Source organism: Triticum aestivum, chromosome 2A (genome assembly GCF_018294505.1).
Source record: "Triticum aestivum cultivar Chinese Spring chromosome 2A, IWGSC CS RefSeq v2.1, whole genome shotgun sequence".
Classification (NCBI taxonomy): domain Eukaryota; kingdom Viridiplantae; phylum Streptophyta; class Magnoliopsida; order Poales; family Poaceae; genus Triticum; species Triticum aestivum.
This window is the reverse complement of record NC_057797.1, coordinates 733,538,035-733,609,945: the sequence shown is the minus strand read 5'-3', so window position 1 is coordinate 733,609,945 and position 71,911 is coordinate 733,538,035. Positions and strand designations below refer to the sequence as shown.

The 71,911-nt window shown below is 44.7% G+C and overlaps 4 protein-coding genes across 4 annotated transcripts; all 4 read right to left on the bottom strand.

The window, feature by feature from the left end:
* Nucleotides 1-28,202: 28,202 nt before the first annotated feature.
* Nucleotides 28,203-29,261, bottom strand: LOC123186297 (RING-H2 finger protein ATL43-like). Its single transcript, XM_044598079.1, has one exon. The coding sequence runs from the start codon at nucleotides 29,142-29,144 to the stop codon at nucleotides 28,551-28,553; it is 594 nt and encodes a 197-aa protein (XP_044454014.1). The 5' UTR covers nucleotides 29,145-29,261; the 3' UTR covers nucleotides 28,203-28,550.
* A 2,643-nt stretch (nucleotides 29,262-31,904) lies between these two features.
* On the bottom strand, nucleotides 31,905-33,758 carry LOC123190688 (ribosomal RNA processing protein 1 homolog). Its single transcript, XM_044603385.1, has one exon. It carries the CDS (start codon nucleotides 33,716-33,718, stop codon nucleotides 32,051-32,053), a length of 1,668 nt encoding a protein of 555 aa, XP_044459320.1. The 5' UTR covers nucleotides 33,719-33,758; the 3' UTR covers nucleotides 31,905-32,050.
* Nucleotides 33,759-38,401: 4,643 nt separating this feature from the next.
* LOC123190687 (uncharacterized) lies at nucleotides 38,402-42,831 on the bottom strand. Its single transcript, XM_044603384.1, has 5 exons — nucleotides 41,880-42,831; nucleotides 41,393-41,619; nucleotides 39,966-41,310; nucleotides 39,513-39,745; nucleotides 38,402-39,440 (listed from the first exon to the last, which is right to left on the bottom strand). The coding sequence occupies exons 1-5, from the start codon at nucleotides 42,592-42,594 to the stop codon at nucleotides 38,739-38,741; spliced, it is 3,222 nt and encodes a 1,073-aa protein (XP_044459319.1). The 5' UTR covers nucleotides 42,595-42,831; the 3' UTR covers nucleotides 38,402-38,738.
* A 3,449-nt stretch (nucleotides 42,832-46,280) lies between these two features.
* Nucleotides 46,281-51,241, bottom strand: LOC123190686 (uncharacterized). Its single transcript, XM_044603383.1, has 5 exons — nucleotides 49,961-51,241; nucleotides 49,558-49,784; nucleotides 47,897-49,475; nucleotides 47,457-47,689; nucleotides 46,281-47,374 (listed from the first exon to the last, which is right to left on the bottom strand). Exons 1-5 carry the CDS (start codon nucleotides 50,967-50,969, stop codon nucleotides 46,670-46,672), a joined length of 3,753 nt encoding a protein of 1,250 aa, XP_044459318.1. The 5' UTR covers nucleotides 50,970-51,241; the 3' UTR covers nucleotides 46,281-46,669.
* Nucleotides 51,242-71,911: the final 20,670 nt, after the last annotated feature.

Genomic DNA, 71,911 nt, shown 5'->3' with positions numbered 1-71,911 from the left:
CTACTCAAAATAGAGCTTCACTCACTAATCACCTCCACAAATTCTACAACAAGGCAGATATTCCATGGGTCTCCCTAATTTGGGACACCTACTATAATGGTTTAGTTCCACATGCAATGGTTCAATGTGGATCCTTTTGGTGGAGAGACATCATGAAAATTAATGATGTTTATAGAGTGAATTCAACTGTCATAATTAATTCAGGTGACACTGCGCTCTTCTGGCCTGATTCATGGATCCTCCATGCTTGCTCCAACCCAGTTAAAGAGAGATTTCCACGCCTTGTCTCCTTTACTTTGGATGATAAAATCTCAGTTAGAGATTTCATTCAGGACTTGGACCTTGAAGCTCAATTCCAACTCCCACTGTCCCCTGAGGCAATGGACGAACTTCAAATCTTGCAACTTGACATCCAAGGATTGGAGAGGGACCCTAATGCACCTGACTCCTGGTCCTGGACCCCTGGGAAAGGAGTTTTTTTCTGCCAAGAGCTACTATGTACTCATGCACTCCTCCTTGCCTGATGATGATCCTGGCAAATGGATCTGGAGAAGTAAATGTACCATGAAAATCAAGGTTTTTGCCTGGCTCATGTTAATGACAGATTAAACACTAGATATATGCTCCTCAGAAGGCACTGGAGATCTGAGGATGATGATAATCTCTTCCCTATGTGTGTTGCACAGCTGCATGAAGATAGAGATCATCTCTTCTTTAAGTGCAATTTCTGTACTAGAGTGTGGAATTACTTACAAATATATTGGCAAGCTGGTTTGTCTAACAGGGAATGCATACTATTAGCTAAAAGGGGGTTCCATTATCCTTTCTTTTTTGAGGTAGTGTTCCTGGCTGCATGGTGCATTTGGACAACAAGAAATGATAGAATCTTTAGGCACATTAGGCCCACCTTTAGAGCATGGAAGGCGAAGTTCATTCATGAGATCACTCTACACTCCCACAGAATGAAGGTTGCTATGAAGCCCTTACTGCTGCAATGGATCAATGCACTACCTTGACCCTTTGATGTGTCCACCTGGGATTCTTTTATCTTTGTGGTGGTGGTAATTCATTGCTGGATGTAATCCTCCTGGTTGTATATAGATGCATGTTGTATGTAAATAGGTAAGTTTTTAGTTAGACTTAGCCTAGCCTTCTTTCTCTTTTGTACATATTTACTTCGAGTTTGTACTGGACCTTTTGGTGGGGGTTTTGAATAAAGGGCTGTGGGGCTTTTGCCCCACAGTATTCAGTCAAAAAAATCTTATGGAAAAGAAAGATGCTAAACCTAGACTTATTCGATGGGTTCTCTTGCTACAAGAATTTGATTTGCATATTACTAATAGAAAAGGAGCTGAGAACCCCGTAGCTGATAACTTGTCTAGGCTTGAAAATGTGCTTGATGACCCACTACCCATTGATGATAGTTTTCCTGATGAGCAGTTAGCTACAATAAATGTTACCCATAACACTCCTTGGTATGCTAACTATGCTAATTACATTGTTGCTAAATATTTACCACCTAGATTTACATACCAACAAAAGAAAAAATTCTTATATGATTTAAGACATTACTTTTGGGATGACCCACATCTTTATAAAGAAGGAGTAGATGGTATTGTTAGACGTTGTGTACCTGAGCATGAACAGAGACAAATCCTATGGAAATGTCACTCCGAAGTTTATGGAGGGCATCATACTGGAGACAGAACTGCTCACAAGGTATTGCAATCTGGATTTCATTGGCCTACTCTCTTCAAGGATGCCCGTAAGTTCATCTTATCTTGTGATGAATGCCAAATAATAGGTAATATCAGTAAGCATCAAGAAATGCCTATGAATTATTCACTCGCTGTTGAGCCATTTGATGTTTGGGGATTTGATTACATGGGACCTTTTCATTCCTCTATCGGGTATACACATATTTTGGTTGTTGTTGATTATGTTACTAAGTGGTTAGAAGCTATTCCAACTAGTAGTGCTGATCACAACACCTCTACTAAAATGCTTACGGAAGTTATTTTCACAAGGTTTCGAGTCCATAGATATTTAATGACTGATGGTGGTTCACACTTTATTCATGGGGTTTTTCGTAAAATGTGTGCCAAGTATGATGTCAACCATAGAATTGCATCACCTTATCATCCTCAGTCTAGTGGCCAAGTTGAACTTAGCAATAGAGAAATAAAATTAATCTTGCAAAAGACTGTCAATAGGTCCCGGAAGAATTGGTCTAAGAAATTAGATGATGCACTTTGGTCTTATAGAACAACATATAAAAATCCTATGGGTATGTCTCCTTATAAAATGGTTTATGGAAAAGCATGTCATTTGCCTATTGAGTTAGAACAAAAGCATATTGGGCAATCAAAGAACTAAACTATGATTTTAAACTTACCGGTGAAAAGAGGTTATTTGATACTAGTTCATTAGATGAATGGAGAACCCAAGCTTATGAAAATGCCAAGTTATTTAAAGAAAAATTTAAAAGATGGCATGATAAAAGAATCCAAAAGCCTGAGTTTAAAGTTGGGGAATATGTTCTTTTGAACAACTCTCATTTTAGATTCTTTGCAGGAAAACTCTTCTCCAAATGGGAAGGACCCTATGTTGTCGAGGAGGTTTATCGGTCTGGAGCTATCAAAATAAATAATGTCGAAGGTACTAACCCGAAGGTTGTTAATGGGCAGCAAATAAAACATTATATTTTAGGTACGCCAATTAATGTTGTAAGTAATATTATCCAAACTATGACATCGGAAGAACACATAAAAGAGTCCTTTCGGAACACTCCAAAATCGTTAAAATAAGGAGGTACATGATACGGTAAGTAAACGGACTCCGAAAAATCCGCAAAAATATTTTCTGTCAGTTTTGGAATATAAAAAAAATAGGAAAATAAGAAACTTCCAGGAAGTGCACCCTGGTGGGCACAAGACACCAGGGTGCGCCTGGCTTGCCAGGCGCGCCCAGGTGGGTTGTGCCCACCTTGGGTACCTTCCAGACTCCATTTTTCTTCAGTTTGCTTGTTTCCCAAGATAATAAATCTTTATATACCCCCCAAACCTATTGACCACCGTATCGCGGAGAAATCTTCTATTTTCTTTTATTGCTATTTTCTGTCAGATCCCATCTACCATGGCCTCTTCAAGCTCCTCCAAGGACAAGTTCTTCAAGAACGTCATCAACCCATATTTGCAGGAGGTGGTGCAGCACCCTCAGGTCATCCAGATGCATGAGGGGGTGCTTCACCTCCATGATGTTCCAGGTCCAAAGGGGACGGGAACCGTGGAGGCCAGGCTTGAAGCTATGGAGCAGGAGGTCTTCCGATGCAAGGGGATGGTGGAGTGTGGACTCAATGCCAATCACCTCATGATCACAGACCTTTCCCGTGATCTCAAGGTGGATGGCAAGCCCATGAAGGACATCATTTTCACCCTAAATGAGCAAATCAACTTCCTCCAAAGCCAGATATGTGATCTCCAAAACCAAGTCTTTGAATATGAGGTGAGGTTTAAAGGTATGAGTTTGGCTGCCAGTTGCAGGACCCGTGAGACTCACTCCTCCTCTTATGATGGTGGACCTCTGCCATGAAAACCCGAGGACAAGATCTCTACTCCACCACCACCTTCTTCTTCGTCACCAAAGGAAAATTAAGTATCGAGTATGGGCACTCCCCTTGACTTCCGCTAAGCTTGGGGGAGGTGCGCCGGTATCGTACCACCCCACTATCTTTTGCCTTTACTTATTTCAGTTCGATCCATAGTTATGTTTTGCTTTAGATGAATAAAACTTTAGTTCAATCCTTTCTTTTCAAGAGTTTGCTTAGTGATCTATCCTTGTAATCGTGTGCGAGATATATAAAAAGTTTAGTCGAATTTTTGCTTTCTTTACTTTCATGTTGCAATAAAAAGAAAGGAAATAAATAAAAAGAAAGGAAATAAATGAAGAAGATCATATGCTAATCATATGGTAGGTGATGACACCACATAAGGAAAAGTATAAGTAGGAAATTTTATTAGAGATTAGCAAACATAGCATTAGTCAATGATGCAACTCATGAAAGAATTAATAAGGGAAGAGAAGATTCACATATAAATACACTATCCTAGAAATATTTTGTGATTGTGAGCCCTCATCAAAATTTTATATGCCAAAATTGTTGACGTTGGACGAGGAAGACGACTTAATGATTTATGTTTGTTCATATTCACATAAAAGTCATATTGTCATAGATCCTTTAACATGTGGGGCTTGCCCCCTATCTTTACTAGCCAAGAATTCCTCACTAAGTAGAGATACTACTTGTGCATCCAAAAACCCTTAAACCCAAATCTTATTTTCAAGAGTCCACCATACCTACCTAGGGATTGAGCAAGATCCCTCAAGTAAGTTGTCATCGGTGCATTAAGGCAATAAAAATTGCTTCTAAAAGTGTGAGATCATTTAGTGTAAGAGAAAATTGAGCATTGTACAAACTTGTGACGGTGAAGAATAAAAGCGACATACTGCATAATAAAGGTTGCCATCACAACGGGCAATACAATGTGACGTTCTTTTGCACTAAGGGGTTGAGCATACAAACAAATAAGCACATGGGAACCTCTGCTTCCCTCTGTGAAGGGCCTATCTTTTACTTTTATGCATTTAATTTTATTCAAAGAGTCAAAGTTTTCTCTCTATTCCTTTTTATTTTTCTCCTTGGGCAAGCATCATGTGGAGAGGAAAGATCTAGGCACTTATGTCCAGTTGAATGTGGGTAGCATGAGTTATTATTGTTGACGTCACCCTTGAGGTGAATACGTTGGGAGGCGAAACTATAAGCCCCTATCTTTCTATGTGTCCGGTTGAAATGTTTTGCTCATGTGTATGCGGTGAGTGTTAGAAATCATAGAAGACTATATGATGGTTGAGTATGTGGACTTGCCTAAATACTCCGATACGTGACCCTTCCTGAAAAGATGATGAATTGTAGTTGCAAAGTGTAACATCCCAAATTTTCAATTTGGAATGTTATACATTAGATCATCAATGCATATCATATTTTATTTTGCTTTGGTTTGATCCTAGAAATTTCGACGCAACTCAAGGACCCACGGAGAGAGTTGGGGAATTCATTATTTTCATATTTGAGTTTTCTCAAATTTTGAGAATAGGATCATTTGATTTTTATTATTTTATCATCAATTATTTATATTACAAAAATATGAGAGAGGGAATAAATGACTTTCCCAAAATAAAGAAATATTGAGGACTTAATGATAAAATCAAATAAGATTTTATTTCGGAGTTTCTCATTATTTTATTTGAATTTAGGAAAAATGCGCGTTTTTCTTAGGCCCCAAATAAATGTTCACCTTGTGCGGCTTGATTTTAGAAGCCCGGAAATTTTATTTCGGGATTTTTGGAGTCCGTTTAGTATTTCTTTTTATTTTTCTTCCACGCGTAATTATTTAAAAAAATCGCACCGACCTACGGGCCGTGTCCGACCGGGACTCCGGCCCGCATAGGCTTTATAAGCCGGGGGGAAGCCCAGCCGACCAGCCAGCCCAGCCCCACCGACCCCCGCCGCCGAACCCTAGCGCCGTCGCCGCCGCCGCCGACCCCGCCGCCGCACGCCGACGCCGCCTGCCACCGCCGGAGCCGCGCCGCCGCCTCGCCGACCCGCCGCCCGAGGTTCGCCTCGTAACCCGCGTCGCCGGTTTTTAGAAAAAAACTATCGGTTTTCGTCGGTTTTTTTTAGTTTTCGTTTTTTTTTGTTTCGGTTTTTTTAAATAGATCGGTTTTACGGTTTATTTATTTAGCGAGCGTTCGTCCGTTAGTTCGTTCTAGCGAACATTCGTTGTTTTTCTTTTTCTCGGATTAAATCCACGATTTTTCTGATCGCGATTTCTGATCCGATTTTCGTTTTAGTATAACTTTTCGCTCGTTTATCGGAATCAGGCGATTCAAGCGCCTGGAGTTTTGTCGCGAAACCCTCTATCCGTTTAACCAACTTAAACATGTTTTTGCTACTGTAAAATTTGACTTAGCTCCTGATTAGTAGAACGAAGTTGTTTTCTTTCGTCGTTTGACTTTCGTTGCTTCGTTCGATTTGATTCTTTTTGCAAACCGGAGTTCTTAAGTTGAACTTTCTGGTTAGTTTCTCTTATTTGAATTTTACCTGTGCATTAGATGAGTTCTTATTGTATGCTTGTTTGTTTGTCTGCGATAGAATACCCGGAGTGCGCCGCCTGTTACTTCGAATCGCTAGGTTTCGCGGATCATCAGCAAGGCGAGTAACACTTTGATCTTACCTTTTTCCTACTACCCAGTTTTATTGCATTAGATCAATCCTCAAACATTGCATGATTAGGATCTAATTAAATTGTGGGATGGGAAGTAGTTGAGGTAGTACCTATTACCTGTTTATTATCAAACCTTGGGAGTTACTTCTACGTTTGCCTATTATGCCATGCTATGCTAGTAGACGTGGATTGGGTGAGTGATATCCATGACAGATGTGAGTTTGTTAATTAATGGTTTATCTAAGGTGGCAACTTAAACACACATCTGGGTGGATTGAGGTACCTGGGTATTCCAGGATTGCATGTTTTTCTTTATGGACCGCCACCCAGGCTCAAAGGGATCATGAGATTATTCATACTAGAAACTTCCGTGTGCAGCCACAAGCCATTATGGGCTCTGGCATAGTTGATTATGTCGTGCGAACTCTTACAGGGTAGACTAGCAGATGTAGGGGAAAGTAGGTGTAACGGTCTATCCATCGTAAGGTGCTAGCGCTTCTGAAAGACTATGTCTCGGTCATCCGTCTTCTCAAACACCATGTAGTGCGAGAAACCAAACGGAGGCGATCGAGTCTTGTGGGGAAAAGTGCGCAAACCTCTGCAGAGTGTATTAAACTAATCATGGTTAGCCGTGTCCCCGGTTATGGACATCTTGAGTATCTAGTACTTGGATTATCATGTGAATCTCAACATGTTACTCTAAATTAATTTTGTTGGGTTTTGTTAATGATGATGTTTAATTGGGATTGAGGATGCTGTCAACCATTCTCAATGTTTAACAACTACCATGGTAGTTAAATAAACTTTATTCCTTTGTAGTAGGGAAAAATTGGCTTTACGCAAAACTGTAACCATAGAGCTTTCCACCAGCCAAATATGCATATAGTATTAGCTGTTTCATTCCATTACTCTCTATGTGTTACATTGCCAGCATATTCCATGTGCTGACCCGTTTCGGGCTGCAACGTTAATGTTGCAGACTTTTCAGACGACGATTAAGGAGTTTTTAGGTCGTGGTTCTATACTCAGTGATGTCGTTGGAGTTGATGGACTCACTTATCTTCCAAGCCTTCCGATGTTATCGTTATTAGATGGCCTTAAGCCATATTTATTGTAATAAGTTCTCTATTGAGACACTTTATGTAATAAGTGTGTGATTGCTACTCTGTTATAAATCCTCCGAGTACTGTGTGGTGTCAGCATTACTGATCCAGGGATGACACCGGAGCACAGAGATCAGACTGTTTGAGGTCTGGTCGCTACAGAGATGGTATCAGAGCACACGCTGACTGTAGGACACGACCACTAAGCTAAAGACCTAGATCACTATTCACTCTCTTCTCTTCTGACCTCTCATCTTTTCTACTCTTTAGGATGGCGGATGCAAGGAACAAGTTCACGCAACCGGATGAAGATACACCCTTTGGACGTCACTTGAAGGAAGTCACTAGATACCTGAACATAGGAGTACCAAGCTTCACCGGAACCTACAACGCCACTTTACCTGAAGAAGAGCGCTGGATGATTCAAGTTCAAGTTCCAGGAAGGACGTTCATGCCAGTCACTGAGCCCATAGAGTTTTCTTTTGATGCACCAACTTGGAGTCTAGGAAAGAGCATGGCAGCTCACATCACCATGGGACGCATTGGAGAAGCCTACCGCAATGATCTCAAGGATACTATCTACCAGATTTGTGGGCGCCGAGATGAGCACTGGGAGATGATCAGCACCAGAAAGGATAGATCAGTTGCAGCTTTTATCCAGGAGTTAAACCAGCACATTCAACGACAGGAGAACCAGACGTGCGCCGACATGATAGACCTGAAGAAGGCTAAGACAAGAATCAAGGAACTGGAGGAAGAACTCAAAGCTACACGCGAAGATTATGAAGAAGAAATTGAAGTACTAGTGGATAAGAATGTCGACCTAACAATGAAGCTAGCAATATTTATGGGAGGCCCTACCCCAGAAGAAGAAGACAAAGAACCCAAGGAGATTCGCCCGGAAGACTACATCATCATCGACGACACCGACTCGGACCCAGATGATAGCGATGATGACTATGTTGATGAAGCCGGAGCAGATATCATGGAGTCTGCAACCAAAGAATACTTCTAGTAGACCACTTCATCAGTAGTAGTAGTCCACCATGTAAATATAGTAGTCCGGGCACTTTTGCGATAGTTAGATCGATTGTATGCCCTTGTTTGATTGAATGAAGTGAATTGTTTGCTTTTGCCCCATGTGCATATGGGTAGTGTTTTCTCTTTAGACCCCCTCTATTCTTACATCTCATCTTTTCTAAACCCTCAGATGCCTCCGAGACGTGACCCCGGATTTACCTTTCCATCGGAGCTCACCCAGTTGATCCAGCAGCAGAACACATTGATGCAGTTGCTAGTCCAGAAACAGAATCAGGGGAGCAACAACAACAACCCACCACCACCACCACCTGTTGACCACTTAGCTCGTTTACTTAGGTTGAATCCGCCGGTGTTTTCCAGTAGCACCGAGCCGATAGTAGCAGATGATTGGCTCCGCAAGACAGCTAGAGAGTTGACCACAGCAGGATGCACAGATGCGGAGAAGGTGAAGTTTGCCGCACATCAGCTTGAAGGACCCGCAGCATCATGGTGGGAGAATTTCACAGCCACTTTCCCTGTCGACACTGTCACATGGGACCAGTTTCAGCAGGCCTTTCGTACTGCCCATGTTTCAGCAGGAGCTATGGCCATGAAGAAGCGTGAGTTTCGCAACTTGCGCCAAGGAGGACGGACAGTTGGCCAGTATGTGGAGGACTTTAGTAAATTAGCACGTTATGCCCCAGATGACGTTGCTACGGATGCAGCTAAGCAGGAGAAGTTTCTGGAAGGACTGAATGATGAGTTGAGTATGCAGTTGATGGTAGCAACCTTCAACAACTACCAGGAGTTGGTAGACCATGCTCTTATGATTGAAGGCAAGCAGCAGCAAATTGAGAACCGCAAGAGGAAGTATGGGCAAGGGAAGTACAATTCAGGAGCTCAGCAGAAGCCACGTTTTACCCCTAGATCGGGAGGACATTTTCAGCATACGCATGGAGGTGGTAGCACGCACAATCACAATGGCACCAAGAATGGTAATGGGAATGGAGGAAGCAACGGTCAGAACCGTACCAACCCATCAACCCCAGCCAAGAAGGACCTGAGCCAAGTCACTTGCTTTAAGTGTCAGAAGACCGGACATTATGCCAATGAATGTCCTGAAGGCCAGAATGGCAATGGAAGTTCTGGGAAGAAGCCGAACCCTTTCAACAGGGGACAGGTGAACCACGTTAACGTGGAGGAGGTTGAAGAGCAGCCGGATGCCGTAATCGGTAAGTTTTTGGTTAAGTCATTTACTGCACTCATTCTTTTTGATATTGGTGCATCGCATTCATACATATCAAGGGGATTTGTGGATAAGTATAACCTGCCCACTAAGGTTCTTAGAACACCTATGCTAGTAAGCTCACCAGGAGCGGAGTATATGGCCAGTCAAGGATGTTTTCAAGTGCCATTGAGTATAGGTAGGCATGTGTTTCCCTCGGATTTAATCATTTTGGAATCACAAGGATTGGATGTAATTCTGGGTATGGATTGGCTGTCGATGTATGGAGGAAACATCGATTGCGCCAGTAAGACAATTTTGCTTACCACCCCAGAAGGGAGAAGGATCAAGTATGTATCCCGACATGTGCCAAAAGGGACTCAAGTAAATTGTTTAACAGGAGTTGTGCAGGAGGAAGTACCAGTGGTAAGGGATTTCCCTGAAGTATTTCCAGAAGAGTTGCCAGGCATGCCACCGGATAGAGATATTGAGTTTTTGATTGAGCTATTGCCAGGCACAGGGCCAATATCAAAGAGACCATACAGGATGCCTGCAAAGGATTTGGTGGAAATTAAGAAGCAGATTAAGGAGTTACTGGATAAGGGATATATTCGCCCAAGTTCTTCGCCTTGGGGATCGCCAGTACTTCTAGTGGAGAAGAAGGATGGATCGTTAAGGATGGTTGTTGATTATCGAGGATTGAATGAAGTAACGATCAAGAACAAGTACCCACTACCAATGATCAATGATCTGTTTGATCGATTGCAAGGAGCTAAGGTATTTTCCAAGATCGATCTGCGATCAGGATACCACCAGTTGAAGATTCGAGAACAGGATATTCCTAAGACAGCTTTTACCACCAGGTATGGGCTGTACGAGTATACCGTTATGTCATTTGGTCTGACTAACGCACCTGCATATTTTATGAACATGATGAACAAAGTGTTTATGGAGTTCTTGGATAAGTTCGTCGTGGTGTTCATTGATGATATCCTGGTTTACTCGAAGAATGAAGAGGAGCATAAGGAACATTTGCGATTGGTACTTGAGAAGCTCAGAGAACATCAGTTGTATGCCAAGTTCAGCAAATGTGAGTTTTGGTTGAAGGAAGTAGGATTCCTCGGACACGTTATATCCGGAGAAGGAATAGCAGTTGATCCCACTAAAGTTGATACCGTGACCAAGTGGGAAGCACCAACCACGGTTGGAGAGATACGGAGTTTTCTTGGACTCGCAGGATACTACCGGAGATTCATTGAGAATTTCTCCAAGATTGCAAAGCCTATGACGGAGTTATTAAAGAAGGATGCCAAGTTCAAATGGACTGAGGAATGTGAGGCTAGTTTCCAGGAGTTGAAGAAACGTTGGTTACTTCACCAGTGTTGATTTTGCCAGATCAGACCAAGGACTACGAGGTGTATTGCGATGCTTCACGTCGAGGACTTGGAGCAGTGCTTATGCAGGAAGGGAGAGTTGTTTCATATGCCTCAAGACAACTGAAACCTCATGAGTTGAATTATGCTACGCATGATTTGGAATTAGCAGCCGTAGTGCATGCATTGAAAACATGGAGACATTTCCTCATTGGAAACCATTGTGAGGTGTACACGGATCATAAGAGTTTGAAATACATTTTCACACAGAAGGAGTTAAACCTCAGACAAAGGAGATGGTTGGAGCTCATCAAGGATTATGATGTGAGATTGCATTACCATCCCGGAAAGGCTAATGTAGTAGTTGACGCATTAAGCCATAAGAGTCATGTCAATACACTAACGACGGGAGAAATACCAAGGGAGTTAGCCAAAAATCTTCGTGAACTATGTTTGGAAATAGTTCCGAGAGGCTATGTAGCAGCATTGGAGATTCGGTCAACTTTGATGGATAGAATCAGAGAAGCTCAGAAGACTGACAACGAGATTGCCTCTATAAAGGAGAAAATAAGCGAAGGAAAGGCTAAAGGATTTCGTGAGGATGAGCACGACACCCTATGGTTTGAAGACTGTGTTTATGTGCCCAATGACCCGGAGATTAGGAAGCTAATTCTGCAAGAGGCACACGATTCACCATATTCGATTCACCCAGGAAATACCAAGATGTATTTGGATTTGAAGGATATTTTCTGGTGGACCGGAATGAAGAAAGATATTGCGGAGTATGTAGCAGTTTGTGATGTGTGTCAGAGAGTAAAGGCAGAGCATCAGAAGCCAGCAGGATTGTTACAACCATTGCCGATACCCGAATGGAAGTGGGATAAGTTAGGCATGGATTTTATCACGGGATTACCCAGGACTCGTTCAGGCTATGACTCGATTTGGGTTGTAGTCGATCGGTTGACGAAAGTAGCTCATTTCATCCCGGTAAAGACCACTTACAACAGTGCTAAGTTGGTAAAGATATACATGACCAGGATCGTATGTCTGCATGGAGTTCCGAGGAGTATCGTATCAGATAGAGGAACCCAGTTTACCTCAAAGTTCTGGAAGCAGTTGCATGAAACTTTGGGTACCAGGCTAGAATTCAGTACAACTTTTCATCCACAGACAGATGGACAGACCGAGAGAGTCAATCAGATTTTGGAGGATATGCTGAGAGCTTGTGCGCTAGATTATGGATCTAGTTGGGACGACAATTTGCCATATGCAGAGTTCTCTTACAACAACAGTTACCAAACCAGTTTAAAGATGGCCCCTTTCGAAGCTTTGTACGGAAGGAGGTGCAGGACACCGTTGTCATGGGACGAAGTTGGAGACCGCCAGTTGTTTGGGCCTGATTTGATTAAAGAGTCTGAACAGAAGGTGAAATTGATTCGCGATAGGCTCAAGGTAGCTCAGTCCAGACAGAAGAGTTATGCAGATTCTAAACGCAAGGAGACTGTTTACGAAGTTGGAGATAGAGCTTATCTTCGAGTATCCCCACTTCGGGGAACAAAGCGTTTTGGTGTTAAGGAAAGTTAGCGCCACGATTTGTAGGACCATATCGAGTTTTGGAGCGTATGGGAGAAGTGGCCTACAAGTTGGAATTGCCTGAAGGATTGTCAGGAGTTCATGATGTGTTCCACGTTTCTCAGTTGAAGAAGTGCCACGCGGAGATGGCTGACATACCCTTGAGAGACACAGTACCATTGGAAACAATTCAGTTGGATAACGATTCGACCTATGAGGAGAAACCAATTAAGATTCTCGAGTTTGCTAGCCGAGTCACTCGCAGCAAGGTTATCAAGTTTTGCAAAGTTCAGTGGAGCCACCACACGGAGGATGAAGCCACCTGGGAACGAGAGGAAGATTTGCTCAATGACCACCCTCACCTATTTTCTAGCCAACCCGAATCTCGAGGGCGAGATTCATCTTAAGGGGGGTAGGTTTGTAACATCCCAAATTTTCAATTTCGAATGTTATACATTAGATCATCAATGCATATCATATTTTATTTTGCTTTGGTTTGATCCTAGAAATTTCTACGCAACTCAAGGACCCACAGAGAGAGTTGGGGAATTCATTATTTTCATATTTGAGTTTTCTCAAATTTTGATAATAGGATCATTTGATTTTTATTATTTTATCATCAATTATTTCTATTACAAAAATATGAGAGAGGGAATAAAATGACTTTTCCAAAATAAAGAAATATTGAGGACATAATGATAAAATCAAATAAGATTTTATTTCGGAGTTTTTCGTTATTTTATTTGAATTTAGAAAAAATGTGCGTTTTTCAAAATTGCATTTAGGCCCCAAATAAATGTTCACCTTGTGCGACTTGATTTTAGAAGCCCGGGAAAATTTATTTTGGGATTTTTGGAGTCCGTTTAGTATTTCTTTTTATTTTTCTTCCGCGTAATTATTTAAAATAAATCGCACCGACCTACGGGCCGTGTCCGACCGGGACTCCGGCCCGCATAGGCTTTATAAGCCGGGGGGGAAAGCCCAGCCGACCAGCCAGCCCAGCCCTGCCGACCACGCCGCCGAACCCTGGCGCCGCCGCCGCCGCCTCGCCGACCCGCCGCCCGAGGTTCGCCTCGTAATCCGTGCCGCCGGTTTTTTTAAAAAAAACCGACCTGTTTTCGTCGGTTTTTTGAGTTTTCGTTTTTTTTAGTTTCGGTTTTTTAAATAGATCGGGTTTTTCCGGTTTATTTATTTAGCGAGCGTTCGTCCGTTAGTTCGTTCTAGCGAACGTTCGTCGTTTTTCTTTTTCTCGGATTAAATCCGCGATTTTTCTGATCGCGATTTCTGATCCGATTTTCGTTTTAGTATAACTTTTCGCTCGTTTATCGGAATCAGGCGATTCAAGCGTCTGGGGTTTCGTCTCGAAACCCTCTATCCGTTTAACCAACTTAAACAAGTTTTTGCTACTGTAAAATTTGACTTAGCTCCAGATTAGTAGAACGAAGTTGTTTTCTTTCGCCGTTTGACTTTCGTTGCTTCGTTCGATTTGATTCTTTTTGCAAACCGGAGTTCTTAAGTTGAACTTTCTGGTTAGTTCTCTTATTTGACTTTTACCTGTGCATTAGATGAGTACTTATTGTATGCTTGTTTGTTTGTCTGCGATAGAATACCCGAAGTGCGCCGCCTGTTACTTCGAATCTCTAGGTTTCGCGGATCATCAGCAAGGCAAGTAACACTTTGATCATACCTTTTCTACTACCCAGTTTTATTGCATTAGATCAATCCTCACACATTGCATGATTAGGATCTAATTAAATTGTGGGATGGGAAGTAGTTGAGGTAGTACCTATTACCTGTTTATTATCAAACCTTGGGAGTTACTTCTACGTTTGCCTATTATGCCATGCTATGCTAGTAGACGTGGATTGGGTGAGTGATATCCATGACAGATGTGAGTTTGTTAATTAATGGTTTATCTAAGGTGGCAACTTAAACACACATCTGGGTGGATTGAGGTACCTGGGTATTCCAGGATTGCCTGTTTTCTTTTGGACCGCCACCCAGGCTCAAAGGGATCATGAGATTATTCATACTAGAAACTTCCGTGTGCAGCCACAAGCCATTATGGGCTCTGGCATAGTTGATTAAGTCGTGCGAACTCTTACAGGGTAGACTAGCAGATGTAGGGGAAAGTAGGTGTAACGGTCTATCCATCGTAAGGTGCTAGCGCTTCTGAAAGACTATGTCTCGGTCATCCGTCTTCTCAAACACCATGTAGTGCGAGAAACCAAACGGAGGCGATCGAGTCTTGTGGGGAAAAGTGCGCAAACCTCTGCAGAGTGTAATAAACTAATCATGGTTAGCCGTGTCCCCGGTTATGGACATCTTGAGTATCTAGTACTTGGATTATCATGTGAATCTCAACATGTTACTCTAAACTAATTTTGTTGGGTTTTGTTAATGATGATGTTTAATTGGGATTGAGGATGTTGTCAACCATTCTCAATGTTTAACAACTACCATGATAGTTAAATAAATTTTATTCCTTTATAGTAGGGAAAAATTGGCTTTACGCAAAACTGTAACCATAGAGCTTTCCACCAGCCAAATATGCATATAGTATAGCTGTTTCATTCCATTACTCTCTATGTGTTACTTGCCAGCATATTCCATGTGCTGACCCGTTTCGGGCTGCAACGTTAATGTTGCAGACTTTTCAGATGACGATTAAGGAGTTTTTAGGTCGTGGTTCTATACTCAGTGATGCCGTTGGAGTTGATGGACTCACTTATCTTCCAAGCCTTCCGCTGTTATCGTTATTAGATGGCCTTAAGCCATATTTATTGTAATAAGTTCTCTATTGAGACACTATGTAATAAGTGTGTGATTGCTACTCTGTTATAAATCCTCCGAGTACTGTGTGGTGTCAGCATTACTGATCCAGGGATGACACCGGAGCACAGAGATCAGACTGTTTGAGGTCTGGTCGCTACACAAAGTTGACTAAGAAGTTATGCTTTATACTTCAATAGTATGATGAATTGTCACTTATTCATGAGAAGTCTATGATAAAAGTTCTGTGATAAAAGACTTATGTTTAAGTTTGTTACTGTTATAATAATCTACATGATGCTTCTATGTCTGTATTTTGTTTTTATCGACACCTCTCTCTCTCTCTCTAAGCACCTTTCCTCTTCAAGGGAAAACCAACGCAGTGCTCAAGAGGTAGCAGTCTTCCAAAAGTAAATCAAGAACTTGACGTCACGGTCCAAGACGATCGTATTTGGCACTCCATGAAGTCGCAAAATTTCCCTACAAAAAAGATTTGCAATATGTGAAGCATCGTCTATCTTGTTGCAAGGAATGAAATGAGCCATCTTAGAGAATTGGTCCACAACAACAAACACGGAACCCTTTCCATTTCTAGTTCTAGGCAAACCAAGCACAAAATCCATGCTAATATCTTCCCATGGTTGGTACGGAATTGGAAGAGGCATATAGAGGCCATGGGGTTGGGCTTTAGACTTAGCTTTGCGACATGTAGAGCATCGGTTGGTGAAGCGGTTGACGTCGCGAAACATCTTGGGCCAAAAATAGTTCTTGGAGAGTGTAGCAAATGTCTTGTCACGTCCAAAGTGTCCCATTAGTCCTCCTCCATGAGATTCGTGCAAAAGTAACAAACGAAGAGAAGACTCGGGGATGCATAGTTTGTTAGCTCTCATAAGATAATCATCTTTGAGGTAATAGCGTTCCCAAGATGTACGCATCAAACATTTGGCATAAGGGATAGCAAAAGTAGGATCATGCGCATACAAGTCTTTTATGTGCTCAAAGCCTATGACATTCAATTCAAGTTGAGTAACAAGCATACATATATGGGAAAGCGCATCCGCCACAACATTTTCTTTTCCTTTGATATACTTGATGACATAAGGAAAAGACTATGAATTCACTCCACTTAGCATGGCACTTGTTCAATTTAGTTTGACCCTTAAGATACTTGAGCGTTTCATGATCGGTGTGAAGAATGAACTCATGGGGGCGGAGATAATTATTCCCATTCATGCAAAACTCGCACTAACGCATATAGCTCTTTGTTATAGATGGGGTAGTTGAGTTGCGCGCCGGAAAGTTTCTCACTAAAATATGCTACGGGGCGCTTCTCTTGCATTAACATGCCTCCTGTGCTATAATCACTAGCATCGCAATGGATCTCAAAAGGTTTGTCTAAGTTTGGTAGAGCAAGCACGGGAGCGTGAGTAAGCAAATTCTTAAGCTCATTGAAAGTGGTGTTTTGGGATGTACCCCAAACAAGGTGCATTTTTTTACTCAAAGCATGCAAAGGTGAAGCAATTGTGCTAAAATCCTTCATGAATCTACGGTAGAAACCGACTAAACCAAGAAAACTATGCACTTGTTACAAGTTAGTTGGTTGGGGCCAAGTTTTAATAGCATTGATCTTAGATTCATCTACATGAACACCCTTAGAAGATACTACAAAGCCCAAGAAAACAAGTTTATCAACGCCAAAAAGGCATTTGTCCATATTAGCATAAAGGTGGTCTTTTCGAAGAGTTTGTAGCACAGTGCGAAGGTGGGTGACATGCTCTTCTAAAGATTTGCTAAAGACAAGAATATCGTCATAGTAGACAACAACAAACTCACCAATGTAAGGGCGAAACACATAATTCATAAGACGCATGAAACTACCCGGTGCTTCCGATAAACCCATAGGCATAACTAACCACTCATACAAACCAAACTTTGTTTTGAAAGCGGTTTTCCATTCATCACCCTCTTGTATGCGTATTTGATAGTAGCCACTTTTAAGATCAAATTTTAAGAAAATAGTGGCACCGCTAAGCTCATCTAGCATATCATCAAGGCGTGGAATGGGGTGCCTATATTGAACGGTGATAGCATTGATAGGTCTACAATAGGAACACATGCGAAAGCTACCGTCTCTTTTTGGCACAAGAATGACCGGGACGGCAGAAGGACTCAAACTTTCACACACATGTCCATGGTCTATGAGATGTTGTACTTGCCTTTGTATTTCTTTGGTTTCTTCAGGGTTGACGCGATATGGGGCCTTGTTTGGAAGAGGTGCTCCGGGGATGAGGTCGGTGCGGCGCTCGATGCCTCGTAGTGGGGGTAGACCCAGAGGTAGCTTGTCGGGGAAAACATCTTGGAATTCCTGCAAAAGAGAAGATAACACTAAAGGTAGACCATGAGAGGTGTTAGCTTTTGGTGCCTCGTCCTTGCACAAAAGGACATAGTGCATGACACTTGATGGGTTCTCACACACTTCTCTTATCTCACGTTTGGTGGCAAAGAGGACTAAGTTCTTCTTGTCGCTCATCCTGGAGACGCTCAATTTGGGCTTGTGGCGCTCACTCTCTTTTTGGTGGTTCGCTCTCTCACTATTCTCTCCATGATGGGTGGCTTGCTTGTCGGCGATCACTTGACTTGGAGACATAGGTCATAGTACATTCTCCTTTCCTTTCATCTTGAAGCTATAGTGATTTGTACGCCCATTGTGGATGACGCCTCGGTCATATTGCCATGGCCGTCCAAGAAGGAGGTGGAAAACGGACAAAGGAACAACATCACACTCCAAAGTGTCTTCATAAGCTCCGATTTTGAAGGAGAGTTGCACTCTATGCTCGACTTGGATGGTGCCGTTGTTGCTTAGCCATTGAACTTTGTAAGGGTGCGGGTGCTTCATCTTGACCAATTGGAGCTTGGAGCAAAGTTCTTCACTTGCTAAGTTATGGAAACTCCCTCCATCGATGATGACCTTGACGGACCTTCCGTTGATGCCGGCCTTGGTGTGGAAGATATGGCATCTTTGGTCTTCTTCTTGTTGATGTTGAAGAGTCAAGACCTTGGAGACAACAAGAGCAGTACTTGAATCTTCGTCATAAAAGACTTGATCCTCTTCATCTTCGTTCACTTGCTAGTGCATGGCCACTTGCTCAAGGGCTTCCATTTCTCCTTCACTCATGGAGTCATATGTGCTGTCGTCATTGAGTATCATGGTGCGCTTGTTTGTGCACTCAAAGGACTTGTGGCCTCAGCCGCCGCATGTGAAGCATTTGAAGGAACTTGTCTTGACGGTCTCATCGGTTGGGATAGAGGATGATGAAGCTCTTGGCTTGAAGTTGCTTGTAGTAGGAGGGCGACTTGAGGTTGTCGAAGTTTTCTTATAACTTGACTTGTCGTTGTTGCTTGTAGATGGCTTGGTTGAGGTAGAAGGTGTTGGAGTCGTTGAAGCTTGAGAGTTGGAGAGACCATATGACTTGGATGAGAACTTGGCATATTTGAAGTCATCTTGCACTTGACGTTCCGCCTTGGTAGCTTGATGCACTAGCTCGATGAGGTTCGAGTATGGTTGGAAGTCGGCGATCTTCTTGATAGGATGATTTAGTCCATTCAAGAAACGTGCCATAGTTTGCTCATCATCTTCCGTGACATTTGCTCTTATCATGGCAATCTCCATTTCTTTGTAGTATTCTTCAATGTTCTTTGTTCCTTGCTTGAGGAGTTGGAGTTTCTTGAAGAGGTCGCGGTTGTAGTAGGTTGGCATGAAGCGTGCTCTCATGACATCCTTCATTTGCGCCCAAGTAGTGATGGGTGGTTCACCTCTTGCCTCTCGGTGCTCAATGACTTGTTCCCACCAAATGAGGACATAGTCTTGGAACTCAAGTGATGCCTTCGCGATCTTCTTCTCTTCCTCATAGTTGTGCAAGCGGAAGATTTTGTCAACCTCCAATGCCCATGAGAGGTACTCTTCGGGATCATTGCTTCCATTGAACTTGGGCATGGTGAAATTTAGCTTGCTGTATCGTTGCTCTTCATTGTGTTGGGGTCGGGGATGATGACGTCCTTGACGAAGAGGATTGTCTTCCTCATGTTGCTCTTGTCGTGGAGGATTTCCATCGTCTTCTTGCTCTTGGTGAACTTAGGGTTCGTGGCGAGGAGGTCGTTGAACTTGACGATGCGCTCGAGCTTGATAGTTCCTCTCTTGAACTTCTTCGTGAAGCGCTTCTCGGTGCTCACGATTTTGCCAGTTGCGTGTGGCTATGGATTGACTTGAATCTCGGAGGGCACATTGTGCCTCAAGTGCTTGAGCTTCTCGTTGTTGTTGTTCTTGACGTTGTGCCTCGGCATCTTGTGCAACTTGGTGTTCTCGTGCTCGCTCTTCATCTTCTTGTTGTCGTTGGCGTTGCCGTTCTTATTCTTGCGTGAAAGTAGCTTGGTTTTGACGGTGTCATTGCTCTTGAGAGTCGTTGTCGTGTAGAGGATTGAGGTTTGCTTGACGATCTTGGCATGCGGCACGTCAAAGAGTATTCAATGTCGGTGTACTTGAGCCGGAGATGGTGTAGTCGGAGTGTCGACTTGAGCGGCTCCGTCTTGATGAGGACGAAGTGGAAGAAGAGCGGTTGGCCAACAAAGCTCGAATCTCGTCCATTCTTGCATCATTCTCTTGTTTGTGTTCGTCGAGCTTGTTGTCGAAGTAGTCTCTTGTACGTTGCTTGGAGAGTCGCAAGTCGGTGGTGAGGTTGTCGATACGTTCACTCATTGCTTGTTGCTCTTGATGCAAAGCACGTTGTGCACCAAAGAGGTGGCTCTTTGTGACGTAGGAGGACATGTCGTCGTCTTGCTCGATGAAGAGTGGGTTGGTAGAAGTACTTGGCCTATCCATCATTCCAAACAAATATGTGAGTGGGAGGAAGAGAAGAATTTATACCTAATGTACCTTGACCGATGTTGAAGACAGATCAATGATCACTCAATGTGGAACAAGGAAATAGCACAATTGGTACCAATTCTTGTCGGTTTCGCACACCTACACAAATAAAAGCTTATGGTGGAGCTTGGTTAGGATGGTGGCACAAAATTTGATGCAATTGTTAGTGAGCCTCAATAATGTTGGAAAAGATTCACAAATTTGCAAATGCAACAAGTAGACCAATAGCAAGATATGATACACGGAAACTCACACACGGAAAGATAAATGGGGTCGTGCAACCAAGGAATGAGCGAAAATGTGGAATCCACGAAAATGCTCTTGTTGCACAACACTAGAGAGACGCTAGCATGATTGCATAATAGGCAGATATGAACTTGTGCACAACCTACTAAGCAAAGATGCAATGACTTCTATCCCAAGTATGCTCTATGTATGGTATTCCGATGATATGATCCAAGATGATCTAGTATGACAATCTTAATGTATTATGATGCTATGGTTCTTGCTTATAAGCTCTTTGCTTATCTTTCCTCTTTTGCTTAAAAGCTTGGATGGCTCTTTCTCTTTTGAGCTCTTTTCTCATGCAATGCTTCATGGACCAAGATAGCAATTGTGTATGCTTATGACAACCTTGTGACACAAGAGATGATACCAAGATATGCACCACGATGGTAAGGTATGTATGCAATGCGAGCTATGATCACTAGTGTGCACAAGTAACATTGCCGGCAATACCCAAAGGCTAGTCTAGATAGGGAAGGTACGCAAAATGGTCTATGGGGTTATCAATGCAAACGGCAAGAATGTACAATGATGAGATATCACGATACCAAGTTGATACTCAAAGTGGTCGTCATTGATGACGAGTCCGTGGCGAAGATGAGCGGCGGTGATGTCGATGTTGAACCGTTCCTAGTTAGCCGAAACACCCTAGGAAACTATGAACCACAACTCAAATTCTCAAAACCAAAATCAAATGGTGGTTGCGGAAAATGATGGTGGTTTGCAAGTGCGTATGCGGAAGGTGGAATGGTAATGTGGATGATATGGTGGAGGACCTAGGCAACGATGTCTAAATGGCAAAATTTTGATGGAGTGACATGGTGTTGGAACTTATCTAAGTGGATGGGGGATGTCAATAGCTATCCAACAAGCTAGAGAACGCGAAAATCCGAGTCCGGATGTGGAAGTTATGGTCAAAACTGTCAATCAACCGGGGTTAAAACTGGGAGGGCGGTAGTAGCGCTAGGATGGGCGGTAGTGCCGCTTGTGGTGCTGAGCAGTAGTACCGCTTGGAGTGGGCGGTAGTACCGCTGATGTCGGGAAAATTCGCAGATCGAGATCGGGGCGAAACTTGGGGAGGAAATGGATGATTTCAGGGGGAAAATTGCGGAGATTTCGAGGATGGAAGGTGGGGAAACTTGTGGGGAAGCTAAATCTACCTGTTACACCCGAAATCCATGGATCAAATCCAACAAAACTTCATCACACCAACAAATCACAAAAAAAGTTTTGGGCCTATTTTTGGTGGGGATTTTCGAAATTGGGGAAGAACACAACAAAATCAAGCTAGAAAACACAACGGGGAGGCTCGGAAATCGTGATCAACGTGGCTCTAGATACCAAGATAATGTAGGGTGGAACCCTATACGGCCGATCTTTCACGAAAGGAGCGGATCCCAACGAGGAACACGAAGAACACAAGGGGAACACACAAAAAGGAGACACAAGAGAAACACTCAAACCAACGAGATTAGGTCACACATGTGCTAGATTCTCGAAACACAAAGAGAGATACACGATCCAAAGTCAACAAGGGACGACACAAAGGGTAACTGGTTCTTCTCCAAAGGATGTCTTGATGGTCTTCTCCATGAGGAGGTCTTGTATCCAAGTGGATCTTCTCCGAAGAGGTGTCGGTCCCTCGCGAAGGAGTAGATCCGGATGGATGAGTGAAGCTCTATCTCACATATGAGCTAACACAACATTGCCCTAGTACGGAGCTAGGAGACAAGTATATATAGTCCAAGGGGTAAGTTGGGGGATACATGGGGTGAAACCCCTTTCACTGCGCACAGGTAGGGCGGTTGTACCGTTGGGAGCTCAGGTACTGGTTCCTGGAGGTGTTTCCGGATGTGCTCAGCGGTTGTACCGGTGTTTGGGGCGGTTGTACCAGTCTGGTGGTTGTTACCAGAATAACCGGTGTTGTACCAACCTTGCACCATTCCGATCACAGAAGTTTGGGCGGTAGTTGGGCGGTGATTGAGTGGTTGTACCGCCCGGGCGGTAGTACCGGGATTTCTGCGCTGGGGAGATGTTCTTCATGCTCTCGATGTCCATATTGCACCGTAACTTCTCCTTGGTTGCTTCCATGGTACCTAAGCACACAAAGCATCTCCATTTGAGGTAGTAGCCATGTCTCAAGTGGATCAAAGGGGAGTTCAACAAGGAGAGAGTTAACCTCGTTCTTGATGGCTCTCGCACGGGATCTTGTCATTGGTCCAAGTGGTGTGGTGGAAGATGTAGGTAGGTCCATGGGGATGACCTTGGGATGCTCCGCATCAATGTGTACCTGCCAATAGTCTTTGCTATTTGTACTATTTATGGTGCTAATGGAGTGAAGCTTGAAAATAAGGAACATGTCTTAAGAGAGTCACAAATTGTAGATATGTCACTTATGGTGCAATTAAAATGGATTGAAAAATTCCTCTCATCATGTCCCCAGCGAAGAGTCATATGGCTTGCTGAGGAATAAAAATTAATGCATTCATAAATGAAGATGCCAAATTCTCAAGGCAAAATAATTTGGTGGTAAGAGCTAAGGATATAAACTGTCAACTAAACGAATTAAATGCCTGGCACTACGGTACCTAATCCTTTTTAAGTGCCAAAAGACAATTGAAACCAATTTAGAATAACTGAATATGAAACTGAAGAAAAATCAAATGACACATTGGCGTTTTGAAGGGGGGGGGGGTAGACGGATGATACTTCTTACCAAACTTTGACACCAACATTGGTGCTAACTCTCCGGATTTCTATAAGGAAGACAATTATGATATAACTAATTATGACAAGCACATATTAGAAAAGAGAATAAAGCCAAATATCAAATGTTGTCTGCTTAGTAGATGAAATTGATGCATTGTTTTATGAACACCACTTCCAACTATTGGCTTATTCTGAATTTTGAGAAAAAGACAATATGATTCACTTGAATCACAAAAATCAAGGATTCAAGCCGTAGATGCAAACTACTCCGATATTAGAAAAGAGGAGGCGAATACACTTTTTTTTCCTTACTCTTTCTATTATAACAATTATTTTATTCACAATAAAGGTGGGTATATTCACTTAAATAATATTATGTAAGGCCACATCATACAAAAGCATATATGTGCATTAAGTTTTCTGTTGCAAAGTAAACACAATGTCATGATGCAACACATATTATTACACTTCGCTTATTAGCCTATGGAATATTAAGTACTACTTAATCTGCAATTAGCACCGAACTGAGAAAGAATCTCACCATATCCAGGGCCGGTCCTGAGACTTTAGGGGGAGCGGGGCGAAACAAAACCCAGGGACTTTACGGGAAAGCTCTTTCATGAGCCAGCGTAGCAACAAGTGATCACAATCTCCCCCCCCCCCCCCCCCCCCCCCCCGCCCAATTTTAAGGTGGCCTAATAAGATCACAGGAGATCTCCTTAAAATCTCTCTGCCCCCTCATTTTAGTGTGGGGCGGCTGAGATATTCTCTCTAATCCTCTACCTGCGGTTAAATCTCTCCTCTTATCTCTCCCTGCTTCATGTTTATAAGGAAAGTGTGGTTGGATGTTGTTTCCTAATGGAGCCTACAAACCTGGTCAGAAATCGCTCACTGTGACGCGCACGCACATTAGCATAGCCCGGGACTTCAATATATACTACCTCTGTAAACTATTACACAGGTAGTACATCACTCAATGTGTGAAATGCTATGGATGATCACTAAAAGAAAAAATATGAATGATCTACGCATGTTATCTTAACATTTTCCTCCAACATTTATATATGCAATGTCACATGTTATCAATATCAATATATTGCAACAATTTGTTCTCGGCACATGAAGTTCTCAAACCAATTTGTTCTCAGTACATAAACTTACTAGATTAACATAATACTAACTATTAAGTGAACTCAAAAAGGATAAATCATGATCCCTAATAAGATATATTGCTAAATAATATACAATCAATTGATTATGAGTAGCCCCATTGCAATAATGAAGGCGCAATATTTATCAATTGGCATGGCAAAGTAGCACATGATATACACCTTATGTCAACAATGTGATGACTTTGCTTAAGTTTTAAAAAGTTTCCCATTCGCAAAAAAAATAAGTAGCACATGGTATATGCTAACTATTGTTAGAGACATGCGTTTAATTATCTAGAAACTGAAATTACGCCTCAGCCAGTGACTCGGCCTCTTGCCTCCTAGCAATGGTGACGGCATGAATGCCGGCGATGGGGCATCTCCGGTTCTTTGAGACGGCGTCTGGAGAAATTAGTTGTGGCCTTGTGGGCACTTAGCGACGTGGGCACATAGGCATCCAGGAGATAATCTGACCTCGGCCTCACCTGAATTCAACATAAGACGGTTTGACGGCGGTCGAAGAAACAAAATCAAAGCGAGCAGACTGCTCTACCTAATCTAGCGATCAAACGATGAAGTGAAGCTTCACAGGGGACCCACGTTGGCGTTGGTTTAGTTCTCTCTCTCTTTTTTTTTGAACATGTTGGTTTAGCTCTCCACAATGCCTAGGCTGTTGCGTGCAAAGAGCTAGGTGGTGGGTTGTGTGTTCCTTTGGGACAGGCCTAGTTAATACAAGTAAGATTATCTCAAAAAAAAGTTAATACAAGTAGGCATCCCTGCCCCCGTGGGGCCTGGGCCTGACCATATCATGTACTCCCTCTACCTAGGTGCATATAAATTCAGCAAAGGTGCATATATATTCAGATAAGTGCTCACCTATTTATATGCACCTAGGTGCATATAAATTCAGCAAAGTACTCCACAAAGTTATGTAGGTGCAAACACTGTTACTCCACAATTATTTCCACATCTACTTCAATTAGTACAAATATTACTTATTGTTTTGCTTTGCCTCACTCTTTCTAGTTTTCCCAAATCAATTATTCGGTGTGTGATTCATCTCTGTATGTTACTGAGATGGACAGGAAAACGATTCGGATATTTGCGTATCATAGCCTTTATTTCGTGCAGATTGGTTCTAGCCAGCAATTGCTCGTATGAGGCAGTGGGCACTTTGTTTCGCTCGCCCTATTAACTGTGATTTAGAGTTATGATTATTTGATGTGGCGAACAGCCGAACATAGAATCCTGCATGCGCATTTTGAAGCAAGACTCCTGTGATGAATATATTTGTGTTTTATCTTGAAATTCAAACTTACTGTATCCTGAAATTCAAGCTTACTATACCCTGATTTAACTGGAGTACAATGTTGTAGCTTCACTTGTCTTCCAGTGAAATACTCCTGAATAATCATAATCAATTGTTGCATATGGCGCTATATTAGTTCTACCAAGTTGAGGGTTTCGTTAAGTAGACCTAACTTGATCATAATCAATTTTTAAGGGGCTATATTAGTTCTACCAAGTTGGGGGTTTCGTTAAGTTGCATGTACCCTGAATTCAAGTAAATTAAGTTGCCTGTACCAAGTTGAGTACTCCAGTTTTCTGTTTTTTGTTTTCGTTAAGTTGGAGTACTTCAGTTTTCTGTTTGCATCGAGCAAAGTTGATTTAGTTTTCTTTTCCTCAACACAGGACCATGGCTGGCGGTTTTAGAGTGATGCATCTTGTCAGGCCCTTTCTCGGTTTCTTATTTAACAGACGGCAGACAATTGTTCTGGAGCTACTGTAAAATTTTCAGGTGTAACACTGATCTGGAGTACAATTATAAAATGTTTGTGCAGAGCAGCAGAGCAGCATAGTGCTGATTTGCTTGTTGATTTCCACACAAATTTTCAGGTCTCCGGTGGCAAAGGCAGAGGAGCAGCAGCTGAGGATCGAGAGGAGCGAAGCAACAGAGGGTCGATCGGAGTGAAGCAGCAACAGAGGATCAATTCGAGAAGGACGTACGATGGGGACGGACCTGGGGCTCTCGATTGGAGCGGAGGAAGGCGGCCGGCAAGGGAGCTATGGCGGGGGGATGGACGCCGGAGGTGCAGCGGAGGGTGAGGGAGCTGCGGACGGCGGAGGGGCGGAGGCTTGCGGAGGGGACGAGCAATGGAGGAAGACGAGGTACTTTTCCTCGTTTTCACCTAGTCGGAGAAATGCCCAAGCGACAAGTATTGTGGTACAGAGGAAGTAGAATGGTGACCACTAATTAGAGCATAATTATTTCCACCGACTCGATTTTGTATATTGTAATTGAAAAAACACAAAAAGGTCTATGTACACGTAACTATGGAAGAAGTCATCGATAGTCTCATTGATTCGATGCGGATGGAAAACAAAACATCATTGATACTACTGCTCACCCCTCTCTGACACAACACTGTGCTCTCTCCGCCGCCATAGCCTCACTCCAAAACACTTTCGGCTAGCCATAGTGGAGCCAAAATCCAGTCCATCATCAGCCTCCCCCACCCCCCTCAACAAACTGCTTATAGTAGTGGCTGATGCAACAACAAAAATTCACTCCATTGGAGCTTTTGCCCTCCCCATGAGTAAACCGTCCCCTATATGCATGAATCTCACTAACAATATACTTGGTCTTCTTACCCCTTTCTTTGTAAGAAAACTTTCGATCTATTCATCTTCAATCATGGCAGTATAACGAACTCTAGAAATAATAATAAAATACATTTAGATCTGTGGACCACCTAGCGACGACTACAATAACTAAAGCGAGCTGAAGGCGTGGCCGCCGATTGCCCCTCCCACACCAGAGCCGGGTAGGACTTGTAGTAGATAGTCGGGAGGTCGTCGTGCTAAGGCCACATAGGACCAGCTCACCAAAACAGCAACCTTCGCCGATGACTAGTAGCATAGACCGGAAGGATCCAACCTGAAGACATACGAACGTAGACGAACGGCCAGATCCAAGCAAATTCACCAAAGACGGATCCACCAAAGACACACCTACACACGGCCACCGACGATGCTAGACGCAGCACCAGGACGGGAGCTAGGCGGGGAGAACTTTATTCCATCTTCAGGGAGTTGCCACCCTCTCGTCTTCCTGAACAGGAAAGAAACCCTAATAAAACTCAAAGAAACTTCTAAAAACAAAAACCCTCCCTTCGGCAAGGGCAGGGATCAACCGCGCCCCCATGGCCCTAAGGCCATCAGAGACGAGGTGGACCGGCGGCGGCGTCAGTGAGAGGCAAAGGAACCCCGATCTTCTTTTTGGGAGGAGGTGGCGGCTGTGTCCGAAATCACTTACCCGATGACTATCATCATGGTTTTTTTTAGCTTCGTAGCATTTAGAGGTGACAAATCTGATTTTTCTAAGCTCTTTATTTGCACCAATTATTGTTACTAACCAACATGGATATTACGAATCAATCTGTGATTGGATGATTAGGTGGACAGTGGTATTCTCAATCCATCAGGGTTCAAGTCCTGGTGCTTGTATTTATCCTAAATTTATTTCAAGAATTCCGTCGATGCGTATTCAGTGGGAAGAGACGCTCTTATCGACTACGAGGCGGCTACAATGACTTCGTAAAATCTATATGCCGGCTCAGCCTATCGGACGTACTCATATGAATAAGGTGTGCGTATGTGCGTTCACAAGGGTAAATGTAATGCGCGTATATATGAGCATTTCCGTCTATGCCGTGCTAAAAAAAACTACGTGGACAGGGTTCCTGTATGTCACGTGACAACTCCAAAACTATATACACACACGTGTTGTACACTTCACATACGGACGGTGAACGCCCGCCTAGTATACATATAGCTATCAAAAAGCCCGCTCCCTCCGGCCGGCCGGCCGGCGACATTCCGCGCGTGCAACGAAGCAATATCATGAACGAATGACGACCGTCAGCTAGACCGCACGGTGACGGCTACCGAACCCCTCGTGGCCAACCACCGTCCCTCGGCCAGTCACTCCGGTCGGTGCACCACAATCTACAGCTCAGCCTCGCCGGCGTCGAGCTCGGGAGTCGCGGCGAAGGCGTCCTCCTTGCCGTGCCGTGCGAGCTCTCATGCATGGTGACCCGGAAATGCATCCGTCGAATGCCGCTCCCTCGGTTGGTCACGCCGGTCGGCGCACAACGATCTGCATCTCCGCCTCGCGGGCCGGATACCACTCCGCGTCACCGTGATCCGCGCCGGCCTCCAGCTTGGGGATCACGGCGAACGCGTCCTCCTTGCCGACGCGGCGGCGGCAGACGGGGCACGTCGAGTGCGCCTCCAGCCACGTGTCGACGCAGCCCGCGTGGAACGCGTGGCGGCACTTGGGCAGCACCCGGAGCAGCTCGTCGGCGGCCGCGTCGAACGAGCCCAGGCACACCGCGCACTCCGGCTGCGCGGCCGCCGCGGCGCCGCCCATGTCCCCGAACCTGACGACCGGGAGCGCGTCGACGACCGAGAGGCTCAGGCCGGAGCGGCACCGGTCGCACGTCGACGACGCCCGGAACCCGAGGCCGAGGCGGCCGGCCGCGCCGCGGGCGCCGCGTTGCCTGCAGTGCTTGGCGTAGATGAGGAAGAGGAAGAGCCCCAGGAGGACGCCCGTGAGCACGCCCACGATGACGGACACGTCCGCGCCCGGCGGCGGCGGCAGCGGGGGCGGCACGCCCAACACGTCGGCGGCCGGCGTGGAGGACGCCGACGACGGCATCGCCATCATCTCGTGTCGGTCATGGCCGGCGCGCCCAGGTCAAACCATTCGAGGGAAAACGAAAAGGTTGTTGCCTGGCGCGGCGTACGAGCGGTGCAGGGCGTGCGAGCTGGTGGCGCCAGGGAGGTCAGCCGGCGCCTTAAAAATAGAGGAAAGCTATCTTTGATCTGTAGCTAATTTTCGGCACTTCCTTTCGGAAATTGGATCGTGAAATGGTGTGATCAAATGGTTGTATCGTCTATCTACCACGCTAATTTCCCAATAATAATACAACTCATTATTCATGCATCGAAACTACCCGATGTACACTGCAACGTCGAGCAACTGTACTATAATAATGACGAGCGAATCAACTGATAGAGATGTAACGAAACAGTGTTGACAGTATGTTCGTTTGGCATTGAAAATGTGCAGTGGCTGATGTTTGGAGGGCGTCGAAAGGGGTCGCAGAGAAGCTTTATGCTGAGAAAATAATGAGGTGAAACGGCACCAAGGTATTCAGAGGTGCAACGGAGGTATCTAGGGCTTAAAAATAGATGGAACTATATTTGATCAGGTTAATTTTTAGTAACTGTTCTCGAATTTCAATTGCTTAGTGCAAGTAAGTTTGCCGCGATATTGGCTTCGGAGACTGCAACAACATGAAACTTCTTTCACAGATTCCGCGATATTGGCTTCGGAGACGGCAACTACATCCATCTTCAGCACGGCAGGTCATTGGATCATCAGACCACTTCTTGCAGCTATTCAACAGTCTGCGGTTTTTCATCCAACTAGAATAGATCATGTTAACAGGTGCTTCAATGTAAAAGCTCATCATCAGGCCCAGTTAGCTGTCAAAATTCAGTCTACCGGTTAGGTGCCTCACTTCAGGTTCAGGTCAATGTCCAGGGAGAGATGTTCTCCCATTATTCAGTGTGAATCCCTTCACACTCCTCTCTGTAAAATGTTGCTAGATGAATAAAATCCTTTTCATGTTAACAAAAATAACTCAAAGGAAGATACTGTAACAAACTAGCTTTTCCCTATCATTAAGAATGACAATGAGACTATGATTTTGTCACCAGCAGCACTGAAGCTCAGGCTGAAACAACACCCTGCAATGGCAAGCAGTAATTTTGGAGGACTGAAAGTTCCAGCTCAGAGATGATCAGCAACAGACACAGAAATTCGGCGCAATCTTAGACAAAAAGTCTGAACACGGAAAAGACAATGCATACAATTGCTAGTCACACGACTGATACAATAAACCGACACAATTTAGTCACCAAATTCAACACTAAGCTTGTGAGTTCTGAATGTAAGATTACATAGGTACTCCACCGTTCACAAACATAAGATGTTTTTGATATCTCAATATGTACTACATACAGATTGAAATAAGTGAACACAATAAAACGTGCCTATATTACATCCAATTCAGAAGAAAAAAAAGTTAAAAGAACTTGTATTTGTGAACGGAAGGCGTACATCCTGGCCTGAGTATTTGACAAAATAACCAAAGAAATTATTGTTCATATTATCCAAGTAATGCAGTCTGAATTGCAAGATGAACTTTACAGGTGCAGATTAAATTTACCCTAAATTGAACCAAAAGTTGCAGAAGCTATCTAGTTCCTCATTCTTTGGGACCAGATCAACACAGATGCACGACCCTTAACAGTGATTAAACTACTTACCACAAAAAACTCATACAATCAGGGGAGGGGGGGGGGGGGCATCGCCCAAGATGCATATGATTGTTAGTCACTAAATTTGACAATGAGCTTGTGAGTTCAGAATGTAAGATTACATAGGAACATCTTGGGCTCAGGGTATTTGAACAAAATAACCTTACTACCTTAGACATGTCATCATTCATACAATCCAATTAACTCATATTGAATTGCAGGACGAACTACACAAGTATATAGATTTAAATTACCCATGAATTGAACCAAAAGTTGCAGTCTTGCAAAAGACATCTAGTTGGTCACCAGGTCGAAACAGATTTACGACCCGTGAGTGATTTAACTACTTAACACAAAAATCTCATTTAAGAACATACATCCAAATATATTAGACAGAAGCAAAGTACAATGACAATCAGGGGATATGGCAATTAAAGTATATACTGACAGAAGCAAAATATACTGACAATCAAGGGCATGGCGATCAAAGTATACTGACAGAAGCAAAACATACAGACAATCAGGGGCCATGGCAAACAAAGTATACTGACAGAAGAAAAACATATCAAGGGCTATCTTCATCATGCAAGGCTTCTAGATTGTGACGTCTAATCTAACTTAAAAGGAAACATCAAGGCACAAAGAGAACAATCAGCCTGATTCACCACTACCAATACAAGATTGCGCCTGCAGACTGTAGAAAGCAGCCCATGAGTATTGCCCATCAAAGTATACCGACAATCAGGGGGGCATTGCCCATCAAAGTATACTGAAAGAAGCAAAGTATATCAAGGGCTATCTTCATCATGCAAGGTTTCTAAGAATTGTTATGTCTAACTTCATCCAAAGGAAACATCATGGAACAAAGGGAACAATCAGCCTGTCTTCAGCACTAACAATACGACATTGCACATGCAGTTTGTACTTTGTACGAATCAGCCCATTATAAATCATGAACTGCACTAAGCCATTGCTGCCATGATGCAAATGAAGTTAGAACCAAACGGGGATTATCAGAGAGCGAGAAATCAAAAGGGCTCTGCTACCACAAAACAATAATTATCACAAGATTATCAAGAATGCACTATGACAAGACACATAATTAAGCAATCCATAAATAATGCAAAGGTAGCAGCAAGCCAACAGTGTATAAGACTACCTAATGGAGAAGAATCAAGTTACGATGAGAGCACAATTTAAAAGGCAGAATGGTACGGCCTACATGCCATCATGCATTCAAGAGTTTCACGCGGAGAAGGTTTGCAACTTCCGCAAGCGCTTCACAGCAGAGGAAGGGCTCTTCTTCAACAACTTCTTTGCAGACTTTGCTTTTGCCTTGGCCTTCTTCACCGGCGTGGAGCTTTCCTTTATAGGCCCAGGCCGAACTCCACTTTTTAGTGCACTCCCTCTTGGAGTAGCAGATGGTGGGAGCCTCAAGCACTGTGGTGGTAAAGGAGTAGGAGGGTTCCAAACTAGATTACTCTTCATTGAGAACCTCACTTTCTTACCACTCTTATCTCCATCCTGAGCAGGAACATTACCTTGGCTGCCAACACCTCCACCAGAAACTTCTGATGACCTATCGGAAGATTTTGAGCGGTTCCTCTTCTTTGCCACTTTAGCAGTAACTGGTGTCACCGGCATCCCGGCTTCTGCAGCAGCCTTCTCAAACTGCTTTTGAAGATTGGACATCAAAGCCTCATCAAATGTAATGGCATCAGTGTCATCGCCCATCTGCTGGTCCTCTGATGTGGCATCTATACTCTGCTCACTGCTATCCCCTCCATCACTATCCTCAACCTTATTTTTCTTCTTCTTTTCTTTTTTCTCCTTCTTGTTCTTGTCTTTCTTCACCTTCTTCTCTTGCTTCAGAGCCTTGACCTCCTCCTCCTCCCCACCTTCAACTAATGCAGCCCTCTTTGCCTTCTTCTTCTTCCTCTTCTTTTCCACCTTTGCCTCATCCAAATCCATGCCATTTTCTACCACTGCCACCATTGGCACCTGAGTGCCCTGAAACTCTGGCTCAGAGATCTTAACACCAGACAGCTCCAATCCCTTTTCGAGCTTAACAAACGCATCCCTCAGCCCAAACACCACCTTCCGATTTCCCTGCACGGTCTTAGCACTCGCCCCGATATCCAGGAATCTCTTGCTGAATCCAAACAACAGCCCGACCTTCCCAAGCTTCTCCTCCACGCTCCCCTTCTCCATCTCTTCACCTTTCCTCGTCATCTCAAGCAGCTGACTGCCGCTCTCCAGAAACCTCTCAAACAAGCTGGACCTAACCTTACTCACCAGCACCCTGTCGGCCGACTTCTCCAGCACAGTGAAGAAGGGGGCCAACAGCAGCTCCATCGACTTCAGGCTAACCGGGAGCACGGGCAAGATCTCGTCGAGGAACACATCGGCGACATGGTACCCGAGTCCACGACCGGTGGCGTTGTCGGCCTCCGGTAGGACGGCCTTCTCCGAGATGACGGAGACGATCTGGGCCGTGACGTCGGGCGCGAAGGAGCGGGCGCCGAGGAAGAGGAAGGCGTGGTGGAGGAACCGGCGGTTGAGGAGGTAGAACTTGTCGAGGCGGTGGACGTCGATGGCGGACCACTCGCGGCGGATGGTGGCGAGGTAGGCGGCGAGGAAGTCGGCGGCGACGGCGGGCGTCGCGGCGGCGGAGACCGCGGCGGCGAGGCGGGAGGCGAGGTCGGCCTGGTAGAGCGGCTTGTCGGCGTGCCAGAAGCAGAAGAAGAGGCCCTTCCAGAGCTTGAGCAGGTCGGTGGCGGAGAGGTGCGGCGCGGAGGCGGGGAGGAAGTCGGCGAGGAGGTGGCGGACGGCGCGCTCGCGGGCGCCAGCGTTGCAGGAGGCCAGGCGCCGCGTGATGGCGGCGGCCTCCGCGGAGGCGGCGGCGGCGGCCATGGGGGCGGGGGTGGGGTGGGGAGGAAACAGGGGACGGTGGAAGGAGCAAACCCTAGCGTTCGATTCGGGGGAGGGTCTCGGCGTTTGAAATGACCTCGTTTCGTTTTTTTTATTTTCCGGTCCGGGTCGGGTGCCCGTGTAGGTCGGAGTCTGACAGGCGGGCCTGGACGTGGGGTCAGTTTAGGAAAGAGGGGACGTCAGGCGGGGAAAGGATATGAACCATGGATTTTTCGGTGCACCCCCTTTCGGCTCTAGACCGCTTTAATTTGATTCGGGTTTGGCTCCCTGTTCATGCGAATTTCCTTTGATTCATATATAAACCATCGTCCTATACAAAGGCACCGTTGCCACACCGTCTATCGAAAGAGAGAAAATGTCGGAGTTTTGGACTATATACATATTTCTGTTGTTTTCCTAAAGCTCTCGAAATGCAGATTTCCTCAAAGATTTTTTATTATTTTTTGATAAAATTGTGTTTAATTTGAGCAAATCTTATAAGAAATGAAAAATACCGGTAGGTGTTTGGTTCTACCGGTGGTGGCCGGAAAAGCATCAAGAGTTTGTTGTGCAGTTATGTGTGAGAGGTGGGGAGGAACATGAGTACTTGTGCCAGGCTACATGTAATACCCCCTTTGTTCATATATATAGGGTTTAAAGTGTTTTTTGAGGCTAACTCCTTAATCACATGTTAAAGCAATAAATATATGACATGTAAATTACACAAAGCATATCAATAAATTTGTACATGAAAGAATCTTTCAATCAATTATATAATTTTCACATTATACATATCATATACTATTAATCTTATTAAAAGTCCGTCACTTGTGTGCAAACAATTAGAGATGCTTTTTTATACTTGCGCTTGTCCCTAATGCCTCAAATGAAAAATATTAATATTATAGATGTTTTTTTATATGAGATCTCATTAGGATCTACTGTCTTCGATTAAGAAGTTTCAGCTAAAAATAGAAAAGGTGCTTACGGTGGAGAAGGAGAAAACTAATTGGAGAAGACATACCTGATGATTGAAAGTTATAGCTAGCTGGGCAAAGGATCAATGGTCAAGACCACCACCACTATTGTGATTATGGGCCTTGACATGCACATCTATCACGTCTGAGTTCGAGGTCGACATGTTGCCCGACGTGTTGTCCCGCCACAAGCATGTACAGTACCGCATCACGTCCGGCTGTGTGTGAGTGTGCCATCATATAGCTGAGTGTATTCACGACGGTAAAGACCGGTGTCACGGTTGGAGAACCTGGTCCATGGTGTACATATGCGTAAGGCCATCTAGTCCGGCATGATGCTCACACAGTCACACCAAGTAATCATGTGCTTTTCACGATAGGAAAGACCGGTGTGCAGTCCCATGTCGAACACCTCAACGGCCACCTCAAATAGCTCGATGACAATTTGGATGTCACGCTCATAGCTTTGATATGCGATTAAGGCCCGAGGCGTACATGGAGGAGGCGATGGCATCATCGGCCTGAAACGCCTGGAGCGCGTGGGGAGAGGCGGCGGTTAGGGGACGATTGGGTCGAGGTTATGGGTATATATTAAATATAATAGCTAGCCTCACTGGTTGATTATTTCGGTCCAAGCCAGACATGGAGGACGTAAGTTTCGGTAGCAATGTTTTGCATGCATCTGTTACCAATGCGTTTTGATGACTCGATTACTTTTTGCGGGCACACGACAGCTCACATGGGACTGTTGACAATTTTTGAAAAAAGTGATCAAATTTTTGAAACACATGAAGAAAATTTTCAAATTATGAATATTTATTGATTTTTTATATATGATGTGCAATTCTTACATATATATATATATTGAAAAAATTTGTAATATACATTGAGCAATTCTAAAATACGCACCATTTTTTGATATACACTGAAAAATATTTATATATACACTGAATATTTTTGTGATATACACTGAACAATATTCTAATACATATTGAACATTTTAGTGATATATGGAGAATAATTTTAAAATACAAAATGAACATTTGATGAAATGTGATGAACATTTTCATAATATACGGTGAGAAATTCCTTAAATATGATGAATATTTTCGTCTATAAACACGCAATGAATTTTGAATAATACACAAAAATAAGAAAAATAGAAAAGAAATAAGGAAATACGGAAAGCAAAAGGAACAAAAAAGATAAAACAGAACAGAAAAGAAACAACAGAGCATACGTGGGCCAGACCAAATTTGGGCGTCTGGAGGTCAGCCCAGTTAAATTTTATCTTTGCCTAAAAAATGTTAAATTATAGCAGACCAACCTGGGCCTGAGGCTGGACTTTCCTAACTTTTCTCAAAAGCATTGGCTGAGTGTGAGTTGGCTCGTGCAATGCGTCGCATGACTCGCCATCCTTGTTCGACTCCCGCTGCGTGCAAAATTTTTTTTATGAGGTAATATCAGTGACAGTCATATAACTTGCATCTAATATTCAGTTTGGTGCTAAAAGTCGTAAAATACGTCATTACGGTTACATAACTTGCCTATGGGTGCAGATACGGTCACTTCTTTTATATTCAGTCGTATCTTGTGTTCACGTGTTGTGTCAGCATGAATACAGCCTACATGTCCCGGTGAGGCGTTCGGTGAGCCATGCATTATATTTCTTTTGCAAAAAACATCCTTATTTTTTATTTAATTACGCACATGTAAGCACATAGTATCTTTCAAGAACGAGGAATAAAAAAATAACGCCAGTGGACTAGAACGGACGTCCTGCAAACTAAGAGATAACTGCACTAACCACTCGAGTACTCGACCAAGAATAAATTGATATCAAACTTACATATGTGTTCACTCAGCCCAACAAAGGAATAAACGAAAACTAAAACTTGTTTGTGTATTCCCTGCAGGAATAAAATGATGTAAGAAAACAGCTTATATTTTTTTGTTTGTGACATTTCAAAAATGTTCATACGTTGTAAAAAAAGTAATCATTTAAAAATATATGTGTGTAACTAAAAAAGTACTAAGTTGCATTTTAGAAATATTCACGCATTTCAAAAAATTATTCATGCGGGGAATAGAAATGTTCGTGTGTATGTTGTTATTAATCTTGTTCTATTTAAGAAAACTACGCAGGTAGAAATTTATGCACATTATCATGGGGAGAGTGGGATCATTCTGTTTGAGCGATCATTTTTTTTTCAAACATAAGATTATTCAAATTTTAAAATTCCTTTGGGCAAATCAGCTGAACTATTTTTTATCTAGATTTTCAAATTTAAAATTATTTGAATTCAAAAAAACCTCACTAATTTGCCTGAAAGAAATTCACGTACATTTATTCTGCACTATATCTTCTTTTATCTAGATTTTTAAATTTGCAATTATTCGACTCCAGAAAAAATAGTTCATTTGTCCGAAAAATTTACGTACAAGCATTCTGACGTATATTTTCCTTTATCTAGATTTAAAAACTTAAAATTATTTAAATTCGATAACAATTTCTGTTGATTTGTCCAAAAAAATACGTGCATTCATTCTGCACTAGATTTTTTAAGTTAAAATTATTCGAATTTAAACAAAAATTTAGTTGATTTGTCTAAAAAAATATGAACATTCATTCTGCACTGTATTTCTTTTATCTATATTTTTCAAAGTTAATATTATTCGAATTCAAACAAAAGTTTAGTGATTTGTCCGAATAGTTTATCTAGAATATAAGCTATTTTCTTACATAGAAAAAAAGAAAGAAGAATACAGAAGATAAATTTTGTATATCTCTTTAATTGCACATGCGGCGAGCTAGCCAGGAGGTCATAGGTTTGAACCGGGGCTATATCTGTTTTGCACAGCTTTTCCCGTTTTAATTTCTACTTTCTTCGTACTGTCCATATTATATGCAGGATGCAGCTAACTGTGCGTAGTAATCACCAAAAATCAGGTTGGTCGAGTAGTTCGAAGCCCAGCATGTACCAGCGTTTTCAATTTCATTTAAGAAATGTCCGTGTAAATAAAATGGAAGGGTTCAGAAAAAGTTTGGTTTTAATTTTATTTGAGATTTTTCTGCATAAATAAATAAAATGCAAGGGTTAGAAAAACACTGACAATGGGCCCCCACAACGTTGGCACGCCACATGTGTGTGTGGGATACGGCCAATGAGAGGACAAGTTAGATGACCAGAAACACGTATTTTACAAGTTTATGCACCAAATTGAACGTCGCATGCAAGTTTTATGCACTCCCGATGTATTTACCTTATTTTTTTTATAGCAGATGAATTTTTTCTGAGTCTATTCATAAGGAAACAGCGGATGAACCAAAGAGATTTCAATCTCAACCGTCAATCTCTATAATTAATATAAAATCAAGGGATATAAAGGGATGATGTATGGAGAACTATGAACGCCTCTGTCCTTCAATATTACGCGAGAATCACAACTTTGCTTTCACGGGAAGCACATGTTATGCTTCTACGATTTTCCAAAAAGAAAAGCGCATATATGCTTTCATCGGAAAATATGGAAAGCACATCTATAATAAGAGTAAAAATACCCCTAGGAGTTGTTACTGTTTGAGTTGTCATATCGCATTTCAACTTTTATCCTTTATTATTCGTAAAAAAACGGTTATCCTTTATTGTCGGCTAGGTTCTAGCAATACAACCTAGAGGAAAGCACAAGGCTACATCTCCAGATCCATGATGAATCAACAGGTTTCCAAACAAGTGTAAATTGGCATACAATCCACCAATAAGATGCTCCACCAATAAGCTAGAAATTCCAAAGTAGGCTTACCTAGCTCAACAACAACACCATATATGTGCATAACAGCAATATATACATAGGCTTTGTCTTGTATCATAGTACACACAAGACCATAGTTAAGAAAAACGAGCATATACTAGTGTTGTACTCCCTCCATCTGGAAATACTTGTCGCTCAAACGGATGTATCTAGGTAGTATATCATAGTACATGAATTAGCAGACAAGTTCATGATGGAACAGTAAACACGATATCAGATGCATGGCTTCATCATCACCGAGGGCCTCTATAAAGCTTCATGACGGGTAAAGGTGGAATTAATTCTTCTGCGTAAGGCGCTATATACCCCATCACCGAGATATCATGCTGGTTTTCAACAAGGAGGGACCAAGCAACAGTTACCTCCACTTCACAATCACCAAGACGACATCTTTCTCGACTTATGCTGCTGTCTTCAGCTTTGAAGACGACACTTCCACTGATTTCTCCGGCCTGTATGAGAATTTCAAGTCTTCCTCTTGATTTTACGGATACAGCTTGCCTTGACAGATCTAGATAACCACCCACAGGCACTGTCCCAGCTTGTGAACTAAGCAGCAAAACACGCCCAGATGGGCACTTGACACTGCCTTCAGTTTTACCTTCAGGTAGAACGGGGCAAGCGACCTTGATGCCATTGCCACAACGCAATGGGCCCTTTACAACACGAGCACCGACGATAGTGGCTTGGACTGACTGTTCAAGATGCTCACAGCATAACTCTATTGAACAAAGGCCCTGGAGAAGACGCGTAGAAATAACATCACCACTACCAAGATCATCTTCGTCATAAACGAAGGCTTTACTGATCAATGTTCTATCATTAGACTCCACTGTGTCCTTTAGTGTTAGGTGGACTTCAATAGTAACATTGTTCTCCAATATGCCACCAGACATAATTGCACGAGAAGGGCCAGTCAAGTGCAAAAAAGAATCCTGCAAACATCAGTATTCTCCATTAACTTGTTAACAAATATGCAAGGAATAAGAAAAGGAACAGGTGCATACCTTTCTCGTGAGGATTTGGCAGTCATCCCTAGCGCGAAGGAAGAGAATGTTGCGACGATAGTCGACAACATCTCGTGCAGCGACTACACCGTATACCTTCAGTGGCCACTCAAGGGCATAGCCTTCTATTTCTGTGACTTTAATAGAGTAGACCTGCATAGTCCTCCCGACTTGAGCACCCAGTTGGGTGTGGCCTGGTATGTAGTGGGTAAAGAGCAAGGGGCTCAATACCGCTGCATGCAACCAAGTGAAGTATGTGTTAGAAATCTAACGTGAACTAACTAAAGAGTGCACAGATTGCTTTTACTATACATTCAAGAAGAATAAAGAAGAGTCAATCTGAGTAGAGTAAATCCCTATGCTTACAGAACGAATTCGCTTGCTTGAGACATGCAGTAAGTGGAAGAAGAAAAGCATACTAACTACGACCATATCACTAGCACATTTACTCACTTGGGTCTTCAAAGCTGCCAAAGTTGCTGCGACTAAATTCCCAGTTTTCACGGTGGGCATTGAAATAGAACTCCTCAGCCTTCTTCTCCTCCTCATACTCATTCACAACCTTCCTATCCTTATCCCCGTCCTCTATCTCCTTGTGTTCCCTTATCGATCCCATTGCCGATGTCAAATCTGGCACCCATTGACAAAGCCGGTTGAAAACTGCAGAGATAAACTTCAGTGTGGAGCAATAGCATGCGAAGGGCTCATGAATAAGCATGCATATCGCTAGAAATTTTGCTTCTGTTGAGACTAGCTGGCCCATGTTGTCCCACAACTCATCAAACTGCCTGGAGAGCAAATGTAATTTGAAGCCGACCATCGGCACCACCCCTGCCGCCTCGGTCTCTACCTCCTCCTCAATCATGTTTCTGACAGATCTGGCTACAGACATTGAGAAATTGACCAGCGGCTCCATGAACTGCTTGGAGACCAATTTGCCCCCGTCACCAATCTTGCTCAGTGTCTTCAACATTCTGCCTTCGTTGCCAATCCTCAACAATTCAACATCGCCACTCCTTCCCTTCAAAGGCTTCTCCTCCCGGGCCTGGACCCAGCGGATACTCTCCTGCATTAAGATTCCAGCCTTACATACCTCCTCACTTAACATGGACCCGCCAGTCCTTTCCTTTGAATATCGTCCGGTCACCATCCCACTGTCCTCACGACTGTCACCTGACTGTAGCATCGTCGAGGGAATGAGGGACCAAGCAACAGTAATCTCAACCTTAGAGCCATCAGGGAGGTAACATTCACCTTTACTTATGTTGCATTTTTCGGGTGTGAAGAGGAATTGCGCAGCAATCTCAGCATTTTGTGATGGTGATTCAGCCATTATGAGGACTTGCAGCTTTCCTTTTAACTCCACAGAAACTACACATCTTGCCAGACTAAGGTAGCCATTACTAGTCAGAGACATTCTTCCACCTTCCGAATCAAGCAGCAAGACTTCCCTAGATGGAAGCCCAGCGATATCTTCATTACCATCCTGAGGCAGTGAAGAGCAAATAACTCGGCCACCATATGGAAAAGGCAATGATTCCTGTTTGGGTGTAACAAACACACCCATGATAGTGGCCTGGACCGACTGTTTAAGTTGCTCATAGCATAACTCCACTGTGCACAAACTGTTTTTCAGGAGATAGGTACCAGAACTGTCACCATTGTAAAAGCCGAATGTACTGATCAATGTTGTATCTTCAGATTTTGTTGCGCCCTTTACTTTTAGTTGGATTTCGATGTAAACAGTATCCGTCGACACAATTGCACGAACCGGGCCAATCAAGCGCAAAAATGAATCCTGCAAGCATCATCATTTGCCATAATCAACAAGGATGCAGGCAACAAACAAAGGATCAAGAACACGAAAATACCATACATACATTTTCTTCAAGGATTTGGCAATGTGTTCTTGAACGAAGAAATAGAGGGTTGCGATGACGGTCCACAGCATCTCGGACTGCGACCACTCCATACACCTCCAGTGGCAATGTGAGCTCTTTTGCTGTTGAGATTTTGATGGAGTGGATCTGCAAGGTACTCCCGGCGACAGCTTCACTCGGGATGCGGCTTGCTGTGCAATGTGTAAAGAGCATGGGGCTCAATAATGCTGCATCCAAGTTAAGTATGAGTTAAAGATTGAACATGAAGTAACTATATAGCGGCCAGAATCCTTTTACGCATACAAGAAGAATAAACTAGAATCAATATGGTACTACAAGTGGAGTAAATTCCAACTTTTAAGGAATCAGCTTGCTTGAGACATGCAGTAAGTATAAAGAAGAAAACTACTCCACTTGAAGTATGCAGCTTGCTTGAGACATGGAGTAACTAAGAGTAGATAAGTAGGAGCATGCACGTTTTACTCACTCTGGTCTTCGAAGCTGCGGTCATTGCCCCATAAACGTTCCCAGCAGCGGCGGTAGGAATCGAATCTCTTCTCCTCCATCTCCATGGAAACTTCTTGGTCTCCACGACCTTCTCCGGCGATTCCTTCACTACCGCTCTCCTCCTCCTCCTCCTCCTTCAACTCCTCCATGGCTAACAAGAAGGATTCCGATTTCAGCTTGATGATTGTTGACTTCACTTTGGAGTCGAAGTCTGGGTCCATTCGCTGGAGCATACTGACACGTTCAGAGATCCACTGCAATTTGCAGATACGGCCTAGGTACGGCTCGGAGATAAACTTGATCATGGTGCTCCTTATATCTTTGTTTTCCGGCGAGAACGATCTCAGCAACTTGCACATCTCGTGCCGCAGCTCGTCGATCTGCTTGGAGAACAACTGCAGTCTGAAGCCGAAGCTCAGCGCCGCCAGTGCCTCTTTCCGGGTCTCCTCTGCTTCGAGCACTGAAGCGACGTCGCCGACCTTTGCTTCGAATTCCGGCATGATGTCGCTAACCAATCTGTGCACGGTCTCCTCCAGGATGAACACCGAGTTCTCGTCGGAGTCGCCGGTGGTCCTCCACTCGGTCTCGACTGCGGCGGCAAGATGCAGGGACTCGCCGCTGCTCCTTCCCGTCGAAAGCTCCCCTCCGGTTTCCATCTCGTCGTCCTCGTCGCGAATCTTGCTCTGGGGCTCCATCGATTCCCCTTTATTGCCGATCCAACCGGCGGACTGCAACGCGCGGATCCTCTCCTACATGCAGATTGCGGCCTGATAGAGCTCCTTGCTTAACTCGGACTCGACACTCCCTGTCTTCGAACTCCCAGCGGTCGTCATCTCACTGCCCTCACCGCCGTCCTTTCTTCTCCGGCTGCCGCCGCCGCCGCCGCCGCTATTTTCCTTTTTTGGGGGGAGAACACGCTATTTTCCTTCTTTTTTTTTGAGCAACACACGATATTTTCCTTCGTTGGGGGGAAGGCAGAGGACCCAACTCTCCGCTCAGCCCGGCCCAGTAGAATCGCAGGTGCACCGGACCTCAAAGCCTTATTCGGCACGGTCCACTAACAGCACAATGTTTTTTCATCACAAACTCCAAATTTATATTGACTTTGTAATAATTTTACAATTTAGTTAGAAAATGAAATTATTTCTGTAAAGAATAATGTTCATGCATAACAAAAAACTAAATTCATGTATCTGAAAAATGCTCATGCATTCGAGACAAGATCATGTGATAATTCTACTATCTACCCCATCCACCACACATATGTTCTATTCTCTTTTTTCTCCATTCCTACCCGCCGAATGCTTCTCTTCGTTCCACACACATTCGGCGGGGGCTTCTTGGAATTGATTTCTCAAATGAGGAACTGGACAAAGCGGAGACGAACCAGTGCCCCAAAGGTAACATCTGTTTACATGCTAGTACCTTGTGCATTCATTCTCGCCATTTTGCTAAGATGGGTGTGTGTGTGTGTGTGTCACTACGTTTGTATATCTCCATCCATCTCTATAATTTTTTGGCATGGTCACAGTTGGAGTAATTAGCTTCTCGTAGGCATATCCATATGGTATTAAAAACATCTTTTATTCCTTTGTATTGATTGATTTGTTTAATCTTATGATTTTTTCCTCACAATTATCAATGGTCTTCATCAGTATGACAAGAGTTAGTTATCTGAAATGTTTGGTAAAATACACAAGACACCGAGTTTCTAGAGTATGTTCAAAGGAATAAAAAAACTCAGCTGTTCAGTACATCTAGTTGCCCTTTTTGTGTGCAAGATGCTTATATATTAAAGTTTTCAGTTTCTTGAACAAGAAAATTACATGTCATATCTAATGAATTATTAATAAAATTTATTTTATTTATTTATTCAGTAGCAACACGCATGTTATCCTTAGTTTTCATGAGGTGGCGTGTTCCTCCGACACAACGATGCGGTATTTTACCCTGATAGCAATGCTTAACCGCAATGGCACGGGTGCTTGTGGCGGCAGACTCAGGTCATTGCGGATCTGGCGTGCGGCGGCTCGCGAGGCGGGCGGTGGCTTATTCGATTGTGGCAGTGGCGATGCGATAGCAGCGGCAGCAACTCGAAGCGGTACATATGAGACGAGCGTATCCTATTCCGCGCATAGGTCGCCACGAAGCGACCTAGTGCGTACCTCGTCAAGCGCAAGTTTTTGAATGGGCCAACCCATTTCTGAATCGGGGTTTTTGTTTTTTCCTTTCGATTTTTATCTTTATTTTTTCTTATTTTCATTATTTTTTTCTATTTTTTCTTATTTTTCCTTTTTACTATTTTTATTTTTTTCAATTTTCGAACATCTTTTATATTCAAGAATATTTTTTAAATCGTGAACATTTATTCAAATTCATGGACATTTTTCTGAAATCTTAAACATTTTTTAATCCACGAACATTTTCCCAAATTCGTGAACATTTTTTAAAATCATGATTTGTTTTTCAAATTCAAGATTTTTTTTAAATATTCAACATTTTTAAAATTCACAATTTTTTTCACAAATTCGTGAAAAGCAAATTGCAATTATTTTTTGAATTCATGAAGTTTTTTTGAAATTGTGTACATTTATTGGAACTCGTGAATAAAATTTTACCGTCAAACATTTTGAAATTCAGGAACATGTTTTGTTTGACAATCATTTTTTGAGTTCATGATTATTTTATGATTTTTTGAACATTTTTTTTAATTTATGGAACATTTTGTTGAAAACCCTGAACATTTTTTGGAATATTTTGAACATTTTGCAAAAAATCACGAACTTTTTGTATCTGTGGGAATTTATCATTTCCTGAACATTTTTTGAATTCGAGATTTTTTTCCACATTTTACAACTTCTTGAAATCCTGAATTATTTTTAAAAAGGAAAAACTTAAACTTAAAAAAACAAAGGGGCATCCCGCCCCGCACATGGCCCGGCCTATGAGCGCGCACGGAGGAGGTGCGGGGGGGTGAGTGCTCCACATTTTTCTGACGCATAGGTCGCTATATAGGAGGTCTCTCTAGGATGGCGTGGTCATGGTTTGCCACATCTTGACACCTCTGTCTTGGCAGACTCTATCAGACTGGCTCTAGACCACATGCACACAAGATGTTGAATCCATTGATGATGTTCGGCGCTCTTCAGAGTATCATGTCTCAAGGAGGGATATTCAACAGTTCGATCTGACGGAAGGGAGGTTTTCCTTTCCAAAGGCATTGTTTTTGGAAAACATTTCTTGTAGTTCCTGTGTTGTCAAGGGCGACATATGGTGTTGTTGCTTGTTGTGTGTCGCTGGGCATGTCAGCTCTCCTTATTTCTTTATCATTGTTATTTTTATATTCTTTTGGCACCGGGCTAGGTTCGGATACTGTGTCGTTGCAGGGACAGACTGTAATTGGTGCGTGAAACATATTGTGCCTGCCTTGGGGCTGAGCATGAGCTCCACATTCACCCTTTGGAACAGTAAAATTAAAAAAATAGTAAAACGAATAAAAAATGAATTATTTGGCAACAAACACTGATGTGTGCCTTACATGCATGCAAAATTTCATGATTCTTGGAGGTATGAAAAAAAGGTGCTCTAAAAGACTATTTTTTAAAGCATTTTGGAGCTTCCATTTTTTGCCGAGACCTCCACAAATGTCATTGCATCGCGAAATTTTGCGTGCATGTGAAACATACATCATTGTTTGTTGCCAAAAGTTTTATATATTTTTTTGAATCGTTCTACAATTTATTTTAATTTTACTATTCCAAATGTGATCTCGTGCTGACACGAGTACTTTCACTAGATATCTTCAAACTCCATGTCCGATATCTAGCTCCTTCTGTAGTGAACAAAAGTACTTCCTCCGTCCCATAATATAAGACATTTTTTAACTCTAGTGTAGTGTCAAAAAAGTCTTACATTATGGGACGGAAGGAGTAGCAGATAGATGAGAGGCGATTTGGATATTCGCAGACAGAGAGCCTGACGATACAATTCCATGTACTGCTTCACCATATTTTCTGCTTCTGTATTAAGTTTTTCTATTGATAAGATTGATGTATAAAAAAATGATTCTTCTTAATATGTTTATACCTTTACAAGGCTGGCAGCGCAAGTTGTATCCAGATTAAGATGCCCATTACAAGCATTACTTTTCAAGGAAGACTGGGCTGTGCTGTGCGATTGAATTTTGCCTGTGCTGTGCTCTGTGCATGTGCTGCTAAAACGGTCATGCGAAAGTAATAATTGGAGCATTATTTTTAGCAACTGGAGGAGTACCAGCCCTGGGATCATATATTCATATGCTTGTCAGGCCAAAGGACGCTAGCATCTTCTACACAGAAGATGTAGCGAAAGGCCCTGTTCTTTGCAAACGGAGCAGAGATAATTGTATCAGTAAACGATATTCTTTCTATGTATATACAAAGATACGGTTAATTGTATTGAAGAACCTACGTACATGTTTGGAATGCAGAATGGTCGCTCATAATCAGGCCTAGCTAGACTTCAATCCTACTGACATGAAAGACTACTCATCCAGTGTGTTTTTCATGGTCCCTATTCTTCCTGTCAAATCCGAATCGCATCCCGGATTATATACTGCTTATATCAGGTAGCACGGTGATTATCTCTGCTTTGCCAAAAAACATTTTCAGAAACTGAACCAGCATCTGACGCTGCCTTGTCTTGCCCATACCTTTTCAGATTACTGCTAGTAGTACAATTAGCTAGCATGCCGCTGCAGAGGATGACTTCATCTTCACCAAGTGAACATCTTCAGCAAGCGCCAACAAGCTTCATGGTAGGCCTACGTGGAATTGATTCCCATGCATAAGGCTGTATGGCTCCCATCACCGAGATATCATACTGGTTTTCAATGAGCAAGGACCAAGCAACGGTTATCTCCACTTCACAACTACCAAGCTCACAACTTTCTCGACTTATGTTGCTGAATTTGGTTGGGAAGACGACACTTCCACTGATTTCTCCAGCCTTCATGAGAATTTCGAGCCTTCCTCTTGATTTTACAGATACAACTTGCCTCGACAGATCTAGATAACCCTCTTCACCCACAGGCATATCTCCAGCTTGTGAATCAAGCAGCAAAATACACCCAGATGGGCGCTTACCACCGCCTTTGGTTTTGTCCTCAGGTAGTGCGGAGCAAACGATCTTGATGCCATTGCCACAAGGCAATGAGCCCCGTACAACACGAACACCGAGGATAGTGGCTTGGTGTGAATGTTCAAGCTGCTCACAGCATAACTCTATTTCACAAAGGCCACGAAGGGCACGGGTGGAAATAATATCACCACTATCAAGATCTTTTTCATCATAAAAAAAGGCTTTACTGATCAATGTTCTATCTTTAGACTCCACCATGCCCTTAAGTTTTAGGTGGACTTCAATCGTAACTGTGGGTTCCATTATGCCGCCAGACATAATTGCACGAGAAGGGCCAGTCAAGTGCAAAAAAGGATCCTGCAAGCATCATTGTTTACCATTAACTTGTCAACAAAGATGCAAACAACAAGAAAAAGAACAGGAAAATACACATGCATACCTGTCTCCTGAGGATTTGGCAGTCATCCCTCGTGCGAAGGAAGAGAATGTTGCGACGATAGTCCACTACATCTCGTGCAGCGACTACACCATATACCTTCAGCGGCCACTCAAGGGCATAGCCTTCTCTTTCTGCAACTTTAATATAGTAGACCTGCATGGTCCTCCCGACTTCAGTACCCACTTGGGTGTGGCCTGGTAAGCTTCGGGTAAAGAACATGGGGCTCAATAACGCTGCATGCAACCAAGTCAAGTGTGTTAGAAATCTGACGTCAACTAACAAAAGATTGCACAAATTGCTTTTGCTATCCATTCAAGAAGAATAATAATCAATGATTAAAGTAAATCACTATGCTAACAGAACGAATTAGCTTGCTTGAGACATGCAGTAAATGGAAGAAGAAAAGAAACTAACAACCATATCACAAGCACATTACTCACTTGGGTCTTCGAAGCTGCCAAAGTTGCTGTTCCTACGTTCCCAGCCTCTACGGTAGACATTGAAATAGTACTCCTCAGCCGCCTTTGCCGCCTCATGCGGATTCACAACTTTTCCACCCATATTCTTGTCCTCATCATCTTGCCTCATCGATTCTATTTGCTCTCCGAAATCTGGCACCCATTCACCAAGCCGGTTGAAAACTTCAGAGATAAACTTCAATGTGGAGCAATAGCATGCGAAGGGCTCTCTAATAAGCATGCATATCGCTAGAAATTTTGGTTCTGTTGAGACTAGCAGGCTCATCTTGTCCCACAGCTCATCAAACTGCCAGGAGAGCAAACCTAATTTGAAGCTTACCCTCGGCACAACCTCCTCCGTCATGGTCTCAGCCTGCTTCTTCTCAATCTTATTTCTGACAGACTCGGCTACGGACATCAAGTTACTGACTGGCAGCTCCTTGAACTGCTCCTGCTCATTGAACTGCTTGGAGACTGATTTGCAACCATCACCAATCTTGCTCTGTGTCTGCACCGTTCTGCCTTCGTTGCCAATCCTCACCAATTCAAACTCGCCACTCCTTCCCTTTGACGACTTCCCTCCGGTTTCCATCTCTATGTCGTCGCCAATTTTTGTCTGGGTATCGGTCAATTTCCCTTTATTGCTGATCCAACAGGCATTCTGCATCGTGCTGATCCTCTTCTGGGCCTCACAGTCGACCCGACCGAAGATCTTATTCGACAACTCATACATAACTGATTTCAACCCTAGAAGGTTCTTGTATTCCTCGGAGCCGTAGTGTCCAAACTTCCCCATCTTCTTCTCCAGGGCCTGGATCCAGCAGATACTCTTCTGCATGAAGATGGCAGCTTGACAGAGCTCCTCGCTTAACATGGACTCGCCGCTCCTTCCCTTCGAATTTCCTGCAGTCGCCATTCCACTGTCCTCACGACTGTCACCTGACTGTGGCATCGTCAAGGGAACAAGGGACCAAGCAACAGTAATCTCAGCCTTAGAGCCATCAGCAAGGGGAAATTCGCATTTACTTGTGTTGTATTTTTCGGGTTTAAGGAGGAATTGAGCAGTAATCTCAGTCTGTGATGGTGAACCAGCCATTATGAGGACTAGCAGCTTTCCATTTAATTCCACAGAAACTACATGTCTTGTCAGATAAAGGTAGTCATTGCTTGCCATAGGCATTCTTCCACCTTTCGAATCAAGCAGCAAAACTTGCCTAGATGATACTTGCGCAGCGATATCTTCATTACCATCCTCAGGCACTGAATAGCAAACAACTCTGCCACCATGAAAAAGCAATGATTCCTGTTTGGGTGTAACAGCCACACTGAGGATAGTAGCCTGGACCGACTGTTTAAGTTGCTCACAGCACAGCTCCACTGTGCACAAGGCGTTTTTAGCGAGATAGGTACAGGAATTATCAGCATTGTAAAAGCCAAATGTACTGATCAATGCTGTATCTTCAGATTTTGTTGCGCCCTTCACTATTAATTGGATTTCGATGTAAACAGTATCCGTCGAGACAATTGCACGAACCGGGCCAGTCAAGTGCAATAAAGAATCCTGCAAGCATCATCATTTGCCATAATCAACAAGGATGCAGGCAACAAACAAAGGATCAAGAACACGAAAATACCATACGTACATTTTCTTCAAGGATTTGGCAGTGCTGTCTTGAACGGAGGAATAGAGGGTTGCGATGACGGTCCACAGCATCACGGACTGCGACCACTCCATACACCTCCAGTGGCAACTTTTGGGGTTCTACTAGTGAGACTTTGATGGAGTAGATCTGCAAGGTACTCCCTGCGACAGCTTCAATTGGAATGTGGCGTGGTGTGCAATGTGTAAATTGCATGGGGCTCAATATCGCTGCATACAAGTTAACAAGTTAGAGATCTACTACATCAAAGTCTCACTAGTAGAACCCCAAATCGTGGAGTAAACTTTAGTAAATAAATAGTCCATTTAAGAATCAATCTGGTTGAGTGGTGTAAATTCCAAAATGCAAGTAATCAGGTAAGTAGCATGCATGCAAGTTTACTCACTCTGATTTTCGAAGCTGTGGCCATCCTTGCCCCATATACGTTCCCAGTAGAGATGATAAGCAGTGAATCTCTTCTCCTCCATCTCCACGGAATCTTCTTTGCCTGCCCTGCGAAGCTCGTCCTCCATGGCTGACAAGAAAGATTCTGATTTCAGCTTAATCATCGTTGATTTCACTTTGTAGTCGAAGTCCGAGTCCATTCGCTGGAGCATAGTGATACGGTCAGAGATCAACTTCAATTTGCTGATACGGGATAGGTACGGCTCAGAAATAAACTTCATCATGGTGTTCCTTATATCTTTGTTCTCTGACGAGAAGGATCTCAGAAAGTTGCACATCTCGTGCCTCAGCTCATCGATCTGCTCAGAGAATGCCGGCAATCTGAAGCCGAACCTTAGCACTGCCATTGCCTCCTCCCGGATCTTCTTGTTTTCAAATACCTTAGCAATGTCAACGACCACTTCTTCAAAATTCAACAGGATTTCGGTTGTCAATTCGGGCACGGTCTCCCAGCGGAGTTGACTGTCTGACTGGCTAACGATCCACTCCTGGGTCTCCATTGCGAGGAAATCAAGCAGCTCCTCACTGTCTGCGCCTCCGCCTCTGTCTCCGTCGGCAAGGATTCCGGAACGGTGGAGCAGATTCTCGAGTTCGAGGGATGCGGAACTCCTGCTTCCCTTCGACGACTTCCCTCCAGCTTCCATCTCTCCGCCGTCGCCAATCTTGCTCTGGGTCTCCATCGATCCCCCTTCATTGCCGATCCAACCGGCCCTCTGTACCACGCCCATCCTGTGCCACAATTGGAAGATCCTCTCCGTCAAGACGACCATATCCATTCTGAAATCCGGAAGATTATCATAGTCAGAATCGCTATGTGCAATCTCCTCCATCTTGCCCTCCTGGGCCTCGATCCACCGGATACTCTCCCGCATGCAGATTCCAGCCTGATAGAGCTCCTCGGCAAACATGGACTCGCCACTCCTTCCCGTCGAACTCCCTGCGGTGTCCATCTCACCTCCTCACCACTGTGCGGTGTCCTTTCTTCTCCCCGCCGTCGCCGCCGCCGCCGCTCTCGTTTTTTTGTTCGGGGGAAAGCAAAGATCCCCCAGCTTAGGGTTTTCAAGATACGGTGCAGACGGGCGTGCGCCCATATATTTTCTCTCGGGCGTAGCCAGGCCCAGTAGTAGATCGACACGGACCTTCCCAGCACGCACATGGCCCAGGCCCATCCCAGTATCAGTGTCGTGAATTCAAAATAAGATCACGAATTTGGAAAATGTTAGCAAATTCAATAACGAGCATTTCTAAAATTCTGTAAAAAAGGGAGAAAATATTAAAACCCGAATTCTTATAAAATGAGGTCAATTATTGGAAAAAACGAATATGTTTCGAAATAAATGTTTCATTTTTTTACGATAGCGAAAATTTGTTGAAATTTTGATTAATTTCCGAAATGCAAACAAAATCTGAAATCATCCGGTTGATTAAACGAAAACTAAAGCCGCCCCCACGACCGTTAGATGCGTCCATCACAACCATCGCTCAGATCCCGTATCGCTCGCCCACAGTCCGCATCACACGCCTCGCCCTCAAGCATCGCTCTCCCCTTCACATCGGGCAGTCGGTCACCGCTTGTCTCCGACCGCGTCCTCTATTGACTGTCTCGCCGGTGATGCTGCAAAGCAACACGCATCACATCTTCCTGTGTGCAGCAACGGCCGCCGGCGACTCACCGGGACGCCGCCAGCGACCGCTCGATTGCAACAATAGGACCTCCATTGCAGCGTCAGGAGTCGTCGGGAGCGCTCCATTGCAGCGTCGAGGGTCGCCGGGAGCTCCGTCGCAGCGCCGGCAGCCGCCGCCGAGCGCTCCATTGCAGCGCAGGGAGTCGCCGGAGTGCTTCATTACAGCGCTAGGGGTCGCCGGTGACCGCTCCGTCGCAGTGCCCGGAGCCGCTAGGTGCTCCATTGCAGCGCTTGGAGCCGCCGGCGAGCGCTCCTTCGCAGCGCCCACAGCCGTCATCGCAGCTCCGCGAGACGCCGACGAGCGCTGCATCCTCGATTGTTGCCCCCTTGCAGCATCTACGTTGCCTCCAGCGACCGTCGTTGCCACGTGCAGCAACTGCGACGAGCAGTGGCCATCCTTTTGCTTTGCAGCAGCGGGCAGGAGTAGCGGATGCAGAAAACAAAACGGTGGTGTTCCTCGTGAAGGTGCACACGAATGAGGAGCAGAAAGCTCCCAACAGGGGCGGCCGTCGACTTGCTGGCGCTTGCCCTGATCTAGAGGGAGGGAAAACGAAGGAGGAAGGCGAAGGATAGGGGCGAGGAGAAGAAAGTGAGTGGTTGTGCGGTTTGCTGCGTGGGGATAACGAAGAGGAATAGCGGCACGTGGGCCCAGGCCATGGGACGCGTGTCGATCGCTCGAGCCGACTTACGCGCCGTGTAGATCAGCCGGATGAAAAAGAACGTTTCCCTTTTTTGGAAAACATGAACAAATTTGAAATCCCAAACATTTTGCAAAACCAAATAATTTGTGACATTTTGAATTTCTATAATGATTTTGAAAAACTTTGAGTAAAAAAATGGAAAATGAATATATTAAAAAGTGAAAGAAAAATACAAAACAGAAAAAATGTAAACCAAAACCAAAAATAAAAAACCGAAAACCAGTAAGAAACAGAAAAACTGCTAGGAACCTTTTGAAAAGTTCCCAAAACCGGCTTGGGACCATCTAGGGAACCCAGAAAATGTTAATATGTAACAGTAGTCCGACAAATATATAAAAGGTCTCATACCATTCAAAATATGTTATGTGTATTTTAGAAATGTTTAACATTCATTTGAAGAAATGTTCAGACATGGAAAAACTGTCATCATGTGTTAGAAAAATGTTCTTGACATTTTACAATAATATTGCCCAATGTACTAAAATCATGTAGTTTACAAAAAAAATTGCGTGTGGGTGTTTTTCATGGTCCCTATTCTTCCTGTCAAACCCGAATCGCATCCAGGATTATACTGCTTGTACTATCAGCTTGCACGGTGATCATCTCTGCTTTGCCAAAAAATACATTTAGAAACTGAACCAGCATCTTTTTTTTTCTTTTTCTTTTTTGAGGGAGAAACTGAACCAGCATCTGACGCTGCCTTGTGTTGCCCATATATACCTTTTCGGATTACTACTACACTAAGAAGTACAACTAGCTAGAATGCCATCTTCACTAAGTGAACCTCTTCAACAAGCGTCAACAAGCTTCATGATCGGCCTATGTGGAATTGATTCCCATGCGTAAGGCCGTATAGCTCCCATCACCAAGATATCATATGAGTAGTTTTCAACGAGCAAGGACCAAGCAACGGTTATCTCCACTTTACAATCACCAACCTCACAACTTTCTTCACTTATGTTGCTGAATTTGATTGGAAAGACGACACTTCCACTGATTTCTCCGGCCTGCACGAGAATTTCTAGCCTTCCTTTTGATTTCACAGATACAACTTGCCTCAACAGATCCAGATAACCCTCTTCACCCACAGGCATATCTCCAGCTTGTGAATCAAGCAGCAAAATACACCCAGCTGGCAGGGGTGGAGGCAGAAAATTTGGCCATTGGGTTCACTCCAGGGCTACATTCCGTCTAACTTTATTTTGGTTTGCCAAAGTATGTACCAACTCTCAAAAAAAATTCTTATTTTTTGACTCTTCTAACTCATCATGGCCTTGGAAAGTTAGGCCTCAATGCAACAAGTATCTCAGCGAATCAATGAAAGCATTAAGTCAAATTTGATTTTGCTTTTTTGTATGATCAGTTTGCTTATCAAGAGCAACCTGAATTGACTGAACTTGATTCATCAACGCAACACATCTTTCTACTATTACATTATGAAAGCTAATAACACTACCCTTACCCTCATGAGTATATAGTCTGCTTTTCTTGTTCCAACCGTTCTAGCTGTTAATTGCAAATGCACCAGTTCCAGCTTGTCCCTCGTCGTAATTTTTGAAAAGGTAGCAGAAGAAGGCCTAATTCACTTTATCATTATACTCAAGTCAAGGACCATACTCATCAACAATCTGGATTAAATCTCCATTGAGTATCTCCAATCTCCCCCTGTGGATAATCAAAATTAGACGATGGCCTATAAGGTCCCCTCGTTAAATATTTGCGCCTTCCCTCATCTTGCTTCTTTGGATTTCTCGTGTACTCCAAAATTCTCATCCGATCATCCGGATCATAAGGCAACTCATCTAAGTTAATTTCTGTATGAATATTAGGCTTTGGGAGACTTAACTGCAGTGACATTCGACGCACTTTGCCTAGGTCTAATGGGTGACCTCGATGTGCCTGTATCATAATCTTGATCTAGTGACCAAGTTTCCTTTGAAAAATACCGCTCCATAGACTAGATCAATTAAAGTGCATGGATTTCTTTAGAAGACTAGGGCAAAACAATCACCGTTGTATTAGGCTATTAGAGAGAGAGAAGATGCGGCAATGTAATCTAATTATCTCAACTTTTAGGATTTAATTGTTGCCGATGTCGATCTGCGGCCGCCTGCTTGCCGCGGTCATGAGGCGGCGGCCGAGTCACCAAGCAACACGAAGAGGCGAGATGGGAGTCGAAGAAACGAAAAGACGAACAATGAAAAAAAAACAGACGATAGATGAGGCGTGCCGCGTGTGGCTTCATGTTTGCGTGACTCACGGACTCCTGGTTTTTTTTGAACATCAGTACAGACGCAAGCGCTCATACATACGCGCATACACTCACCCCTATGAACGCACACACGCACACCCTACCCCTATGAGCACCTCCGAGAGACTGAGCCGGCATGTCATCTTGAAATTTACGAAGTCACCGTAGGCGCCTCGTCGTCGACGGGAACGTCTCCTCCCACTGAAAGCGCACCGCCGGAAATCCTGAAATAAATCCAGGAATAATGCAAGCACCAGGATTTGAACCCTGATGGGCTGGGGATACCACTGTCCCTCTAACCATTCAACCACAGGTTGGTTTGCCGGACTCTTGGTTTAGGCATGTGAATGGATTAGTGGGCTATTGCCTTAGGACCCTTTGTTCTACGTGAGGTATTTGTTGGGGTCAGACAAGATATTTTAGTGGATTCACGTCACGTAAATACGTATATATACGAAACGTACCAAGCAAAATCACTTGATGCCATTGCAAGCAATCTTGATGCCATTGCCACAAGGCAATGAGCCCCGTACAACACGGACAGCAAGGATAATGGCTTGGTGTGAATGTTCAAGCTGCTCACAGGCACAACATAACTCTATTTCACAAAGGCCCCCAAGGACACGGGTCGAAATAATATCACCACTATCAAGATCTTTTTTTTTAAAAGGGCAACCTGGTGCATGTAGCTCCCGCTTGCGCAGGGTCCAGGGAAGGGTCCGACCACTTTGGGTCTATAGTACGCAGCCTTTCCCTACATTTCTGTAAGAGGCTGTTTCCAGGACTTGAACCCATGATCTCATGGTCACAAGGCAGCAGCTTTACCACTGCGCCAAGGCTCCCCTTCACTATCAAGATCTTTCTCATCATAAAAAATGCTTTACTGATCAGTGTTCTATCTTTAGAATCCACCATGCCCTTAAGTTTTAGGTGGACTTTAGGGTTATATTGAGGCTTTAGTGGGGCTGTTGTGGGAGGGGAAACCCACCATTTGTTTGTCGACTATCGTGATTAAATCCGACGATAAAAATGAATTGACCAGATGTCGATAGTGTTGTTGCACGTCCTCTCGCGCATCTTCTCCCTTAGAAAATCCTTTGCATTGACACTCAGTCTTTCTAAGACAACTCTTTGCACTTTCAGAGTCCAAATTGGCTCCTCCCATGCTTTAAGCAATAGACCCCTTAATGATGAGGCACTTACGAATTGAATCCTCCCACTTAACCTTATCAACATCATAGTCCTTTTCATGATATCATAATTTTTGTCACTAGGCACTACTATCCTCCCATTTTACCTTCTCAACAACATTGTCCTTTTTCAGGGTATCATAATTTTCACCGCCTTCTTTAGGTGTTTTCGGAGGATTATTAAGAAGAGCATAATTAATATTCAGCAAAGCCAACGCGATCTCAAGCTTCTCCTTATTTTAATTGCTACCATTTAAGTGCATGCCATTGAGCATTCCAACATGATGAGATTAAGAGACATTAAATGTTACTCCCTCCGTTTCTAAATAATATAAGCCTTTTTATTGATATAATCAAATACAAACTTTGGCCAAAGATGGATAAGAACAAAAAAATTATGGGCATGCATTTATGAACCATCTTTGGCCAAAAAAATAAATAGAAGCCACTTTATTAAATACTCATATATAAATTTCTTTATCAACCCGGTCCACATGAGCTTGGGTCAGAAATTGACAAGATTAATAAAATCATGTGGTCAAGATGCCCGTCATTCAACATGAACATAAGCCGCACTCAATTTAGAGGATTTGTAAATTTAATTTTGCAGCGGCGACATTATGGCATGATAATGATAATCATGAACATAAGCCGCACTCAATTCAGAGGATTTGTAAATTTAATTTTGCAGCGGCGACATTATGGCATGATAATGATAATCATCATCATAACAAAAATGCCATCAAAGAAATAACTAAGCATAACAAAAAGTGTTAAAACAATTAAGCATGGCACATAGTTGCATGAGGAAGAATAGAAACGCTAGAGAATCATCTAACATTAATAAGCATGCAAGAATCCCTAAAATTTATACACATTAGCACTAAAGTGCCATCTCAGTTGTCGCTGTTTTTTCTTTTTTGAGAAACCACTGTTTTTTTTTTTGGTTTTTGAGGGGGAACCGCTGATTTAGTGTTTTTGAGACAATGGAACCGCTGATTTAGTATAAAGTTGCCAGAAATTGCATTACGGTCCATTACTATAATTTATTTATTTTTGTTATTATTGGACTGAAAATTCCTCCCGAGATGGGCCAGACAAACCGCCTGGGCCTGGGCTAGGAATACGAGGCGCCAGTGGCCCGTCCGCTGGCTACCGCGATCCGTCGGATGGCGATCGGACGGTCCACAGCGTGCGCAGCTGGAACAAAATCAGCGCAGAGCGGCTGCCCCCAGCGAGCCCTCGATTTCCCCCCTCCCTTCTCTTCTTCACACCCGTGACGGCGACGAGCGAGCGAGAGAGCGGCGACAGCGAGCGCCTGCCGCAGTGGAGGAAGACAACGGCGCCGGCGAGTGTCTTTCGCCGGAGTCGCGTGCGGATTTTTCTAGCGCGCAGCTCCGGCGAGCGGTGCTCGTCGGTGACCTCTGCGACGCGGCCGAGCGCGTGCAGGCGTCCCCGCAACGACGACTGAGGCGCGTCACCAGATCCGTTACGGTGGTGGGTCCCCAACGCCTACAAGCAAGCGAAGGGCCACGGGAACAGCCCGTGCAGCGGGCGGCGTTGCTCCGGCGCCGCCGTGGCCAGCGACGACGGCGAGGTCCGTAAGGTTAACGTCGCTACCTTAATTGTAGGGGGATAGGGTTCTTAAGGAATTTTGTGGATTTTCGCACGAATTTTAAGGACAGGTTTCGGATCAGCGGATGATTAGGAATAGCACACATTGATCCATTCGCCTTGGAAAATTTGACTCCTAGGGTTTCAGAATAAATGTATACCAGAGATGGTACTGAACTGTATATGTGAAGATATTAGATGAATCATGAATTATTGTCAGATTACATATACTGTACCAGAGTACAGAAGGGCAGCATTACAGTCTTACTTTGTTGTTGCCGGACTTAGCGAGAGCGATCAGAGATGAGGTCGAGCGAGAGAGAGAGACGGAGGTAGACGAACGAGAGAGAGAGAGTCAGTTTTGTGCTGCCACCAACTGCGCAGCGTTTTCTGCTCTTACCTTTTCTTCTTATCTCTGTTACAAAATTGGAAACGACTAACTACCCCGGCCAGCTCGCTGTGATCCGGATTGGCCGCGCCATCCCGCAACCTCCAGATGCACAAGCGCGCTATATAACAGAAAGAACGGAGCGAGATCGTGCGTACTGCACGTCCCCATCTACTACGTGCATGCTGCATGGAAGTGTCACATCTGCAGGCATGCAATGTTTATTTTAAGCAGAAAACTACATTAGCCTATGACGTGAGCTTAGCATGGCTAACATTTCTCCCCCCTAAGCTCAGCGTCCTTTGCTAATTACCTTCACTCCCAGCCTCTGACGCAGCTCGACGAACTTCACCCGACCCAGCGCTTTTGTCAAGGCATCAGCAACCTGATCATCAGTGCCAACGTGATCAATCTGCACCTCCTTTGTTTCAACACAATCTCGGATGAAATGAAACTTGATATCAATATGTTTGCTTCGGTCGTGGTGAACGGGGTTCTTGGCCAGTGCAATTGCAGACTTGTTGTCAATCAGAAGCTTGAATGAGCTTGCTTCTTCTTCTCCTCTCATCTCTGCAAGAAGACGGCTCAACCAAAGACCTTGGCAAGTGGCTGCGGCTGCTGCAACATACTCCACCTCACATGAGCTGATGGCTACAATCTTTTGCTTTTGAGAGGTCCATGACAATGGGTTCTCACCAAGGAAGAAGATCTGACCCGAGGTGCTCTTGCGATCTCCAACATCTCCGGCGTGATCGCTGTCACTGTAACCAATCAGTTCAGCTTTGCCGGAGCCACGCCGGTAGCAGCAGCCATAGTTCAGAGTGCCGCGCACATACCGAAGGATTTGCTTCACGGCTGTCCAGTGAGTCACAGTGGGCTTCTCCATAAACCTGCTCACTATCCCAACCGCATGTGTGATGTCTGGCCTGGTGTGAACCAAGTATCTCAGGCTCCCAATCACGGTACGGTACAGCGAGGCATCAACCAATTTTGCTTCATCATCTTTCTTCAGCTTGAGCCGGCATTCCATGGGAGTTTGGCATGCATTACATCCATCCATTCCAGCCACCTCGAGCACTTTTTCTGCATAATTCCTCTGACACAAAGTAATGGAGTCTCTGGTTTGTGTTACCTCAATGCCCAAGTAGTAACTTAGAAGGCCAAGATCACTCATTTTGAAGAGCTCTTGCATCTGTCCCTTGAACTCGATGATGGATGCTTGGTCAGTGCCCGTGATGATGAGGTCGTCGACGTACACGCCCACTAGCAGGAACGAGTGAGCATTGCCACGGCGGTACACAGCGTGCTCCAGTGGACTGCGCGTGAACCCCAACATGCTCATGCTCTCGTCTAGCTTCGCGTACCAGGCCCTCAGAGCTTGCCGTAGCCCGTAGAGTGCCTTCCGAAGCCGCAGGACCTGCTGCTCCTTGCCGGCGGTGATGTACCCCGGCGGCTGCGCCACGTACACTTCCTCGGCGAGGTCACCATTGAGAAAAGCGGATTTTACATCCATGTGGTGCACCTCCCAGCCGGAGTGCGCGGCGAGCGCAAGAAGCAGCCGCACAGTCTCCATGCGTGCCACCGGCGCGAAAACTTCCTCGAAGTCCACGCCTTCTCGCTGCACATAGCCTTTCGCCACCAAGCGGGCCTTGTACTTGATGATCTTGCCATCCGGGTCGCGCTTGACGCGATATACCCACTTGAGACCGATCACCGTGTGTCCACCTGGGAGCTGAGCAAGCTCCCATGTCTTGTTGTCGATGATGGACTGCATCTCGACGTCCATGGCACCCTTCCATGCCTTGCTTGCGAGCGCCTCGTCCACGCCACGCGGCTCCTCGGCATTGAACAGGCAGCGCACGAGCAGGCACCGCTCGAACTGCTCACGCACCGCCTGATTCTCGGTCTCCTCCAGCACGCTCGTGAAGCTCCGGTAGCGAACTGGCTGCCCCGTTGGCACATCATGCCTGGAGTCATATGATGGAGGCGTGTCCCCGCTAGCCCTCGGCGAGTCCATGGGTGTCACCGGCTTGTACTGCGATGACTCGGGCGCGTCCACCACAGGTGTGGCAACTGCAGGAGATCGCGGCGTCCCCAAGGCTGGTGTAGAGGGTGTCGCCGCGGTCCGAGGGGTGGCCAGCGGGGTGGTCGACCCACTGTCGATCTCCTGGACACCATCATCCATGGTGTAAACCACGGTAAATGTCACCGGCGCTGCGGTGTCCGCGCTCGTGCCCGGGGTGCTCCAAGTCCATGGCCTGCTCTCTTCAAATAAAATGTCACGAGTTACCTGAAGTTTTTTCGCCACCGGGTCGTAGACGCGATAACATTTGGCACCCTCCTCATAGCCAATAAACACCATGGGAGTTGAGCGATCAGTGAGCTTGGTCACCCCTAGTCCGAGCTTCTTCACATGTACTGTGCAGCCGAAGGTACGCAGGTGTTGCACGTTCGGCTTCCTGCCGTGCCATGCTTCATATGGCGTGACACCATCGAGGCTGCGGGTCGGTGATCTGTTGAGAATGTATACAACCGTCCTCACTGCTTCGCCCCAGAACACAGCGGGCATGCCCATGCTCTTCAGTAAACACCGCGCCATCTCGACAACAGTCTGATTACGCCGCTCAACGACACCATTTTGTTGCGGCGAATATGGTGCAGTCGTGTAGTGCTTGACCCCGAGCTTGTCGCAGTACTCCACGAACTCACCAGAATTAAACTCGCCGCCCCGGTCAGACCGGAACGCATGCAACCTGCATCTTCCTTCAGTTTCAGCAGCAGCCTGAATCCTCTTGAAGCAGCTGAATGCCTCGTCCTTTGTCTTCAGTACGGCCAACCACATGTATCGACTGAAGTCATCAACTACAAGCAAAAAATACTTGTTGCCTCCAAGAGTGGGTGGACTGATCGGACCACACAAGTCAGTGTGGACAAGCTCCAAGCCTTGTTCGGCCCTGTACGCTGCTGCCTGCGGGAATGGTGCACGGTGCTGCTTGCCGAGGGTGCATCCGTCGCAGTACTCGTCGACGCGGTCGATCAGCGGCATCCCACGTACCATGCTTTTGGAGGACATGCCACGCAGTGCCCTGAAGTGTAGATGACCCATCCTAGCATGCCAACGCCAGGTCTCGTCGTCGTTCTTCGTCAGCAGGCACGCCGGTGTGTCAATGGTGAGCACGGCAGTGTACAAACGACTGATCGAACGCCGGATGTGAGCCATCATGCGCCCGACGGTGTCATGAATTGTCATCAGTCCCTCATGAATCTGAATTCTGCACCCCTCTTCATCCAGCTGGCCAACTGAAATTATATTGCTGCTAAGACTTGGGATAAAGTAAACCTCTGACAGTGCGCGTTGGTTGCCGCTCTGTCCTCTGAAGATCACTGAACCTCTTCCTCGGATTGCAACGCGTGATCCATCTCCGAACTTTACAGTCCCTTGCACAGATTCATCAAGAGTACTGAACATGCCCCTGTCACCAGTCATGTGGCTTGTAGCTCCCGTATCAAAGTACCACAGCCCCGGCGGTGAGATCTCTGGATGCACTTTCTCTTCATTGAGATGAACTTGCTGGGGCGCCACGATGCTGGTGGTGAAACAAGTGGTGACCGCGGCCATCATAAGTCCCTCATGGTGCTCGTCGCCTTCGCGGACTAGATGTGCTTGCCCCTGCTTTGCACGTTCTTCTTCCGCCTTAATCCTGGTGTAGCACTCTTTCTTCCAATGACCCGGCTTGTTGCAATAATGGCATTTGCCCTTTTTCTTGCCGCCTGAGCCGCCGGATCCTCCCGCACCGCCGCTGCCCGGTGCAGGTCTGCCACCGCCGCCACCGTGAGGTTTTGGCTTGCCCGGCGACTTGTTCTTGCCGCCGCCTCCTCCGCCGGACGATGAACCGCCGGCGCCGCTGCCCAGCTTCTCCCGGGCCAGCCACTCCTCATGAGTGAGCAGAAGGCGCCCGGTGGATTGCGTGCCGTCGTCGAGGTCGTAGTGGTCCTCACATGCAAAGAAACGCCCGACGAGCTCCTCGATGGACATGGTTTTCAGATCGATCAAGGATTCGATCGCCATGGCCATCGGGCGGTACCTCCGCGGCACCACTCGGAGAAACTTCTGGACTGCCTTGTGCTCGGTGACAGGGTCGCCATACAGCTCCAGGTCGGCGACGAGGCCAGAAAGTCGCAGCCCGAAATCCTCGACGGACTCCCCGTCTTTGAAACGGAGATCCTCGAACTCCCGCCGGCGCACCTGCGCCTTGGCTTCACGAGCGCGCTCGCTGCCCATCCGCATCGTCTTGATGGTCTCCCACGCCTTCTTCGCCGTGTCCTTCGCAGCCAGCACACGCAGCATCTCCGGCGGAACGCCGGTGAGGATGATCTGTAGCGCGCGCCGGTCGTCGTTCTCCTCGGCGCCGTCCTCGATCACCGCGGTCCAGACGCGGGCGACTTGCAGCTTAACCTGCATCACAAGCGCCCACTCCTGGTAATTGGTACGGGTGAGCATCATGGACGTCCCCGACTCCTCGCGCACGACGCGCTCCACCACGCGGAGTTCGCCGCTGCCGCTGCCGCTGCCGGTGAGACGCGCGATCGGCGCCTTGGACGTCGGCGTCTTCGGCGGCGACTTGGTCCCGGTCTTGCTCATCTTCTCCTCCTCGCTATCCGACATGGTACGCCGCGGATCGGACACCGCCGGCCACCGGAGAGTGGATCGAACACCACGGCTCTGATGCCAATTGTTGTTGCCGGACTTAGCGAGAGTGATCAGAGATGAGGTCGAGCGAGAGAGAGAGAGACGGAGGTAGACGAACGAGAGAGAGAGAGTCAGTTTTGTGCTGCCACCAACTGCGCAGCGTTTTCTGCTCTTACCTTTTCTTCTTATCTCTGTTACAAAATTGGAAACGACTAACTACCCCGGCCAGCTCGTTGTGATCCGGATTGGCCGCGCCATCCCGCAACCTCCAGATGCACAAGCGCGCTACGCTGACCGGGTTAACTATAACAGAAAGAACGGAGCGAGATCGTGCGTACTGCACGTCCCCATCTACTACGTGCATGCTGCATGGAAGTGTCACATCTGCAGGCATGCAATGTTTATTTTAAGCAGAAAACTACATTAGCCTATGACGTGAGCTTAGCATGGCTAACATACTTTAATAGATCTACAACTTCTGCTCCTTCCAATTCAATACAAATCACACTGAGTAATAACATTAATAGATCTACTTTAATAGTTTTACTTGATGTACCACAATAATTTTCTCTGCTTACTTCATCATAATTACATTTTTTATTTTGATATTTGTTCTTATTAAATTACTTAAAATTGACGCCCCTGCTCATGCCTCCAGTCAGATCTGACTCAAAGTAGATGCGATGTCGAAGCGGGACAGACACAGGGGAGGTGGAGGAGCTCCACTTACCCCGGAGGAGCAGGAGGACCAGGACATCGAGGATGCGGTGCAGAAGCGCCTGAAGACTGAATTCAGCAAGCTCAAGGGGGCGGAGAATAGGTGCAAGCGCGCTTTCACAGAGGCGGGTATGAGAGGTACCCTTGTCGCAGAGGAGCAGAAAACTATTGTTGTGAGTTATTTTCTACTTATTTCCTCGTAAATTGCCGTGGGCTACCTGTTTCTAGTTTCAAGCCCCGGCTTGCTAAACCTCTATTTTGAACAGAGTCAAAGTCTTCGAAAGTTTGAGCTTAAAGTTGATTGTTCTGCGCAAGAATTTAAGGCGTACATTGAGAAAAGGAGAACACACATTAGAAAGGTGAACATGCCTTGTGTTTCTATAAGTGGTCTACATTTGAATGCTGCCTTTTCTGTCCATGAACATGGGTTCTGTGTATGATTGTGCAGGTTACATTCAGTATGACCGAAATGATGGAAACACCAGACCCAAATTCTCCAGCAGTATCAGTGTTGCAATTGCTTTGCTGTGATTGGAGTGGGTATTTCACCCTCTTTAGAGAAACCCCCGACTACTCACAGGATCCTAAGAAGAGGTATGAGAAAGGTGGTTTCCTGACATTTGCTGGAATGACAAAGAAGATGCAGTTCCCAGATATTTTTGGACCCATCACCGAGTTGCAGCAATATAAAGAATCATACACAGATGTGTAAGTCAACAGTACTTATTTATTGCAAGCTTTATTATTTTATTTACTGCAACAAGTACTAGCTGAAATAAAAAAGCATGGGGGAACACTCAATAGGATGTTCTCTTTTGTGTGTTTGAAGAAAAATGTTACTTAATAGAATACACGCCATGGTAGTGCTCATGACATTGTTCAACTCTGTGATGCTCAATGCACTCAATCGCATTGCCATTTGTTGTGGTGAACATTTCTGTATTAACGTCATTTGCTCCACAAAGTAATTACATTGTTGGATGTCCAGTACGCTATAAAATGCTCAGTCAGGGGTAGTTAATTGTGGATAGAAAATTGTGTTAGTCTTGATCCAGTACAGTGTTCAGTCTGGCCCCTCATCTTATTTTAAACTTGGCAATACAAGCTTTAAATTTATTTTAAAGCTGTCACCAATATCTGTAGCGGACTTAATAAGAAACCATCGTGCGTTGTTAACTGATTGGATTCATTTTGTTTCTTGTACTTGATGAGTCCTCATGTCTAATTCCATGCTGAATATTTAGTTGAGTATCTATATCAGCTCACTGAAGATACTGATTGCTCCTGCTCAAATAATGAATTTATCAATAAGAATCTCTTAGCCCTTCACCGAACATACATGGCAGTTGAGGCCGGCATGGAATGCAGGTTACAGTTTCTGTGCTTTAGGGTCGCTCATAAGTTCTGTAACCACATGATGATGGATGAATCACAAATGAGCATGTGCTTTGGCACATGGGTTGCGGGAAGGGAAAACCTACGGGACCATTTTATGCGCAACACCAGGTCCATTTTATGAGTGTAGGACCTAGGCCCCAAGGTACATACTACTATGCAGTTTATTGGGCTGGTGGTTGCTATTTGAACCCTGGCAAGCTTGGATCAATAAATTACCTGTTTGTGTGAAAAAGTATCATAGCTGCTGCTCTGTTTTCATGAATTCTTACTAATCGTAATCATATTCTTATCTCTAACTAGCAAAAGTTCATTGAGTTCTGATGTTGTGTTTTGTTTCACACAGGACAAAGGTTGAAATATTCAAGGGCTTTCTTAAGAGAATGACCTACGAAGTCAGAAAGCTCAATGTTCTCAATTGCCGAAGCTATAAAAGTTACCTTGTTCCTTTGCTGAACCTGTTGATGTTCATCCTTGGGGAGTGCCCGCGCTTCCCTGAAAGTGAGGACTTTGTGGTTGAGAACTGTGAGTTGCCTCGTTCTCATCTGAAAATGGTGACCCCAAGGCTGAGTGAATTGATCCGTGAATGGTCGAAATTATCAAAACTGGCGTTCATGTTTTTTATTGCTATTATCGAGTTCGACATGGAGTTTAGGGAGAGTCGTGTTAGTTTTGACGAAGCTAGAAAGGAGATGCACAGTCAAATTGATATGAGGGGGGGTGATCTAGTGCTGAATTTTTGCGGATCAGATGGAAACTTCAACTTGAGAACCTTGTTGGGAGGTTATCTTCGTCTGCTAAAATGTGAAAAGGAGGACATTATTAGGATCATCATGCGGACTAAGCATCAAGTCACTAACATTATCCATGAGCACAAACCAAAACTTGAAGAGCAAGACCTGACAAAGATGACAGCAGCCAAGAGGAGTATAGCAGAGCGCAGGAAAGCTGAAAACAATGCTGAGTATGCTCGCTGGGAGAGAATCAGGGATGAGGATGGGCAGAAGGTTCTAGATGTCCTATTGAATGATTTGCCCATCGTGTAGTTGCTGTAAAATGCTTTATATGTTACCTAGCAATTGCCATGAATGTTGTTGCCTGTCACTGAAGCTGGAGAGGATGAGGAAGAGGCTGGGTCTGAGAAGTGTGATGACCAGTGATGTGAAGATGACAGAAGTTGTTTTCTGGAGGTCAAAATGTCCAGTTGATGTTGTCTTGTGGCAATGTGTTTTGGCCCTAGTCTTGATTGATGGGCGCTGAAGTTGTATATGAATGGCAGTTGCTGCCTGTGTAGTTGTTGTCTTGTCGTTTTGGTATTATTATTTGGAACTCGGTTACTTGCTAATTGTGTAGTTGCCTTTCCGTTTTGATATGGTTTGGAACTCGGTTACTGGCTTACTGCTTTTTGTTTTGGACCTTGTTCTGTTAACGAGTACTATAATGGAACCGGGCTCCCAGTTTGGAGCCGTATATGGAGAAACAAAATACTACTGTATTATGTTTGTCTTTCCTTCCGTCATTATCCTCTGCAATATCTTTCCTTTCGGTTACAAGGGCACTGGAATTCTGGAACCGCAAGCAGGCCATCTACCACCTCAGGCCTCATTTGGTTTCAGGCCCAAGACACCTGCGCATTTGGAAGCCCACGAGTAAACCCGGGCATGGGCAGCCCGGCCGACCCGGCCCGAGCTTGGCCGAAAAACCTGGGTCGGGCCGGGTCGGGCTTGACGTTCGGGCCGGGCTTGGGCCTTGTTTTGCAGCCCGGAAGATAGTTCGGGCCGGGCTCAGGCTTGAAAATAGGGTGTATTTCGGGCTTCGGGCCGGGTGCAAGCTTGGGAAATGAAGGTCGGGCTTTTACAAGCTCGGCCCGAAACCCGGCCCGGCCTGACGTTTGCCTGGGTTTACCCACGAGACAGGGGCAGCTCAGCCCTTTTCGTGAAATCACTAATTGAGGAGTATTCGTTGCAAAGATCACTCTAATCCCTCTGGTTGCGACAAGTGGCGCACATGCAGCGTCAGTTATCGCAACCTGTGAGTTTTTCCTTTGTTCGTAGATTCGTTTATTCAAAACGTTTTATCTCTCAAACTGTGCGTCCAAATTTTAAACCGCTTTCGTCGTTGGATTCCTCACGTCGAGATCTTCAAAACTAGATCCCATGTTGATAGGTTTTGACGAACTTTTTTTCACGAAGAAATCGGACAAAAAAATCGGATGAAAAAACCGAACCGGGAGCACAAGTTTTTTCTCTTTCCAAAAAGGCACGCCCGTGCCTCTCGCGGAATCAAAACCGTGACTGTCGCGGAAGGAAAAAAAGAGAACGCGTTTTTTTCGTTTCCGAGGAGGCACGGCCGTGACCCTCGTGAAAGCACAACCGTGCCACTTTACGGAAGCAAAACCGTGACTCTTGCGAAAGAAAAAAACAAAAAACATATTTTTTCCTTTCCGAGAGGCGCGGCCGTGACTCTCGCGAAAGCACAACCGTGCCTCCCGCGGAAGCAAAACCATGACTCTCATGAAAGAAAAAAAACAGAAAACATGTTTTTTTTTCGTTTCCGAGAGGCACGGCCGTGACTCTCGCGAAAGCACACCCGTGCCTCTCGCGGAAGCAAAACCGTGACTCTCGTGAAAGAAAAAAAAAAGAAAAAAAGTGTTTTTTTCGTTTTCGAGAGGCACGGCCGTAACTCCCGGAAAGCAAAACCATGCCTCTCGCGAAAGCAAAACCATGACTCTAGTGAAAGGGGAAAAAAGAAAACGCGTTTTTTCACGCAAAAAATTTTTCAAATATTTTTTTGGTTGAAAAGCTAAGGAAGAGCGGTGGAAAACCAAAACGTCGAGAAAGCACAGAAAAACCGTTTAAAAAACTGAAAACATGTGCGGAAAAATAAAAAAACAAGATCCGGGAGAAGCGCCCGGAATGCGACACGTGGCGAATGGCTGAGAGCGCGTCAAGTGGCGCTGATCGTTGCGAGGCTCTCGAAGGAGCGCTCGTTAACTAGTTGCTCTCCCTTTCCGCGGCGGCGAGATCGAGCGCTCCACCTCCCTCCACCTCCACGCTCAGTCCCTCTAGCGGGGGTGATGGCGACGGAGGTCATCACCTTCCGGATCTCTCTCCCCTGCCTTTAAGTTCCTCACCTCCGACGAAGACGCGGCCGGGAGGTCATCCTCCTCTTTCACCAAGGTATGCCCTCCTCCTCCTCTTCTACTCGAGTGGTTTTCTTCTCCATGGTGATGCCTTCACTGCCACACGAGGACACGAGACCCAAAAACCTCCTCTTTGGTCTACTTCTTTTGTTTGCAGCGCCCCCGAGCCCCTAGCGTGATTGGTTTGTTCTCATGGCCCCAACAAATTATTATGGAAGAAAAATTCTTGTTCCTTGCCACTAGATGATTGGTGTTTTTCTTTCTGCCATCGTAATGACAATTGGGAGCAGCAAGATTAGATAATTATATTTAGACATACTAGTACATAGATTGACATAACTTGGAAGAATTAGTGATGGGTGATCGCTGCTAACTTGCGTTCTGGCGGATTGCCAAAGTGGAAGTGGTAATTACTATGTCGTTCAGGACATGAAAAATTTAGCGTTGAATGCCAGCTTTGTGTAGGTCTAGTTTAGTGAGCTTCCTATTGGTTTGTTTTTCTCTCCCTGCATAGCTAGCTAGCTTACTGTTAACATGTCATCTGCTGGATATTATATTTTTCCATGGCAAGATTAAAAATATAGAACTATCTATGATTACCTGGCACATATGTAGCTTATGTAGTTTCTTGTGCACTCTGTACTACCAGCATTTGATAGGTTGTACTTGGTGTGAAATTCATTGATGTTGATTTACACACACAAGTTTCATATGCATTGGTTAATAGTAGTTCTTCCCTAGTGTAGAGAGAATTAAAATGTAATGTAAGTCATGGTACTGCGTTTATTCTGTTCCTGAGAAGTATTTTATTGTGTGTCAAATGCAGGTGCTCTGACATTAGAAGTTTGCCTTATCCAAAAACGCCGTGTTCAGTTGTTGGGTGCCTTTTGGTTCGTCCATCATGGAGAAGATTTCACCCGGAGCAAGAAAGGTATGTGAGCCATTCCCTTGACACGAAACTGCTGTAGACATCGTATTCATCAAATCTGATTCAATGCCGCCAAGCAAGTACCAACCTGAAATAAATTGCTTGATGCATATAGCAACTTGCCTACTGCTGATCATTATGTCTCATTGTTCATTGATAGTTGCTCATATAGTGCTCTTCTTTGTTAAAATTGATTATCAGTTGCAGCCCTCTGACATTAGCAAGTGTTTTGCTTGATTTTAGTCTATGAGAAAATGTTGCTCTTAATTTTGTAGAATACCACTATGTTTGTATTTACTCTATTCCTAGGCTCCTACCTACTGGTATTGTTGTTGCTTAGCAATATGTTCTGTAATATGTGGTAGCTAGTGCATATTCATGCGCTTCTTGAATGTATTGTGTGTTCTAAAATTGTTTAGCAAAAATACTATATGCATCTTTTGTGCCATAAACTGATAAGTATTCATTCGTGTGTCGAATGCAGGTGATCTAACATTAGAAGTGTTTTGCTTTACCCGAAGACGTTGTGTTCAATTGCTTGGTGCCTTTCGATTCGTCGGTCATTGAGAATATTTCACTCAGAGGAAGAAAGGTGTATGACGCAATCATCCCTTAGACACCGTCATTGAGGAAGCTTAATTTCTGCAAAACTACTACTCTTAACTATGTGTTTGTTCTGTTACTGTTATGCAGACTGTTCTTAATTCTGTTTATACACAATGAAATCTATTCAGAATACTCTTTATAACAAAACTACTACTCTTAACTATGTGTTTGTTCCGTTACTGTCATGCAGACTGTTCTTAATTCTGTTTATACACAATGCAATCTATGCAGAATGCTCTTTCTAATAAAACTACTACTCTTAACTATATTTCTCTGCCTAGTATTGGCAGTGGTCTTATTTCAGTATATAAGATTTTTTTTTGAAAAACTACTACAGAACTTGGTTCCACAACCATGTGTCCACGGTGATGGGTTGGATGAGACTTATCATGTAATCGAGTTAGTTTTGTTATGGTTTGATCCCTAGTATCCACTATGTTCTGAGATTGATGTTGCTATGACTTTGCTATGTTTAATGCTTGTCACTAGGGCCCGAGTGCCATGATTTCAGATTTGAACCTATTGTTGGGGAACGTAGCAGAAATTCAAAAAATTTCCTACGTAACACCAAGATCTATCTATGGAGAGACCAGCAACGAGTAGAAAGAGAGTGCATCTACATACCCTTGTAGATCGCTAAGCGGAAGCGTTCAAGTGAACGGGGTTGATGGAGTCGTACTCGTCGTGATTCAGATCACCGATGATCCTAGTGCCGAACGGACGGCACCTCCGCGTTCAACACACGTACAGCTCGACGATGTCTCCCACGCCTTGATCCAGCAAGGAGAGAGGGAGAGGTTGAGGAAGACTCCATCCAGCAGCAGCACAACGGCGTGGTGGTGATGGAGGAGCGTGGCAATCCTGCAGGGCTTCGCCAAGCACCTACGGGAGAGGAGGAGGTGTCACGGGAGGGAGGGAGGCGCCAAGGGCTCAGGTGTGGATGCCCTCCCTCCCCTCCACTATATATAGGGGCAGGGGAGAAGGGGGAGGCGCAGCCTTGCCCCCTACTCCAAGAAAGGGGTGCGGCTAAGGAGGGGGGAGGAGTCCATCCTCCCCAAGGCACCTCGGAGGTGCCTTCCCCCTTTAGGACTCTCCCCTTTTTCCTTTATCTTGGCGCATGGGCCTCTAGGGGCTGGTGCCCTTGGCCCATGTAGGCCAAGGCGCACCCCCTACAGCCCATGTGGCCCCCCGAGGCAGGTGGCCCCACCCGGTGGGCCCCCGGGACCCTTCCGGTGGTCCCGGTACAATACCGATGACCCCGAAACTTGTCCCGATGGCCGAAACAGGACCTCCTATATATAAATCTTTACCTCCGGACCATTCCGGAACTCCTCGTGACGTCCGGGATCTCATCCGGGACTCCGAACAACATTCGGTAACCACATATAAGCTTCCTTTATAACCCTAGCGTCATCGAACCTTAAGTGTGTAGACCCTACGGGTTCGGGAGACATGCAGACATGACCGAGACGTTCTCCGGTCAATAACCAACAGCGGGATCTGGATACCCATGTTGGCTCCCACATATTCCACGATGATCTCATCGGATGAACCACGATGTCAAGGACTTAATCAATCCCGTATTCAATTCCCTTTGTCAGGCGGTATTTTACTTGCCCGAGATTCGATCGTCGGTATACCGATACCTTGTTCAATCTCGTTACCGGCAAGTCACTTTACTCGTTCCGTAACACATCATCCCGTGATCAACTCCTTGGTCACATTGCGCATATGATGATGTCCTACCGAGTGGGCCCAGAGATACCTCTCCGTTTACACGGAGTGACAAATCCCAGTCTCGATTCGTGCCAACCCAACAGACACTTTCAGAGATACCTGTAATGCACCTTTATGGCCACCCAGTTACGTTGTGACGTTTGGTACACCCAAAGCATTCCTACGGTATCCGGGAGTTGCACAATCTCATGGTCTAAGGAAAAGATACTTGACATTGGCAAAGCTCTAGCAAATGAACTACACGATCTTTTGTGCTAGTCTTAGGATTGGGTCTTGTCCATCACATCATTCTCCTAATGATGTGATCCCGTTATCAACGACATCCAATGTCCATAGCCAGGAAACCATGACTATCTGTTGATCACAACGAGCTAGTCAACTAGAGGCTCACTAGGGACATATTGTGGTCTATGTATTCACACGTGTATTACGATTTCCGGATAATACAGTTATAGCATGAATAAAAGACTATTATCATGAACAAAGAAATATAATAATAACTTATTTATTATTGCCTCTAGGGCATATTTCCAACAGTCTCCCACTTGCACTAGAGTCAATAATCTAGTTCACATCGCCATGTGATTAACACTCACAGGTCACATCGCCATGTGACTAATACCCAAGAGTTTACTAGAGTCAGTAGTCTAGTTCACATCACTATGTGATTAACACTCAATGAGTTTTATGTTTGATCATGTTGCTTGTGAGAGAGGTTTTAGTCAACGGGTCTGAACCTTTCAGATCCGTGTGTGTTTTACAAATCTCTATGTCATCTCCTAGATGCAGCTACCACGCTCTATTTGGAGCTAATCCAAATAACTGTTCTACTTGGAGCTATTCTAAAT

Bases quoted from the DNA above. Each gene is read 5' to 3' on its own strand.
- LOC123186297 (XM_044598079.1), bottom strand. From the start codon at position 29,144: ATGATGGCGATGCCGTCGTCGGCGTCCTCCACGCCGGCCGCCGACGTG.
- LOC123190688 (XM_044603385.1), bottom strand. From the start codon at position 33,718: ATGGCCGCCGCCGCCGCCTCCGCGGAGGCCGCCGCCATCACGCGGCGC.
- LOC123190687 (XM_044603384.1), bottom strand. From the start codon at position 42,594: ATGGAGCCCCAGAGCAAGATTCGCGACGAGGACGACGAGATGGAAACC. The intron at 41,620-41,879 runs GTGAGTAAAACG...ACTTGGATGCAG, and splicing joins CCGCAGCTTCGAAGACCAGA to CATTATTGAGCCCCATGCTC. The intron at 41,311-41,392 runs GTATGTATGGTA...TGATGCTTGCAG, and splicing joins GCCAAATCCTTGAAGAAAAT to GATTCATTTTTGCGCTTGAT.
- LOC123190686 (XM_044603383.1), bottom strand. From the start codon at position 50,969: ATGGACACCGCAGGGAGTTCGACGGGAAGGAGTGGCGAGTCCATGTTT. The intron at 49,476-49,557 runs GTACGTATGGTA...TGATGCTTGCAG, and splicing joins GCCAAATCCTTGAAGAAAAT to GATTCTTTATTGCACTTGAC. The intron at 47,690-47,896 runs GTGAGTAATGTG...GGTTGCATGCAG, and splicing joins TGGCAGCTTCGAAGACCCAA to CGTTATTGAGCCCCATGTTC.